This window comes from Camellia sinensis, chromosome 15 (genome assembly GCF_055761805.1).
Source record: "Camellia sinensis isolate YWXY chromosome 15, ASM5576180v1, whole genome shotgun sequence".
In the NCBI taxonomy this organism is placed as follows: Eukaryota; Viridiplantae; Streptophyta; class Magnoliopsida; order Ericales; family Theaceae; genus Camellia; species Camellia sinensis.
In genome coordinates this window covers 94,559,501-94,631,589 of record NC_138975.1, presented here as the reverse complement: position 1 = coordinate 94,631,589, position 72,089 = coordinate 94,559,501, and the positions used below count along the sequence as shown (strand labels likewise).

Below are 72,089 nucleotides of genomic sequence, written 5' to 3'. Positions count from 1 at the left end.
CCCGGTGTTTCGAAATGGTGTGAGCATTGGAACGTATTCCAAATGCTTTTAACCGAAGAGGGAGAAACATAGGGACGTATCCCAGTGTTTCGGAATGAGAAGAGAAAACATAGGGACGTATCCCGGTGTTTCAGAAAGGTAGGAGGAACATAGGGACGTATCCCGGTGTTTCGGAAGGAAGGAGAAACATAGGGACGTATCCCAGTGTTTCAAAAGGAAAGAGAAACATAAGGACGTATCCCGGTGTTTCGGAAAGGAAGAGATCGTGCAAAACGATGCAATTGAAAGGGTGCATAACAATGCGAGTGAAACGTGCATAACAATGCAGGTGGAACGATGCATAACAATGCAAGCGAATCAGTGCATGACAATGCAGGAGGAATGGGTTCATAACAATGCAAGTGAAGTGTGCGTGACAACGCAAGTAAAGAGGTGCATGACAATGCAAGTAACGTACGTGACAGCGCAGGTTAAAGAGGTGTGCAAGACAATGCAATACAGGTACACAAGACAGTGCGATGTAGATTAAATGCACAAAACAGTGCGATGCAATGCACTAACAAGTACAGGTAAGGTGCGATGCAATGCACTAATAAGTGCAAGTAAGATGCACAAGAAAGCGCGAACAATGAAATGCACTAACAAGTGCAGGTAAGGTGCGCAAGACAGTGCGAGTGAGGTGCACAAAAGAAGTGCGATAAAATGCATTTTCTATGCAAGTATGGGAGCATTTTCTATGCAACATGGAAAGCATATTCTATGCAATATTGAAGACATATTCTGTGCATGAGACAAGCATATTCTATGCAACATTGAAAGCAAAGCATATTCTATGCGGAATCGAAAGCAAACATATTCTATGCGGAATCGAAAGCAAGCATATTCTATGCATGAATCATAACGATGCGCGGCACGCATGTAACAAAAGTGTATATGAAAGTGCACATCCTATGCAATAGAAGGGCATCAAACATGTACTCCGGTGCCTCCGATTTACCTCTCAGAGGACTTTGCAACACACTCAGCTTGAAAAGGGCACACCCTGTTCATATTGGCAAGAGATGACATCTGCATGTGAAGACCACATGTGCTGCTTGGACTGCCATTCTGACTTGAAACAGGCTTACACTTGAGGTAGAGGCGCACTCATACTTCGGTAGCATTAACAAGGCCTGAGGAAGTGCATCCGAAATACAATCATGGAATTTGAAACAAACTCAGATGCTCCGATTTTCCCTCTTTTCTTTTGCTTTGCAGTCTAGAGCCTATATAGCTTCAGATAGGTCCTGGTTTTACTGTTCTCGCATGACCTGGGTTGAACCCTGCGGTTTTTATGAAAGAACAAATCTTGTTTTGCACAAATGTGGAGAATGGCACAGCACTCTGAGCACAAAACGATTCATTTTTGAAATTGAGAATGAGTTCTTGACCGGGTATTGAGCCTACAACTGACCACAGCTAAAACAACTCAAAAATGGAAAACAAAGGTAAAATAACCTAAACACAATGAGACACGCTTGGAATGACTCAAAACAAGATTTGAGACAAACAAAACAAAAGGCACGGCATACAGACGTGTTACAAAGACGAGAGACCTCTTAGATGCACGAGAAGCCAGTTTCTCCGAGTATTGTTTCCCACCCTTTCTCATTTGTGATTCTCACATCACTCGGCCCTCAAGCTTTGTTTTTTCTGAAAAAGCCCTTTTCCTCACTTTTTCTCTCAGCGCACACCTCTCTATTCTTCAATCTCTCATTTTTTATCCCTCCCCTGGGTGGTTGATGGATAAGCTGGAAATTATGGGCTCTAGGCCCTGGTATTCTGCCAAATTCTCATTCTTGTTCACAATAGTGAGTTTCTTCCATAGAGAGGCTGTGCTACAACTGGGTATGTAGCAAATCTGCAGCTGACATCGGTTGACGATACTCTGTTGGGGAGTTTGGACGTGATTACATCTGTCCAGATGAGGGAGTGGAATATCTTGATCCATTCCAGCTCGTGCTTCTACCTCGTTGCTTGGAGGATGAGAGAGCTTTCGGCATTTTGCTGTTAGCTTCAGTTGTGCCCTTTTCTGGCAGGTAGAGTGCCGTTTCTGGCAAGTATGTTGACAATGGGAAAAAGACAGAACAACTGGCTCAAACGTGCCATAAGTTCATCATTTTGACCATTTTTTATTTTTTGCTTCTGCTAAAACAATTTTGATCAGCATAAGAGTTTGATTAACATGCTTGTTCAACTTTTTGATTTTGAAAATCATGCAAGTCAGGCTGTGAGCACTGAAAGTTTTCCTTTTTTGGGTCCAAGAAATGGTCCAGTTTTGAAAAAGATGGAATAATTTTTGAGAAAATTAGTCAACTTCAGAAAAAAATCTCAAAAACTATTTTTGCAAACGGCCATTGCTCGACGAGCACGGAACCTACTCTTGAGATACACAACCTCAGATCCAAAAAAATGGAAAACTGCCCCTTTGTTTGAAGGATACCGCATGGCAACGGAAAGTTGCCCCTTGTTTGGATAACACCGCAACACATTGTATGGCAACGGAAAGTTGCCCTTTGTTTGAATGGCACCTCAGCGCACTGAATGGCAATGAAAAGTTGCCCCTTGTTTGAATGGCACCGCAGCGCATTGTAGTCAGTCCTCAGAGTGACGAACACAACCAAATTCTCGGATACAGAGAAGGCAAAGATGATCAAAACCATTACATGGACACAATCGATTTGGAAGTGTTTATGGCAGGACTTCAGAATGAAGTTGCCTACGTATCCCAAACATGGGAATCAAGCCTTACGTAGTTCGGGTTTTGGGCTCACTCGTGTATTAACCCTCACCTTCTATGCTCTAACTTTTGCCAAGGCTGCCCTTCCGGGTTTTTAACCTTGCGAGCTTTGTTCTTCTTCTTTTCAATTCTTTTTTATTCATTCATTTTTGTCTTTTCTTTTTCAAATCTTTTCATTCTCTTTTTTTTTTTTTTTGCATTTTTTCTCTTTTTTTGTTCTTTTTCTTTTTTTTTTCTTGCTCTAACTTTTGCCTGGGTCGCCCTTTCGGGTTTTCGGCCCAGCGAGCCTCTCAAAGGGTAAAAGTGTAACAAGTCCATGCCAAATGGTTTTAAGATTTTGAAGCCATCTGTATCCAAGAGAGTGGCTGTTGTATTGATTTGCAGAAGGATCTATCTTCAGCTCTTCGAGCACATCGAACATTTTTGCCCCTAGTTCGAGGGGTGCTTCTGTTTTAGCTTTGCAAGCTTCTTCTGATGAGGTCTGATCTTCTTGATCTGACTTTCTTGGCCTCTTGTTCAAGGGCTGCTTCAAATTTGGCCACGCAGGCCTCATGTTGTAGTTGACCGTTGAACATTCTAAACTAAGGTCCAAGGTTTGAAAGCAAGGGCTCAAGTCTTGAGGCTGAGAGCGATCCTAAGCTGCACAATCTCAAGAGCGATTCCACACAGGTCTTCGCAGGACTGCGCAAAACATTTTTTTTGAAATTTTTTTAAGAAAGTGACAAATCGCTCGCGCTGAAGATAGTGCGGAACCAATCTGGATCAAGCTAGGGTCCTTCTCAGTACTCACGTTAACAAACATGATTTCAATCATTAAGGGCTTAGCACGCCTCTCTTTCTCTCAAATGATCAAAGTTTTGCAAATCCCGAGGAATTCCTTCCTCTTCGTTTTCATCACCACAGTGTTAAAAAAGTTTTGAAAAACTTAGGTCAATGTAATGAATTCGAGGTGCTGAATTCGAGGTGCAGAAGAGTAAGTGAGATGCTCCGTCGTTTCATTCAAATGCTCTGGCATAACTAGCTCAAAGTAGCAATAAGCACGGAAACATGATAGCCGCAGCCGTTTCATTCAGATTTCCTGGTTACAACTGGCTCCACAACAGAGACAGACTCAAAAGAAAGCAAAAGGATAAACACAACACAAAACAAAATGGTGATATCCGAGGTAACACCCCCGAAATCACCCGACTCCGACACAACAAGACAGACTCGATACAACAAGACTGACTCGAAAAGGACTGACTCAATACAATATAACAAGACTGACCCAGTACCCAAGTCAGAAAATACAAAAACTAGTCTTTTCATACTGCTCAAAATAGTGCGTGCCATTCCTACGTCTGGAGTAAACTGAGTACCGCCTGCAGGTGGTTCATCCCTCGATCAGATCACATTATCCCCCACAAGTTCACTGATCAAGTGTCGATAGACTTTGCAGGACCTGGTGCGGGGATGACCCTGTTGTCAATCAAATTTTGTATCTCGTGGCGGAGACGGACGCAACTGTCGGTGTCATGACCGGTTTGTTGATGAAAAGCACAATACTTAGTCAGGTCATGCTTTGGAGGGAGAGGATCGGGTGGAGGCCATTGTTCTAATGGTTTCAGATGTCCTTTCCTAAGTAAGACCCCCAGGGCTTTAAACAAAGGCATATAAAGCGGGGTGAAAATCCTTTTGCCCCGGGGTAGATAGTCTGAGGTTCGGGGGTTTGGATTGGATGTACCAACAAAGGGGGTGGCTGTTTTGGTGGTGACTATTCCAACTTCAAAAGACCTTGCAGCTGCATCATTACTGGTGGTCGCATTCGAATTGCGGGAAAACGCCCTCCTAGGCTGCTCTCTGTCATTGTCAATCAGGCCCTATTTCAAAGCATCCTCGATCTGTACTCCCATCTCATGCAAATCTGAAAAGGTGGGGAAGGGGAGAACGATCATCTTCTGCATGAGCTTGGGTTGGAGGTTGCGCACAACCATCCGAATCTGATCTTTGTCAGTTGGCCTAATGGTCATCATTGAGGCCTTGGCCCTTGTAGACACCCCATTTTTTACTACCTTTAAGACTTGGACGTGACTGATGGTTCACTTGGTGGAGAAAGGTGTGCAGGGGAAAGGTGCAATTTCTTCGGCAAAGAGAGAGTCAAATCTCAAATTCATACCCCTGTTCTGGACCAAAACAATCTTGATCAAAAGATTTTAGTCTTAAAATCCTCTCTCTCAAAAACGTTTTTGAAATAAAATTCCTACGATGTTCTGACGCTCGCATTTTGTTAAAAGTTGCGCTTTTCGGTAAACCGAGCAAGGACAAAGTGGAAATGAATGAAGGAGAGACGAAATCTTTGAAAAATCTTTCAAAATACCTTACTTAGGGGTTTGAAGTTGAAGAAAAGAGGAGAAGAGGGAAGAAGTCCAGTTGGGGAAGAAAATGGGCATGAATCGTTAAGAGAGAATTGAATAGCTCTCGCCGAATCGGGCCTATTCATTCACATACTTGGAATCGAGCTATGAGGCCACCACCGTTGGAAAGCTTACTCCCAGGGCCTCATTTTTCACTCAAGAATCTCCTAAATCCAATTCCAGATAGGGGAGATATGGTTGATTGAAGTAGGGTATCATTCCGGCTGGGACCGAATATGTGCGGCTTCACGGAAACGGGCATAAATTTTTTCACCAGAAGAATTTTAATGCAAGGTTTGCGCCATTGGAAAGATAACTTCTGGGGCTTCAATTTGGACACTTGAATGGCCACCATTGGACTTCCCAATCACCCACCGGCCACATTTCTTCTTGGTAGCCCATTTTTTTTTCCTGAAAAGTAGCAGGCCGGCCAGAAATTCCAGAAAATGTAGCAGGCCGGCCAGAAAAGTCAGAAAAAGTAGCCGGCCGGCCACATTTTTCTAGTGGATGATTTTTTTTGCCCATTTAAACTAGCCGGCCATGATCCTTGTCCCAAGTACATTCTAGCCATGTATTTTGTTTTATACTTCGCCCATGTCCGAGGGTTTGGCCCTTTTGGAGGGAAACTTGATTCATTTCCCTCCATTTTTCCCCCCTTTTTTTCCCTTCTTTTGTCTATATAACAGCAGCTCCAGCTGCTGGTTTGAGGGTTACAAAAAATTTCCTTCAAGCCTCTTGCATTCAATCTCTCTCTCTCTATACTTCCAAGCTCCAAACTCTCAAGTCCTACACCCATTTCTTCACCAACCCATAGCCCCACCCTTCCATCCTCCATTCCAGCAGCTGGAGATTGTTCTTCAGAGCCTAGGAGTGCTACATCTTGGTCCAAAAGGGTGCCAAAGACTAGTCTTCAAGGGTGAGTCCCTATTTTCCTCTTTTGTGCTTTATTTTGTTCAATACATTAGCCACACTTGCTTGCTGTTTTGGGCTCCAATCCTAACTAGAACTAGGCTTATTTTGAGCTATTTTTCATGTTTGTTTAAGGGTCTCTCACTGTTTGGGGCCTCCTTGTTGCACTTGCTTCATTGCCTCTCTTGTATGCCATTTTCTTGTGTAGTATTTTTGGCCTATGCATAAATTGTTTTGAGGTATGTCATAAACTATAAAGTGTCTTATTTTGATCCCTTCTTCAATGTTGTTGAAGGGATTATCACTATTTGAGGCTTCCATCTTACACTTGCCTTTATATCCCTTTTTTGGCTCCATTTTTGCATGATTTATTAGCCTCTTGTGCTTCTGTTTTTGGACTCTGGTCCGAACTTAAAACAGCCTTATTTTGACCCCCTCTTCATGTTTCATTAAGGGTATTTTACTGTTTGAGGCATCCTTTTTGTACTTTGTGTTATAGCTCTCTTTTTGGCCTTATTTTGCATAGCATTTTGAGCATGCTTGTGCACTGTTTTGGGTCTGGTTATAAACTGTAAAATACCATATTTTGGGCCCCTCTTCGACATTGTAGAAGGGCCCTTCTCTGTTTGGGGTCAGAGGCTGTCACTTGCTTCATTAGCTTGCTTTCGGGGCCATTTTTGCATATTGGTTTAGCCCTATTTGTGTTCATTGTTTGGCTTTGCTTAAAACTGTAAACATGCTTGTTTTAGGACTTCCTTGAATCTGTCTTCATGCTTCATGATCAAATAATGCATGCTTTGTATAGCTATAGGTCATTGCGTATGCCTAGTTTTGCATTTCGGGTCTCATTTCATGCATCGGGTGCCATGTTTCCATGATTCGGGGCTGTTTTGCTTCATATTTCAGCGCTGAAATTTGCATGCTTGTATGCCATATTCCATGCCTTGCCATGTCTTGTTAGAGTGGCATTTGGTGCCTTAGGGGTCGGTCCTCGGTTTGCGTGCACGTGTGCACGCATCTCGAGTGTCTCATTTTCACCTAATGGCCTCCTATGTGAGTGTGGCTGAGGTCCACTTGTGTTGGTGTAAGTCCATTATGCATTGTGTATGCCATTTCATTTCATAGCATTGCATATGCTAGGTTGTATGTTAGCGCATTGTGTATGCCATGTTACCTCGTGCATCGTGTATGCCATTTCATAGCATTCTGCATGTTAGGTTGTATCTTAGTTGCATTCATGCATCTCATGCATATTGCATTGTGTTTGGGATAGGAGTTAGCCCAAGCACGGGAAACGAGGTACGTTTCGTACTCCGAGTGACGGAACGTGTCCCAATTCCCAGTCGCCAACACTCCGGATTATCCATGATGGAGTCTAGGTTTTGTTTTGTTTTCATGTGCATTCATTCTATATTGAGTTGCACAATTCGACTTCTCGGCCATCATGCATCGAGATGCGTGATTGATGGCACGAGGATCGAGGCATGCATACATTTGTGAAAATACATTGCCATGCCCTTTTCCTGCTCTCTGTTGCAGCAAATCAAGAATTAGCAGTCTTCCGGGGCTTGGCACGCTTTCCAAGAAATCATTGCAAAACAGAGGCTAATTGGGGCATCGCAGTGGATTTCCGTGCAAAGGCAACCTGAGCATGCATCATTCATCATCCGGAGAAGAGTCAAGGCAGTCCCTGGCTTGCATGCCAGTTTTTATTGTTTTCTTAGTTAATTTGGTAATTAACTAGGGTTTTGTACATATTTGGACTGTAATATTCATTTGAGACTGTATATTATTTTATTCGGACCCTCTGCGCGAGGGCACAACTGTAATAAGTGTGCGTGTGTGTGATGTATGTCTTCCAACCCCACGTCTTTCTCCCTTTTATTTACCCACTTATGATGGTTAGATTAGGGCATGTTTCAATTAGCATACAGTATGATAGCATGTTTGCATTCATTCATCTGTTTTGCATGCACCGGGCTCGGCGCATCATACTAACTGCATTGTATTTTCAATTCCAAGTTGAATACATGTTAGCTGTAGCATTTCATGTGCCATGTTTAGAAATAGCCGAGCCTGCTATAGTTGCATTTTTGTATGTGTTGCATTAGGCATTTCTGTATAGTTAGGATCATGCATGGATTTCTAATTAGTTTCTGTTTTGGCTTCGAGTACTCGGTAAGTTTTATGCTTTAGCATCCTTGCATGTGTGTGAGTGATTGCCATGATAGCATGCTTACCATGAGGCTAATTGCTTATGTGATATAACTGCCTGAATGCCTGTGGGTGAAGGTTAGGCTATTTGGATTGGGACAATTCATCAAATGTGTGTTTTAAGCCCACTAGATAGTGGCAAAATCATGTTTTTCTAAGCCCACCCGAGGGTGGCAAATCCACGTCTTAGCCTACTTGCGGGTAGCACCATCAAACCATTTTCAAATAAACAAACATGAAATGTTTTGTTCCAATTCAGGCGATCCAGCCTATACTTGTATACTGTGCGCATCACATAGTAAATCTAGGCTAATAACCGGAATAAGAACACACAATGTTTTCAAAACTTGATATCATGGTTAGTAGAGGCCGATCTTTGATCGGGCGAGCGGGGGTGCTCACGAAGTGACCTTCCCCAATCGTACCCAAGTTCCCGAGCCGAGGCAACTTTGGTGATGACGGACACGTGGCCTTAGGCAACGAGTCAAGGTTTCCTAAATTTCCCAAAATAAAATATTTAGGTGGCGACTCTGTATCTGGCAAAGCAGTCCATGTTTGACACTTCTTTCAAAATCTGTTTTCTCAAAACGATTTGCCGAATGTGGACTCTTTGGTTCAAATTACGAACCGTGACAATTTGAGAGTCCTGAGCTATAGTGAGCCCAATATCAAACGGAACGGGGGACTCGTTTCCTCCCGGGGGCGTTCGGGGACATCTACAGCCCTCCAGCGGGTTACGAAGTTAGAAAAACTCTCCTTAGGATCCTGCCTTGTCATCTCAAGATCACGGGTTGTAATCTCGATTTGCGTATTATAGGAGTACTATGCAACGAAGGCCTCGGCCATCTCCTCCCAGTTCCTTTTGACGGAGTCTTCCAGTTTTGCGTACCAGATGGCCGCTATACCCGACAGGGTCCGGCTGAACAAAGAAAGCTTCTGTAACCTGGTGAGGCCCATCGGCCTTAGTATATCTGAGAACAACCGTAGATGCACCATGGGATCTCCAGATCCGTCAAAACGATCAATTTGTGGCATCTTAAACCGATCTGGCAGCGTCACGGCTGAGTCGGTGTATCCGTCCTCAATGTCTGGAATGGACTTTACTCCCTGAGATTTCTTAACATCTTTTCCAGCTTGCTCACCTTCAGCGCTGTAAGGTCTAACTCGAACTCAAAGGGTGAAACTGGCAGGTTGATTGGTGCTTTAGATAGCTGGGGTAGGATCGGGGGCGGAGGTGGCCCTGTCGGAATATCCGTACCTTCCTGGACATTTGGTGTTTCCCCGGGTGTCGGAACCCCTGGTAGTGGAGGAGCTTGATGCAAAGCAGATGCTCCGTTTTGCTGTTGCAACCTGGTGATTAACTCTGCCTGCTGGACCATGATCGCAGCCTACTGTTTGGCAAATTCCACTTGGTGGACAGCGTCCTGCTGCATGAGTTTCATACTTTCTTGGAGTTGACGCATCATTTCCTCCATCCCTGCCATGTTCTGCTGTTCTGGCTGACTGACTGGTATTTCTATCTCTGTGGTAAAAACTGAGACCTCAGCCTGACTGTTCACTGGTAGGGTGGATAAGGACCACTGATCTGGTAACTGCTGCACTGGTGATCTATGCTTGACTGGCCCTTTTACCTTGTCTCTGGCGAAGGAACACTGATTTGCCCTTGAACTGAATCTCCGACCTAACAAAGTCTATCAACACGGATCCAATATACCTGGGGGATATTGGAGCCCTCTGAAGCTATAGTTCCACGACTACCTTGCAAAAGAGAAAACAGACAGTATCTCAGCTTGATTTCACCAGAACAGGTATACACATAGCTGAACGACTGTGCTCTCTACTGAATTCTGCCCAAAACTCTGCCTGTAAATCGATACCCTCAGGTAAAACTGATTCCCCAAATACTGATGCCCACAGGCTTGATGCCCGGACTCGCAAACTGATACATGCATTCCTGTAGAGATGCACTCCAAAAGCATATAGCAAGCAAGTGAGATCCAAAACACCCCTATGTTGGGGTAGGGATTCCCTGTCCTAGTTTCGTTAAGAACTAGGGTTTCACTACGCACACAGCGGTTTCAAACAACCTAAAATCGGGTAAGCAACCTGTCCTAGCTTTGGAATGGTCACTATGGATTCCGAATATGCACTAGGTCGAATGGTCAAAAAGGGTGGCCTAGTAAAAATCGGGGTTTGCGTTCCCATCGTAGCAGAGCCCGTAATTGGTCAGCCTTATGGCACGCTTTTCAAAGCGAGCCTCCGGCAAACCGTTCAGGAATAGCAGATGGCAAACACGGTGTCCTAGGCGCACCAATGCACATGTAATGCAAAGAAACACATGAGTATAGTCAAAACAAGATATCATGAGTTCGAGTCAAGTTCTCTAAATCCCCAGCAGAGTCACCAGAAACTGTAGATGTCCCCGAAATTTAAAATTTAAACATGTCATCGGTTTCAACTTGTAAATTTAAAATTTCAACAAGTGTTAAACTTGTCATCGGTTTAACTTCAACTTGTAAACTTAAATTTCAACAAGCGTATGACCTTAGTTTAACTTCAACTTGTAAACTCAAGTTTCAACAAATGTTAAACATGACCTCGGTTTAACTTCAACTTGTAAACTTAAATTTCAACAAGCGTATGACCTTAGTTTAACTTCAACTTGTAAACTTAATTTTCAACAAATGTTAAACATGACATCGGTTTAACTTCAACTTGTAAATTTAAAATTTTAACAAGCGTTGAACATGACCTCAGTTTAACTTCAACCTGTAAACTTAAAATTTCAACAAGCGTTAAACATAACATCGGTTTAACTTCAACTTGTAAACTTAAGTTTTGACAGGCGTTAAACTAATTTTAGCTTGTAAATTCTACCTTTCCAGGAACCATTTTCCAACTCTCTGCCCCCTAATATGAACTTAAGTTCCACTTGAGTTCTCATTATGCATGTATTCCAGAAACATCATCAAGTATCTTATCAGTCACCAGTGTAAAAAAAATCAAGCTAAAACTTTATTTATTACTTCGGCTAATAACAAAGAACAAGAAAGTCTAATGATAGAAAATTTTCATATTGCAACTATTCCAAGGCCTTGGCAACTCTTTGCCTTCATTATCTTCAAGCCGATATGCCTCATTGCCCAATACCGAGATGATTCTATAGGGTCCTTCCCAATTTGGGCCAAACTTGCCTTCTTTGGGATCCTTCTTGTTGCCGATGACCTTTCTCAGAACGAGGTCACCAACTTGGAACTCTCGTGGGTTCACCTTTTTATTATAAGCCCTGGCAAGCTGCTGCTGGTATGTCCCCAGCTGAATTGTTGCTTTCTCCATTCTCTCTTCTAGAAGATCCAAATCTTGGGCTAAAAATACATCATTAGTTCCATTCTCCACTGCCTGGGTTCTGATCCCTGGGATGCCGACCTCCAGCGGAATGACTGCTTCTGTGCCATAAGCCATGGCAAACGGGGATTCCCCCGTTGATCTTCTTGGTGTAGTCCGATATGCCCAGAGTACACTGGACAATTCAACTACCTACTTTCCCTTTGCTGCTTGCAGCCTCTTCTTTATCCCATCCAAGATAACTTTGTTGGACGCTTCTGCTTGTCCATTGCTTTGAGGAAAACTTGGGGTCGAAAAGTAATTCTTGATTTTGAACTTTGCACAGAAGCTTTTGATTAGCTTACTGTCAAATTGTGTTCCATTGTTTACAACTATTGCTTTTGGAATCCCAAACCTGGTAATGATGTTCTTCCAGATGAAGTTCTTCATATCAATGTCTCGAATCTTGGCAAGGGATTCAGCTTCTATCCACTTGGTGAAATAATATGTTGTCACTAGTAAGTACTTCCTTTGTCCAGTTGCTTGAGGTAGTTTTCCGACAAGATCCATGCCCCATTGGGCAAATGGCCAAGGACTGGATACTGGGTTCAAGTCGGCTGCTGGTTGATGTATCAAAGGTGCAAACCTTTGGCATTTTTCACACTTCTTCACATAAGCTTCGTCATCTTTCTGCATATAGGGCCACCAGTACCCCTGAGTAATGGCCCTGTGGGCAAGTGACTTGCCCCTAGCGTGGCTTCCACATATTCCTTCATGTATCTCGTACAGAAAATCTTCAACCTGTGCAGGATGCACACACCTCAGAAGGGTTCCAGTAAATGATCTTCTGTAAAGGTGTCCTTCTGGGGTCAAACTGAATCTTGCCGACTTCAGTCTGATCTTGTGTGCTTCTTTTCGGTCATCGGGCAGCTTCCTGTCTTTCAGGAATGCCATTATTGCATCTATCCAACTTGGTCTTATCTCCACACACATTGCTTCGCGCTCTGTGTTTAGTGGTTCTATGCTTGGACCGGGCAAGTAGTCAACCATTATTGTCCTTGCCTTTCCAGGTTGTATTGCACTAGCCAAGTTGGCCAGGGTATCAGCGTGACTGCTATCATCTCGGCTAACCTGCTGTAGTCGGCAATTCTGAAACAAGGCCACCAATTTACCGACCTCCTTTACATAGGCCGACATCCTTTCGTCTCGGGCTGCGAACTCGCTTCTTGTCTGGTTGACTATAAGCTGAGAGTCACAGAAGACTATCACCTCATCTGCTTCTACTACTACTGCCAGTTTCAGTCTTGCAATTAGTGCTTCATACTTTACTTCATTGTTTGAGACCTTGAACCCCAAACGAATGGATTGTTCTAGTATCTGTCCATCTGGAGATACTAGCACTACTCCTGCCCCCGCTTCTTGTCGATTTGAACTCTCATCAACAAACAGTCAAAAGGAGTCGCCGATGTAAATGCTGCAAGGCCTGTGTGATAACCTTATTCCGTTTTGTGCTAATTGGTCCTTAATATGAATATGATTATGTGTTTAATGTGATTTTGTGTGCCATTATGTGAAAATATGTGGCTTTGAATTTCTATCTGTTCACCGTAGGAATATCTGTTTGATTGTCTTCTTTGGAAATTAAATTGTAGGCCTTATCGGCCACAGAAACCGAATTTCATTACGCCATAGTGATTGGCATAATTTTTAGAGCCTATGGTGAAGTTTAATTGAAAAATAGATTCAGACCAGATTAAATTGATTAAATTGTTGAATTAGTGCACAATTATTTATTATTATTAAATTGAATTAGTGGGATTTGTTGTATAAGGGCACTACACCCTCAATTCTCCTCCTTTGTTGCATTTTGGCTGATCTTGAGCTCTAAAATAGAGAGAGGGCCGACTAGAGAGAGAGAGAGAGAGAAACAATTGAAGATTTGCTCAAGAAGCTTGAATAAATTGAAGGCTAGCTCAAGAATTAACTTTAATTTGGAGGATTAAAGCTCCTAGGTGAGTAAATTTATGAGTTTGAACTTGTAATTTGTGAATTAAAGATTAATTGGTGATCAAGAACAAGAGTTGTGCTTTGATTGATGAATTTGAAGTTAAAATGCACATGCATGTATAGGATCACCATGATTTTGCATAATCAAGCATGTACTAAGTTGAATATGGAAAAATGAGTGTTAAATCATACATGCAAGTATGTTTTTGTTGAGTTTCATGAGAGTGAACACCATTTGCATCATCTAGGTTGTGAATAAGGGTAATACATCACATGCATGTACAAACTATAAGAATAGGAGCTTTGAATGCATGAATTTGCATGTTGAAAATGAGTTTGGTGTCAATTGGGACATGCATGTGTTTAATTTATGAAATTGAGCTCAAGAACAAATTCTGGAAAACCCAGAATTCTTGATGTCCGCTCGAGCGGGAAACCGTCGCTCGAGCGTGAAATACGAGCTCCCAGCATATTTTGCAGACATGGCTTCCGCTCGAGCGGGGAAGTTCACGCTCGAGCAGGGAGCTATGTAAACAGATCTTCAGCTCGAGCGACCGAGTTCGCGCTCGAGCGTGAAATTGATGTAACCAGTACTTTTGCAGACCTCATGGGTTCGCTCGAACGGGGAAGTCTACGCTCGAGCGGGGACCCTGTTTTCTGAAATTTTGAAAAGACACTCTGTGTTTCGTTTTCTGTTCTCTTTCACTTCTAAGTACTCTTCAACATACATTGAGCATTGTAATTGAGTTAAAGAAATAAGAATGAAGCCTCAAGAGGAAAATGTGAATTTAGAACGGATTGAATTGTTTGTGACCCTTTTGTGTTCATGGAATGTGCAGGGTCGAGCTCCAGGGCAAACCAACCAACCGATCACTGTGAGTAATGTCTTAACAAGATATTTGAGATATGTTATTGTCCAATTGTTTACTTATATGTAAGTTTTGTAAGTTCATTAATTTGAATGGTGGACAACGATTGCTATAAATGATTGGGCCGAAGGCCGATTGACATGAGTGATTGGGCCGAAGGCCGATTGATATAAATGATTGGGTCAAAGGCTGATTGACATGAGTGATTGGGCTGAAGGTCGATTGATATAAATGATTAGGCTGAAGGCCGATTGACATGAATGATTGGGCCGAAGGCCGATTGATATAAATGATTGGGTCGAGGCCGATTGATATAAATGATTGGGCCGAAGGCCGATTGACATCAATCATTGGGCAGAAGGCTGATTGACATAAATGATTGGGCCGAAGGCCGATTGATACAAGCGATTGGGCTAAAGGTCGTCTGCTGTAACTGTTTCAAAGATTGCTTATGTATCTTCCTTATTCGATATTATTCACTGGGCTTTCGCTCACGCTTATTCATGTACATGTTGGTGAGCCAAGGGACGTCCAGAACTAGCCTCGGTGAAATTGTGAGAAACAGTCAAAGTTTTGAGGAGTCAGCCCAAACGTCTCACGTACGAGACTGTCTTCGCCTTTGTCCTTTGTTCATAGTTTTGTTATGTTGGCGAAAGCACTAGACTACTTTTGTATATAAGTCTTGGGTTCGACTGACTTAAACTTGTATGATCCTGTATGTACAGCGTTCTGTGTTAGTACATATTTTGATGTGAGTTATTAACTGTCACGACCCAAACCCGCCCCTATGGGTTTAGCACCGTAACCGGCCAGTAATCTGAGATTACCGAAGGCCTGCTTAATAGTAATACAGTAGTACAGAGTACAGGGGCTGGCGGAAGCCAATACAATAAATAAACGATGTCCAATGAGCTGTGACAGTCTGTATGCCAAAAAGACTTCTCATTCAAATATATACAGTCAGACAAAACAGTATATACATATATACAGTCGAACAGAACAGATACAGAGACAGACGGGGAAATTAAAAACACCCCTAAGCCGAAACTTGACAGGCTCGGAACCTCGCATTGAGGCACATAGGTTGGCTCGACAAAACTGGAGTTTACCCCGACACTTCTAGCTATGGTCTGGTGCCTGTACACCTACATATATATATGAGCAGTGAGCTAAAGCCCAGTGAATAACACAATGCGTAAAGGGGTTAAGAATGAATGTCCTTACAGTAATGAAAACAGTCCATTAAATCAGTATTTCAGTCGTTCAGTCAGTACAGTCATATGTGGTACATCCATTAGCATAACAGTACAGTAAACAGTAGGTCTTAAAAGATCGAACAGTAAATGATGGCCATCAGTCAGTAACAATAGAGGTTCCAACGAGGGAACCGACAGAGATCTCTGTAACAGTAACAGTAAACAGTAGTTGCTAAGGATGCCACAATACAGTTCAGAATATAGGACATACATTCATTCAATTAACAGTAACAGTTCAGAAAGCAGTACAGTTCAATTGTTCAGAAGATAATCATTTTGAACATATCTTTACACAGTTGTTACTCACAGAGTTCTGGGCTACAGTAAGCTAGAGCGTCTCCTCAGAAAGCCAATCCTACACAGTTAACAGATTGAACACACACTAAGCTACACAGTTGGGAAAGATAATAACTTAATCCCTAATTTGCCTCGGTGTGTTCTACGTCTATATCCTCATTAAGATGCTTTAAACTAGGCCTAAGAATGCCTAGAATGAGATGAGGATGCAAAGATACACTTTTAAAAGCATTTTCAGATTTTTCAGAAAACAGGGGTCACGCTCGAGCGTAGGTTTCTCCGCTCGAGCGGACATGCAGACAAAGGTTTCCGCTCGAGTGTAGACTTACTCGCTCGAGTGTTCTGCAAAACAGTCAAAAGTGCTGGATAGGTGAAAATCGGGCTCGATTGGGCGCTCGACACCTGCTCGAGCATGAGACACAATATCCCGCTCGAGCGTCAATTATTTCGCTCGAGCGGAATTCAAAACAGAACAACAATGCTGGGAGCACGATTTCCACGCTCGAGCGCCAGTCACCCCGCTCGAACGTGAGTCCAAATTCTGGAAATTCCAGATTTGAACCTTAAGCTCAAAATCAAGTTTCAAACCATAAATTTCGATCCTCTTGGGCCAATTTTCCAGAAAACACATCAAAACTCATATTTTAACATGATTCAAAGCTCAATTTGTAAAATCAAAGCCCAAGGGTGTTTCAAATAAATCCAATTTCAAACCAATTTCCATGAATATGAAGAACATGCAACATGCATGAATTCAATCCAATTCAAAGCTTCAATTTCATGCTCTAGTGAGCCAAATCTTTCAAAAACATGATGAGTTCATGGTCTTTTGTAAAAATATGAGCATGCATGTACAATTTTATGAAAGACAACTTCAAAACTTCAAAATAAAGGCATGCATGCATGAACTAGGCTCCAATTCAACATACATGGGCCAATTCAAGGCTCAAATCACTAGAGGCTCAAGAACTAAGCATGAACAAGTTCAAATGCATTAATAGGAGGTTAAATTCTCATACCTAAGTCTTGAATTCTAGGCAAGGAAGCTCAATTATGCAAATTTATACTTCAATCCCTTCAATTTCCAAGCAAATCTACAAGTGAACTCAATTCTCACTCTCACTCTCTCTATGGTCGGCAAGAACAAGGTGAAGGGGCTGAAGAAATGTTTTGATGCAATGTGTATACAAGCCTCCAAATGTGCAAAGTAGTGGCCAGTAAGTGGTCTAATTGTAAATAAGTTCAATTTATATAATTTGGTATCATTTAATCTAATTTAATCATACCTAATCAGTTTCCAGATAAATATGCTATAAAATCACATTAATTCCAAGGATCACAAATCATCAATCAATTTTGGATTCGGCCGCCGATAAGGCCTTCAATTTGCAATTTAAACATAAAAACACGAACAGATAATCAATTAACCAAACAGATAGAATTACAATTAAACAGATATACTCAGTCAATTCGGTTTCAATTTCAGTCAGTCAGTTCAGTAGTTTATTCAGGTCAATCATCATTCAAAATCAGTTTCAGTTTAACGGTAATCAGTGGTTATTCGGTAAACAGTGACGAGGGTTATTACATTAACATATAAATGTTTGGAATGTTATGGTGTGCATATAAGCACAGCTCTATGGACAAAGTTTTTAATTTGCTTCCGTTTGGCCCCTTTACTCTGATGAGTTTTGTTTTATTTGGTTTGAGGCCATAGGTAATCTCGCGGTTACTGGCCGGTTATGGCCTGAACCCATAGGGGCGGGTTCGGGTCATGACAGCCTGAGTTTTTCTTCATTCCTTTGTTCTGTTGCCTTCGACTGGGTTCCTCTTTTCTCGCTTGAACATCGTTCACCTCAGCTTAATGGAGTACGATGTACGATGGCTCCTAGTGTGAACTCGGCCACGAAGTCGGCCAAAACTTGGCCTTTGATTGCCGTTCTGGGTCTGAATTCTAGGTTATACTGGCCTAAGGCCACTGCCCATCTGGCTATTCTGCCGGTCAGATCTCCCTGCTGCAACAGGGACTTCAAAGGATGTTCAGTTAGCACCAAAATTTTGTGGGCTTGAAATTAATGGTTCAGCTTCTTTGAAGCCATTACTAAAGCCAACGCTAACTTCTCTAAGGGTAAATACCTGGTTTCTACATCAGCCAGGGTTTTGCTTACATAGTAAACAGCCCTTTGTTCCTCTTTTCTTCTCGTATCACCACTGCACTTACCGCATGTTCCGAAACTGCCAAGTACAGGAATAGCTTTTCTCCAGGTTCTGGATTTGAGAGAACTGGAGCTGTGGTCAAATACCTCTTCAAGTCGGTTAAGGCGGCTTCGCATTCTTCGGTCCATAAAAAGTCCGTGGATTTTTTCATTAAGCTGAAGAAAGGTTTGCACTTGTCTGAGCTTCTGCTTATGAACGTATTCAGGGCTGCAGCCCTTCTAGTCAGCATCTGCACCTGTTTTGCCGACGTCAGGCTCTTTAGTTCTAGGATGGTCTTGATCTGATCTGGGCTGGCCTCAATGCCCTTTCTGGTCACCAGGTATCTCAAGAACTTACCAGATCCGACTCCAAATGCACATTTTGATGCATTGAGTCGGAGCCGATATGTTTTTAGGATGTCAAAGACTGCCCTTAAGTCTTCTAGATGGTCCTTAGGTTCCCTGGTCTCCACGACCATGTCATCGATGTCATCGATGTATACCTCCACTGTTAGGCCAATTAGGTGTCTGAACATCTTGGTTACCAATCTCTGGTAAGTTGCTCCTGCATTTTTCAATCCAAAAGACATCACTCTGTAGCAATACTGCCCCTTTGGGGTGATAAACGCAGTCTTCTCCTCGTCTGAGGGGTACATGGCTATCTGATGGTACCCCTTGTAGGCATCTAGGAAGCTCATCCTTCCATGCCCTAAAGTGGCATCCACCAGTTAGTCAATCTTGGGTACAGGAAAACTGTTTTTGGGACAGGCCTTGTTTAGGCTGGTAAAGTCCATGCAGACCCTCAATTTACCATTCTTTTTCTTTGCCACCATTGTATTCGATAGCCATGTCGGGTAATTTACCTCTCGAATGGCTCTGGCCTCCAGAAGTCTGTTTACTTCCTCTTCCACTGCCTCAACATGCATCAGCGTCGGTCTTCTTGCCCGTTGGATTACAGGTTTGGCCGACCTGTCTATGTTCAGTTTATGGCAAGTGACCTCGGGGTCAATACTAGACATTTCATAAGGTGTCCAGGCAAACACCTCAATGTTTGCTCTCAAGAAAGCCTCCAGTTCTTTTTCTTTTTCTTCTTCTTCGGCTAAGCCCGAGCCGAGAAGGAAGAAGCGTTCCTCATCCCCTTACTGGACAAGGATTTTCTTCAGAGCTTCTTCACTCTTTTCGAATGGCTCTTTGCCGACGTCCCCTAGGACCTCCACGTCCTCGTCTTCGATCTTTACTGTCTCTGGTTCTCATATGCTGCAGGTGGATTTCATTGATGCCATGGAGCAGTTCGTTGCCTGCAGCTGATCCCCTCTGACCTTCTCTATCCCATGCTCTGTTGGGAACCGCAATAGCTAATGCAGTGTTGAGGGAACAGCCCCCATTGCATGCAGCCATGGCCTCCCCAGGATAGCATTGTAAGGGGAGGGTGTGTCGATTATGGTGAACTCTGTCTATATCTTTTTGGTACCAGCCTGCACCTCCAAGCTTGCTGCTCCCATTGGCCACGTCGGTATTCCATTAAACGCAATCATTGGGCTGCTGGACTGCTCTATATCGTCTGGGTGAAGGCCAAGCTCCTTGTAACACCTGACATACATGATGTCATAGGAGTTGCCTTGGTCAATTAAGATGCGCTTCACTTGACATTTCCCAATCTGGAGGAATACTACCAAGGCATCATTGTGTGGATGTTGCACCATCTCAAGGTTGGCTTCAGTAAAGGACACTATTGGTCCCGGGAACTCCTCGGCCCGAGGTCTTTTCTCCCGAACCTGGTACACATGTTGCAAGTGCTTTACCTTCTGGGTCTCCCCCCTTATTTCGTTTTCGTTGGTCTTCGAGTGAATTACATTAATTACCCGAGGTCCGCCTTCTTGCGGTTACTGTGCTGGGGGAGGTGGAGCTGCTAGTGCCTGAGGCAGTCTTGCCTACTCTTCCCTTGTCCTGGCTTCGTCTACAAGGTCCCTTAAATGGCCTTGCCTTACCAGGTCTTCTAGGTGTGCTTTCAAGGCTCTGCAACCCTGAGTCAGATGTCCATCTTCATTGTGGTAAGCACAATGCTTACCAAGGCTTCTTCCCATAAACTCTCCTAGTACCCTTGTTGGTGCTCTGAAATAGGGCTGGGTTCGGATTTTATCTAGGACTTTGTGAATTGGAATTTAGAATACAGTTGTGACTGCCTGTGCAGCCCTCAGTCCTATTTCTTGCTTGTTGGATTCGTTGTTACCTCGGCCTCGCTTCGGCGAGCTATTTCCTTTCTCTTGCTTTGTCTCCTTAGTCCCTGGCGTGTCTTCCTCGGCTCTGGCATATTTCTCAATTCTGGCCATGAGCTCTTCCATGCTTTTTGGCAATGTCTTTGCCAATGACTTTCGTAGTGGACAATCATTTTTTAGGCCGTTCTTGAAAGACACGACCGCTACCTCTTAGTTGCACTAGGGTATTCGGTTGAATACCTCATAATACCTTTTGGCATAGGCTCTCAGGCTTTCGTCTTTGCCAATTTTCAGAGCCATCAGGGCGTCTACCTTTAATGGCTGTAGTTTGTTTGTCACGAACCTGGCCACGAATATCTCAGCCAGGCCTTCCCAGGTCTTCACAGTTTCTTTCGGCAGTTTGTGAAACCAATCCAATGCGATTTTCCCGAAGGATGAAGGAAACACCTTGCAAAGCAACGGCTCGTTCCCAGTGTACAATGCCATCGAGTTTAGGTATAAACCGACGTGAAAGTTGGGGTCCGACTTACCATCGTATATCTGGAACCTCGGCATACTGAATCCTTTCGGGGCCTCAAATTTGTCCAACTCCACCGAGAATGGTGTTCTCGGCTAAATAGGGGAAGTTACCTCTACATTTTGTTGCTTCCTCTTGAGGTAATCTCTCAAGTCCTCTTTGGTCCACCCAGGAGCTCGGCTACCTCCTGATTTTAGTCTTTTCGGTGCACTACTGCTTGTGTCATTGTGAGTCCTCTTGGACCTTTCTCCATTGGTTGCGTCAAAGCACAACTCCTACCCTTGAACATGTCGATGCTGTTTGGGGTCGGCTTCCTTGGTGCGATGCGTCCTCCGTGATTCTTCCCTTCTTGACTCTCCTCGCCCGACCTGCCTTGAAGGCCGGTGAGAGTGTTTTTCGGTCCTGGTGTGCTGGGGGACTGTAGGGACTATTTTCTGCCCCTCTTTTTGGGCATCTTTCTTTGCCGCTGGAATCGGCGTATCTTGCAGTGGGTACGGTGGCTGCATGACGTTATTCTGCATTATGAAATTAACCACTGTTTGTTGGTCCGCCAATTTGTTCGCCATGGCCTTTACCTCATCGTCCCTCCGCAAGCATCTTTTTTTCCATACCTGGAGGTCGTCTTCGTTGTAGTACCCGCTTCGATCCGTTTTTTTTAGTACGTCGCCTTCTTGGTCGACGTCATTTCCTTCGTGAATTTCATCGTGATTCTCTCTGTTGCAGTTGTCTCCTTCGACGTCAAGGTCTACAGGTTTCCCACTCCCAGTAGGGGTGTCGTTCCCAACCTTTTTTTTCTGTCCGTTGCTGGCTATCTATTCTCCTTTCTTTCCCACAGACGGCACCAAATTATGTGTGTCAATTTCCAACTACACTGCCAAATTAGTACTTAGTTGGAGAGCACTGGCATAATAGATTAAGCCCGAACGACCTGCAACAAAAAGAAAAGATTCCGGCTGTGGTTCGTCCACCCGGGGGCACTCCGATGATCAAGTCAGTTATCTCTCAAAGATAGCAAAAATGCTTAACTCACTATTCAGAATATAAATTGCGTACCTTAGACCCATGTGGGTGCCTCCATTTTATAGCCAATACAATCCTAGTCCCAATAGAAGCCTAGCTCTAGTGGACTTAGGATTACTGCTAATCTTGGACTCCAAGTAGGATTGGGATAAACTCTCTAAGAGTCTTATCTTTACCCAAACTGAAGTCTTCTCTCACTTTAGGACTCTTGTCCCTTATCCGCTTATCCCGGATTTTGATATTCTCGCAGATAACCTCGGTCTAGCCGAGATCATCTCGGCATCACGGCCAGGACACATGACACCTTGGGCAGCACTTCGGTGACACCTCAGCTACGTGTTGTCATTAAAAAATTATGTCCCTACACACACACATATATATATATACACAACTATATATAGAAGAAAGGGAGAGAGATTAGAGGGGCAAATCTATATATAACATACATGTATATATGTGCGTGTGTGCGAGTGCGTGTGTGTACAGTTTCTCCAGATCTTCCAGATCAAGTTCATGATCTGGCATTGGAGTAGGAAGTGACGGGTGACGACAAAGGGGCAACGCCGACAACGAGCAATATATGTTGCATGAGAGGCGATAGAGTAGGGGCTAACTACGACAACGGGGGAGGAGAAGAGAGAGATGCAGTTGGCAATGTCATGAAACTAATCGGAATTGAGATAGAGACGAGCGGGGTGGGAGAGAAAAAACGGAAAGAGAGTGGCGGTGATGGGTCTGTCGATGGCAAAAAAAGAGAGTAGATGAGAGCTGCTGATCGACGATCGTGGAGGCGACGACGGAGTGCAGACGATGGCTAGGACGGTGGTGAACCGACTGTGAGACCTGGGGCGAGAGAGAGAGAAACAGAAGAGAGATTAGAGTGAGAGAGATGTGAGATAAAACGCATGAGAGGGTAGTTTTGTCTTATACGAGCTTGTCTTTATTTAAGATATGAACTTTCGGACAAAAAAAATTTAAAATTGAATTTATCGCTCAAGCATTCAATTAATATTAGACAACAAAATATATATATATATATATATATTTTTAATATTTAATAGAAAAAAATTAACTTATAAAGTATTAATTTTGTAAGTAATTCATATTAAATAGAATTCTTTTATATATTATATTTTAGCACTAATTAAATATAAGAGTATATTTTAACATATAAGAGTATATTATTGTGATATTTTTAAAAGTAAAAGATAAGAATGACGCATCACATAAGAGAAAGAAAGAATGAGAAAAATGTGTCACAAGAAAAGAGAAAAACATGTTGTTTGGGATGACCTAAATAAGTGTACTTTTTGTCTTTTTACGAAAAGATGTACAAAAAAGTAGAGAGGTGATGTGATGAAAAAAAGATAAAAAAATAAAAAGATGGATTATTTCTCATATGTCAAACTTGGCCTTAAACGTATGAGTACTTTTAATATATGATGATGATATGATGATGATATGATGAGATGACACGCAAAGTGTATTTTATCTTAATAGTAGTGATTCAGGAGTTATTTAGGGTATACTAAATAAGTGTATTTTTTATTTTTTTGAACTAAAAAATTGAGTAAAAAAATATGAATATTTGAGTTAATTTTTTGAATTTTTTATAAAAAAATGTGTATTAAAAAATTGTATAAAAGAAGCGTGTAGGAGAAGATAGTGTAATATGCCGTACGGATTGACAGTCAGTCGGCTCGGTGAATACATGAGAAAAGATTGTCTCCTTTTCGGATTTTGATTTGAAGGTGTTGTTCGGCCCGTGGGGGCCCACAACGGGTCTCTTTTTCTAATCGGAACCGTTCAATGTGTAGAACTCATCGAGTACTATATGCTTGTAAAAAATCACATTGATTGGATATCGATAGTTATCTAATCGTGTTAGTTTTTTTTGTCAACTGTTAATTATAACACCATTCAATTTTTACACAAAACTTATTTGATCATGTAGTTAGCGATATCCGATAAACGTGAGTTTTTACAGGTATATAGTACTAGACGAGTTCTACATCTTGAACGATTCAAATTATCAAAACGGGACCCATAGTAAGCCCCCACAGACCCAACTTTACCATCAAACTTAGTGAATGTACATATACAATTTTTTTTTCTTTCCTTTCACTTAAGCTAGCCTAACGTCAGTTTATTGATTTAACAAAAAGTTCATTTGTATTAATATTTGTATATTAATTTTTTTATGTGAATAGTGATAACTTTTTAACTTCTTAATTTTTTTTACACTTGCCAAACCAGCCCTCAGAACTCTAATGATATAGTTTTAATCAGAGCTCTACTGATGTGATAAAATAAAAAAATCAAAATATCATATCCCATAGCGAGACCTACCATTAAATTTTTTTGTTTAAGAATTCATTTTCTAGAGCTCTGAATCTTTATTCTTACCCTAATATTGGATGTGGTCAATATAGACCCACTGTTTCATTGTTTTCGATGATGGATTGGATTATTTCAAGTCTACTCTATTGGATTAAATGTTTAGTCTGACCTACTAGATTTATTTTTTTACATTGTTTTGATAATTCAAATCGTTCGTGTTTTAAGATTTGTTGAGTATATATTCTTATAAAAAAATAAGTTGATTAAATAACGAAAATCGTGTGTTCAAATAAATTTTGTATGAATAATTTATTTTCTCACTGCCTATTTTTTTCTATATAAAACTGATCCGAATATGTGATTTCTGTTATCTGATCAACTTAATTTTTTTTAAAAAATAATGTATTCGATGAATTCTAAAATATGAATAATTTAAATTATCGAAACGGAGTCCAAAAATTGGCCAAATGAATCTAACATTACCTCTCTAAACTTATTTGAGATTAAAGAAAAGCCAAGCCCTTTATTATGTGTTTGATTAGGAATTTAGAAAGAAAAAAGAAAAAAAGTAGGAGAAATATAAATTTAATTTTCCTTCTCAAATCTCTCAATAAAACATAATTTGTTTGACTATTCTAATTGGAACTAAAAAGGCACAAAAATAAAATAGGCTAAATAAATCAATAAGACAAAATGTTGTTTTGAGATGTAGGTTAAAAGCTAGTTTATTTATTTATTTATTTATTTTACTCTTTAAAAAATGTATAAAAAAATAAAAAGGTAATGTGATCTAAAATAAGTTAAAAATCAAAAAGTAACTTTTAATCACTTACTCAAAAGAGGCCAAAATATTATATTCAAATCATAATTATTTTATTTTTTCTCTTATAAAAATAAAAAAAATCAAAATTTTTTTACCCTTTTTTTTAATCCTAAACTAAAAAAATCTCAATTCCAAAATGCTAACTAAACTTTTTTTTTACCAAACAAAGCTATAGGTTATGTTTGGGATGAATTTTATAAGTTAAAATAGTTATAAAAACACAAAATAAGTTAAAAAGTAAATATGATAAATGTCTATTTTAAAAAGTAAGTTAAAAGTCACTTTTTAACTTTTAACTCACTTCCTCTCTTACAAAAAAATAAAAATAAAAGACAACTTTTAACTATCTTTTTAAAATACCTAAAAATATCATATCTAAACTATAATTATATTATTTTTTTTCTCATAAAAATTAAAAAATCAAAAAAATTATCTCAAACAAAAAATTTTATAAAATAATTAAAAGGTCAAAAAAAATAAAAAAATTGATCCTGCATTCCAAAACGAAAAATATATTGGGTGCGCGAAGAAAACCATTTTTCCAATGAGGCCCACCAGTGGATAGATATCACCCTATCCACCATTATAATACGATTGAAAGATATCACCCTATCCATTATAATACGATTTTCAATTTTCAATAGAAAAGTCTCTCCCAACCCATTAATCCTCCTCCTCCTGTACTCCCCAGAGCTAGAGAGAGAGAGAGAGAGAGAGAGAGAGAGAGAGAGATGGCGGTGGCTAATGTATGGGGCACTGGACATTCAATCTCAGTGCCCCAATTGAGGCCTTCCTCATCATCTTCTTCTTCTTCTTCTTCTTCTTTTGATTGCTTTTTGAAGAACTCAGGAAACTTGAGGATCGTGTTGGGTCGGGGTTTGACTGTTCCCAGAAAGCATTTTCTCAAGACCCGCAAAAGTTCAAAGCTTTCTTGCCGTTGCAGCAGCAGCAGCAGCACCAACACCACCGCCAATTCTTCCGATTGGGATTGGAATCGCTGGACCCGCCATTTTTCTGAAATTGAACAGGCCGAGAACTTCGCCTCTGTTCTCAAGGTTCCCCCAATCTCTCTCTCTCTCTCTCTCTCTCTACATATACATTCATATTCAACTACATAGTTATGTTTTCAGAAAGATGTTATTCGGTGCTTTTAATTAACTTTTTGTGAAGTGGGTTTTTTGATACGTTGCGACTAATTGCTGGATCTGTCACAAACTTATATATTTCTATGAATTTATTTATTTATTTTGTGTGGTCTTATTAATTCATATATGAGTTGTTATTATCAAGTGTACAACAATTTGGGGAAATACACTACCAATCAAATGAAAATTAAAGTATACAAAAGCAAAAGTAAGACAAAGAAAATAGACAACAACACCAACATTTTACATGGAAAACCAGTATATAGTGCAGAGAAAAAAACTATAGGACAAATATAATAAAACCTCTAGAATTATCTATTTTATCTATTCTAATATATAAAGTGAAGGCTGCTGGTGGTGCTGGTGGGGTTGACACATTTGTGCCTCATATTTTGGATTTTCCCAAAATACCTCTGTAGTTGATTTTTATGTAAAAAAGAAGATGACAAGACTTGAAACCAAGATCATGGGTTTGGCAAAGCATGCCCTTATCACATGAGCAACACATATTATATGTGTATTTTTCTTTATCATTATTCTTATACTATTACGTTTTTTTTAATTGCACACGTATTGCATGTGCGGGCCGCTAGTATACTACAAAGCCAACAGCATACTTGGCGTGGATGAAGCCAAATAATGTTGTAACTTCTGTGGAGCTGTTTTTCCCCTATCAGATCTAACCGCTTCAGTTAGTAACTGACAATGTTTCACACATGTAAGCGCGTGCAACTCTTCTGTTCTGTATTTTAGATGCACCAAAAGTACTCTGCACTCAACTGTGGTTACACTCAAACTCTCTCTAACTCAACAATGGGTAAATTCTCCAAATAATGGGTATACTCAAAGTCTCAAAAAGTTGGGCATACACAGACACACCCTCACACTATGTTTGGAAACTTAGGAGAGAACAAAAAAGAAATGATTATATAAGTTAGGAGTAGTAAAAAAAAAAGGGTAAATTACAAATACAGCCTTTACGGTTTGCGTAAAATACGGATTGCTCCATGTGGTTTGAAAAATTGCAAATACCAATTTGTCAGAATTTTTATTTAACAAAATTAACTAAAAAAAATGAAATTCCTAATTGCTCTTCTATACAATGATAAAATTACCGGAATTTTTAATTAAAATAAAATTTTGACATTATTAAAAACCCTTTATTGACTTGATAATTTATTAATGAAAAGGGTCATTTGTTATTAAATTAGAAACTTCAAGGGGTAAAATGTAATTTTCAAAACTATAGGGGGCAAATCGTATTTTAAGTAAATTTCAGGGAATATATTTATAATTTACCCAAAAAAAAGAAGAAGAGAGAAGTTTGTGATTTCTTTTCTTCTTGTTTGGATAAATAGGAGAGAAAAGAGAAGAAAAGATAATGATTTCTCTCCTATCTTGTTTGGTTAAACTACATAAAAGAAAAGAAAATAAATTGTTTGATTAACCTTTTATATAGGTGTTAGTTTTTTATTTCATCAATATCTAAACAGGTAGTTTTGGTATTTTAAAAGAATAGTAACTTGTTGGTTTTTTCTCTCTCACAGTATCTCCACTTTTGGAAGAGATTCAAAATGAGGCTTGTGAGAGAAATGAGTTTCTCTCAATTTTTTCTCATTTCATTCCATTTCTCTCCTCCTTACTTATCCAAACAAGTGATATGAACCAAGAGAAATGCATTTCTTTTCTTTCTTCCCAAATCACCCAATCCAAATGAGCTATCAAGTTTTACCCAAACTTAAATGTATACAACAAGAAGAAGCTCCTCACTTGAGTAACTATGATTTACTTATGCTCTACAAGCTCCCCCTAAAGGAATATTTATAATTGAGGTTTGGTGTTGTGCAACCGAAATGTCCTCTAGAAAATCTTCCAGTTGGTGCCACCAATTTGTAAATATTTGTGGGTAGTAAATCTGCAACATGTTCGAAACGCATTTATTTTCCTGCACGCCTCACTCAATTGTTGCACTAGTAAGTCTTCATGAATGAAGTGTGAGGTGGATCCTAAGACATAACATTTTCTTAAAGCGTTCTTAGTGTAGCTTCATGAATGTTACATGCCAAAATTGTTTCTATTTTTGACATTATTTTTGTTTAGAAATGTAATTTTGGAGATGTGGCTACAAAGGATTTGATTTTGGGTTAGGATTGTTGTGAAATGGTTTGAGTTATTGAGAAATTTGCACTTTCTGGAATGAGAGTGCTGGAACTTGAAAGAAAGTAATGAACTTTTCCCCATGTGATAGTTCTTTTGACAATTCAATAGCATGGCAGTCTGGTCTAGTAAAAGTAAGTAGTAGTATAATACAAACATTAAATTTGTAAAAAATTTATCTGAAAGTCTTAGGTCCTATCATTTTTTTATTTTTTTCTTAGGTCCTATCATTTTAAAAGGGTAATGCTATGCAAATATTTTTTTTGTACAAAAACTTCATACCAAATGATATAACATTTTGTACTTGTTTCGTTTCAAGTAAAAACACTCATGATTGTGACTTATAATTATAAGATTTCCCTACCACATCATTCTGGATGAGTTTTATGTAGGAAAATTATGTTTGTGAATCAATTTCATTTTAAAAATAAAGGGTACTGCTAATAGCTCCCACTATTATTCTTTGGACCCCCATTGAAATATTTTGATTTTTTTCTTTGATTACCCTCCTTATTCTTACCACTTTGAAACCCTAACCCTAGCCACCTCCGACAGCTACCAACACCATCATCTCTGGCAGCCGCTTCCCATCCTCTCTTGCCAGCCCAACTCCTCTTGCCCCGCCCCCGCCCCCGCCCCCGCCCATACCCAGTACCTCTTAGCCATCCTTTTCTACTCCTAGCCCCTCCCTTCCCCTCTCCTTCCACGGCACTACTCCTTCTTCTCTTCTCTCAAATCGCGATTTTTGTGTCTCTCTTAGTTGATCTCTATCTCTATCTCTATCTCCCTCTTAGTCAATCTTTGGTTCACATGGTAGGGTTGGGGGAAGGGGCTAGGGGGTGGCAGGGAAGTGGAGGGGTAAAATTGTAATAATATAATTATGAAAATGTGGGGTTTCAAAGAAGGAAGATGGGTGCTATTAGCAACAACCAAAATAAAGGCCATCAATGTGACTTACATTTTCATGGAAGTCATTCCCATATCATTCTAGTATGCAATTTTGTATAATTTTCTGTTTGTGGATTATTTTCCAAAAATAAAAAGCTTTGGAGCCCTTCTTCTTGCTTCTCAAACTTCCTCTATATCTTTCTACGATGATGAGTTAATATTGAAAGGATGATATATATAATTCACTGGTTTAGAGATGTTAACTATGCTCTGTGATATATAACAAGGCTCATTCTTAGACACATGCATATGTGGTTGTGTGTTGTCTATATCTATTTCTTTAAGGTAATGGACGGGGAAAATAATCTTTTCGACTTGTCATTAGTGGTAGTTAGAAAGGGAATGAAAGGAATATAAAGACAATACTCAGCTTTGGTTATCCCTGTTAATTGAGTGTGCTGGAAGAAGAAATGCTGATGAGATCATTTCTTTTATTTGGCCCTACGGTGGAAGTGGAAAAAGGAACAATATTTCTTACCGTAAAATCCTCTAAAACTAACTAAATCAGTCTTGGACACCGGTCACAATGCATGAGCTTGCACTGAGGGTAGTCACTTTGTGCAATTTATGTCAAATTTTATGTCTGTATCCAATCTACGCCTCCCGGACCCCATCCAATGGAACTAAGTACTTTTTTTTTTTGGTTGCTGTTGTTGTTGTTGCTAGAATAATTGCCATGAAGCTAACCCTAGACATAAAACATTGACCACTGTCATTTGGCCTATTATATCAAACTTCATCGGCTATTCTTATGTGTGAATTAAGACCAACTTGTTTACTGTGCATATGAATATCAATGTTTTTGTACTCTACTTTCTTTAGCATGATTTTTATGAGTGCAATGCTCCTTTCTTCCAATTAAATTCGTAGCCAAGGAACCCTAAGGGGTTGGCCTGGTGGCAAGGCCTTGGGTCTTGGAGGTGTGCTCCCTCCAAGGTTCAAGGATCGAAACCTTTTAGGTTTTAACAATTCCTTGCGGCCATCGGACTGAGAAAAAACTCTTAAATTAACTGTGTTGCTATGAACGCCGTGCCTTTTTGGGTATAAGGCGCGTTTCCACTCAATGTTGTACTTACTTGCATTCGAGAGTCGTCATTTAATTTTTAAGGGAAATTAAGAAACCTTTAACAATAAAAACTAAGTACAGGCACTAATCCGTCACAACCAAATATTCTTGGTTCGGGAATTTAGGTTCAAAAGGGGAAGGTCATTAATTAATGCCATCTGTTTTCGCCCAATCAAGTGATTGGCCTCTGCTAACCTTTTATTTTATGAGATTAAATAATTAATTATTCCACAAAATTCATTATTAACCCTATCCTTTGCTAAATCTCACAACTAGGTGATTGAATAAAATAAATATCACTTAACTTGGATTTAAAAGAATAAAGCCATATATTTTTTGTAAAATAATGATTTTGTAACAAAAAGTGATTTTTAACATAATATGGCTATAAACTCCATCTAAACCAAGCAACATTCGTAAAAACATCCAAAACATCCAATCGATCACAAAAGCATCTAACTTGCATTATTTAAAGAACAATGCAAAACCCACAAGCGATATGCCATGAAATGAGAATGACTTACCTAAATTCCACCACAAAGCGTCCGACATGCAAGATATGAATTAAATATGATACAATGATCCTAAACATGCTACTAAACACACACAATGCAAATCCAAGCCCGGTTTAAGGCTACTAAAGATGATTTAATGCAAGCGAAGCAACTACCACATAAAAATAAATATGCAGAATCTTACATAATGATTGAACCGGGCTATATGTATGCTAATATGATGAATAAACTAACCTAAACATGCAACAAGTATACAACTAATCAAAACATGCAAAACAAAGCGAAAACATGCAAGATTGCTAACCTAGATGATGAATACTAACAGTCTAACCATGATCAAACAATGAAAACATGCTTAAATCATATTTAAAAACAAGAGAAACAGTGCACTTGCTGGTTTGAATATCAAACCAAAGAGCAACCGAAAAGGCGAAAGAAGAAGAGATTTCCTTACTTGCAAGCTTCCCTCAGGCTTGGCTTTGATTATGGATGCTGTTCTTCAAATCCTAGATCTACTTTTAGTTGTAGAGTTGTATTTGGTAGAGAGAAGACACTCCAAACTTACTTAAAACACTCCAAAATTGTCTAAAAGTTTCGTCCCTCTAAGAGGGGGGTGAGGGTCTTATTTATAGGCCTAGTGAGGCTTGGGGAACACTCTAGGATTAGCTAGGGTTGCCTTATCGCTAACTCCTTGTGCCTCTCGTCCAATTTGCACTTAAGACCAAAATCTGCATGTTAGTGGGTTGTGCGGCTGCGAAGGCCATGTGCGACCGCACGAGCGGCCAAGCCTCCAGGTGCGGATGTACGTGCACTCGACGTGTGCTAGCCATGCATGCATGCACAAGTATGTGGTTCTAGGCACTTGGACCTTTCTATTACTTAAGTTGGTCCATTTGATTTCCAATTGACGTTTTTGCATGAAATTAGTCAATGGTTTTGAAAATGTTCATCAATTCAAATTCATCTGGACTTTTCCCTCCTCGGTGGGACCAAAAAGTTAGGTTTCAGATAAAAGTGGGTTTAGGGGTAAAACGGTTATTTTTGCAAAAAAGATGATTTTTGGCTAAAACGGGGTGATACAGCAACTCATAATAATTTCAAATCTCTCTAAGGATGAAATAATTTTTCATTTCATAATTGGAAAGTTTTCAAACGCCTTATTCTTAATGGTTAGTCAAAAATGGGGTGTTTACATGTGCACTTGCGGAAAACTCCTTGTTGAGAGCCTGTGCAACATTGGGGATTAGTTAGGTTTTGATCCGGACACTCCAGTGCCAATCCTAAAAAATAAAAAATTCATAGCTAAGGAAATCAGATTTTGCATGGATGTCGAAATTCTATAGAATCACCAAAACAAAAAGAGAGAATCACTTTATCCAACCAAACCATCTATCACTAATATAAAAATGTGAGGGGAAACCCTTATCTAGAGATAGAGAAATTCGTGAAATGGATGGGAGTTTTATTGCAAGAGAAAAGATAGCCAGAGCCTGGAAAGAGGAGTCTAAGAAACCCTTTCCCTTCACTCCAAATATGTTCAGTTTCGGACAGGAAGAAAACTATCATTGCTTTCCCTCCAAATTTTCTAGCATTGTCATTCTTCCGATTTTTGTGCCTTTCCCTTCAGCTTTTGCCATGAAGAAAAAACTGATCCTCACCATGTTACGGCTGTTGTCCTAGAATAGTTTGCTTAAGCACCTGTGATGTAAGCTGAATTTCACAAGTATTTATTTGAATGGGATTGAAAAATAGATTTGCTTTCTTTCTTTTTACTTTTCCCCATGTATGGTGAGAGATAAAGAGAAGAGATAGAGAGTAGGAAAAAGACATGAGAGGAAGGGTGCATTGTGTTATCCAATCCTCTCGAGAAGAAGAAGAAGAAAATTTTAATCAAATGTTGATCTCCAAAATTATACATAAAAGCGTAGAGGTGCATTCTCTTTACACTAATAGGGCCTATCTATAGGTTTCATATAACTCTAAGACGACACAAAAAAATGTCCAAAAGTCATTCTACCTCATATTTTAACAAATCAAGTCTCAATTTTTTTCCCCCAAAATAATTAAAAACTCTTGAAAACCTAAAAAATTAGCAACATCAATCCAAAATTCTCCTTATAAGACTATTGATTCAGTTATGTTCCTATTAATTATAAAAAATAAAAAAAGACTATTGATTAAATTATGTCAATTAAAAATCATCTTTTTATGAGTCCTCTATTAACTGGTTGCATTAACAACCTGACCATACTGCCACTTTTTTACCGTGATTTTGAGACCTTTGGGTTTGTTTGATTTTGGACATTAAAGTTTTCTTACCAAACTATTAGTTTTCTTGTGTTGCAACAATATAGTAAAGCGAGTAACTTGAAACACTTTTTAAGATCAATAATTGGGTCCTTAAGTAGGTCTTGGACCTTACCACAGGCCATTGCATAACTTAGAAGGATTTCTAGTTCCTCTGGATGAGTTCTGTTCTCCATAGTAACCTCTACATGGGAGCATTTGTACCTTTTCCAACTATCCATGTAATATTTTGTTTTTACCCTTTATAAAATGCTTGATTCGTTATGTGCTAATCATAGTTGTCAAGTCGGGATACGAAATGAGTATTGTTTTTCTAGTTTTTTGAATCGCGTATCGTATCATGTATAGTAAGATTGATGTAGGACAAGTAGGGACAACACTGGATTTTGAAAACAGAGGTTATTGGAAAATAGTGAGTGTTGAAGGACAAAATTTTCTTCATAGGGAAAGCGAGATAAGTTGCTTATTCCTATGCTCTGCAAAAAGACACCAAGTCGTCAGTGATCACTCCCATCCAGATTTGGTGGGGAGGATCCTTCGATGGTCAAGTCAGAATCGTGTTTAGGCATATTCTATTGAAACGAAAGACTAAGTTATATTGTTTTTTACTTGCCTGCCTTTTGTTATTCTTGGTCCTTCCTTTTATAGTGTGAATACCTTGTATTTGGGCAGTTGGATGATTGTCTTGATCCAATGGTACTTTATGCCCGCAGACCTTGGTCGGGCAAGTGGTCAAGTTATCTCGATTTGTCACCGTCGGATTTGTTTTATTTTGGATGGCTTGGATTAGTTCAGATACTTATTCCCATCTTCAACTGTCGGATTTTGCTCATCGGATGATCATATTGTTAGGATATAATGATCCTACATCCCTATCTTGGTCAATTCTGATCTCCATCATAGATTACAAATGGATCCAAGGGCTCTCCTTTGTACTGCAGATTTCCTTCCAGAAAGCGATCTTATTTAGACCTTTGGTCACGTGACTTTGTCTCTTCTTTGGATAGGCTTAACAAGGGTTTGGGCCTAGCCCTTACTTTGGAGCTGCTTTGGCCATACATCCATTTCGTTGGGCTCTGGGTCAATATTTTTACCCTCCACGGTGAGTAATTTAGGATTTCAATGGTTAAATTGAAAGCTAATAGGTAGAGGAAGGGCATAGGGTTGATTTGAGAGTTGATATTTTAAGAATTTTGATATTAGTTTCTCTATGAAATCATGTCAATGTCCAAAGTATCATCACTTCTCTGAATTAAGCCTTTCTTGAGCTTCTTATACTCTGCATCAAAGATACTTTTAACATATTTAAAAATAGGAAAGAAAAATAAATATAGTGATAGCAAGCATAAATTTCTTGTGAGAACAAGACACTAAAAAATGTATAATCCTTAAAATTGCAAAAGTTCCTTGAAAGATAAAATGCGTATAGAATGCATAATTCTAATACGTTATGCATATAAAACGAAGAGTTGAACTAAAATATGTATAAAATACTGCCTTAACCAACCATTTAGGTTTTAATATTTAATTTGCTACTTTAAATTCTCGAAGACCTTGTCTCTAATAGAAAACTTCAAACTTTAACTGGTGTAAGTGCGTCTAAATCAACAACATAAGATACTTAATATCAGACTGGACAAGTAGATATTTGTCAAAAAGGTAGAGAACAATTAAAGAAAAGTACCATTACCATCTAAAAAAAAAAAAATATTCTTTTTAATAAGTTAATGAAAATTTCTAATAATGTTAATTTATATAAAAATAAGTTACATTAAATTTTTTTCTTTAAATTGCTAAAGAAATTTAAGTATTCACGTATCATCTGTATCGAATCATGTATCCGTATCGTATATTACATTATGTATCATACTATACATTTAACTTAAGATACAAATGATGATCTGTATCGATTTCTCTCTTAAGACATCGAATCGTAAGTTACGCATCGTGCATCGCAAGATACTAACTGAGAGGGTGATTTATGCTCCGGTGTTGGGCCGAGGTATAGACCGAACAAGTTGAGGGCCCAGCAGAGCATTGGGCCGAGATGATCGACTGTTCACCCGGAGATGGGCTACCAGAACTTGGGCCAGGCAGAGTTTGGACTGTGTGCTGCCCCGGACCGTGCAGAAGCTGCTCGGCCAGGAAGTGACCGGTCAGACCAGGATGCTCGGTCCGAGGATTGTCGAGACCAGACAGACCGAGAGGCCGGCGCTCGGAAAGGCGCGGTCAGCCGAGGTAGTTGACTGACCGGCGAGAAGGCCGACCAAAGGAGGAGCCCGGGCTAAGCTTTGCCGAGATGCCGCCTAGCCCGGTCCTTCATTTGGTTATCCGGTTAGGCGCTTAAGGTATGAAGCATGGTATGACCGAGGTAGGGCAGCTCGGCTGCCGAGCTCCAGCTATGCTGACAGGCAGTTGAGAGCAGGTGATGAACGGCATGGTTTATGCTGACAGATGGGATAGCAGAGCCACGTGTCAGGAGATGACAGGGAGTGGATATGGGGCTCAGAAGGTATATAAGCATGTCTGCGCCCCCCATACGCAACAGACGAACACTCTGTAAGGAATTTCTTACACTCAAACACTCTCTCCCTTCTCTCTATTCCCTCTAAGGTGTGTGCTAATTTGACCGTCGGAGGGTGTTTCCGGCCACACACCGCCGGGTAGCTCACCGTTATTTGCTCGCAGGTGATCGGATATCGACGGAGCTCGGAAGAAAGGAATACGGGCACGCCGGAATATTTGCTCCCCGTACAATTGGCGCCGTCTGTGAGAATTTTTCAGACAAAACCTTGTCTTCCAGGTTCATCTGATCGCCGTCCATGGCGAACAACGACGAGTTCCCGTTGTCCGCCATCGATGGAGCCACCCCGGAGTATACCCGAAGGAGAGAGGGACCTCCTGCCGTCCATCCAATGGCTGACTTGGGGACGCCCACTGGAGGACAGTCAGGAGACGCGCGGGATAAGCGCGGAAGGAGTCATGGGCGTTCACGGAGTCCAGACGGTCACCGGCGGAGAGACTCACACGCCAGGCGACTGGAGAGCAAGTTAAAGGACCAAGACGCTGTTATCAGGCGGATGGCGGCGGAGATGGAGGATCTTAAGCGGCATGTCAAAGGGAAAGGTGTAGCTGGAGTGGGAGACCACAGTGAGCGCACTCCGTCCCGCCGGTCAGGCGATCAGAGTCAGCGACGTACTCAGTCCATTTCCATCACCAGGAGTTACCAGGTTGGTGATTTCGACGTGCATGCAGAAAAGTCTAGCGCGCAAGACAGTACCTACAAACCCTCACGTCCGGCGACGACGTCGAGGTACTCTTATTCTGCTCAGTCAGAGGACCTACGGGCAGTGTTAAGGGAGCGGGCTCGCCGGCGCGAAGCTCAGAGAATCCCAGCTTTCCAGCGGCTCTCCTACGGGGTTCATGCCAGCGAGGAGGTCGGAATGCCTCCACCCCGCCAGGCAATGCCAATATTCGAAGATACAGACCTGGCCAGACTGAGTGCCACTCCTTTTTCCCTGGAAATAGAAACAACGCCGCTTCCAGCAGGCTTCCATCAGCCTAAGTTCACACTTTACGACGGAAAAACCGATCCGTACATGCATGTGAGCCACTTCCGACAGGTTATGGCCGGACATCGGCGCAATGACGGACTTATGTGCCTAATCTTCCCGTCCAGTTTAGGTGAGCTGGGCTTAAAGTGGTTTGAGAGGTTGCCGGAGGGGAGCATACAACGGTGGCATCAGTTGGCCGAAGCGTTTGTTACGCGCTTCAAAACTAACACAAAAACGCCAAAGGAAGTCGATCACTTGCTGAGTGTCAAGATGGAACCGTGCGACACACTGAAGGCATACAATTCAAGGTATTGGGAGACCTTCAACGAGATCCTGGATTGCCCGGTCAACCTTGCCATCACGCAATATAAGCGTGGTCTCCCGGTCGGACATAGACTGCGGGACTCGCTTACCATGCACCAACCGACCTCCATGGGCCAGCTCATGCAGCGCATCAATGAGCACATCCGAGTAGAGGATGATGCGTCAGCTTCCACCGTGAAGGCCACTCCGGTCGGAACAGACAAGAAGACAGCAGGCAAAGTGCACGCAGTTGGGCAAGAGTCCAGCCGCTCAAATGACCGAGCAGAGGAATCAGATCGAGGTTCAAATCGTAAAAACCGGGGTAGAGGACGTCGGAATGACCGGGATGACTACCCCCGTGATGACGTTGAGGACGCAAACAGGAGAATGAAGGCAAGGACTGGCATAACCACGGTCTTCAAGATTCCAATCTATCGCATACTTAGCGAAATCCGAGACGAGGAGTATGTCCGGTTTCCTGCTAAGTTGGGCGATGGACAAAAGGGGTACAATCCGCGGTATCGTTGTACGTTTCACCGGGAGAGGGGCCACCGGACTGAGGATTGTTTGCCTTTGCGACAACATTTGGAAGAATTGGTTGCGGCCGGTCATCTGGACCTTTACATTGATGGCGGCGTGAAACCAAATCAGGCTCCGGTCGATCCCAGGGGACAGGATGACCGAGATGCACCACCACAAGGAGTTATTAATGTCATCCACGGCATCGTGGAACCGGAGCGCGTTTGCGAACTCCGGGGCATGATCAAGAAGGCAGAGCATATGAGGGAAGTTTTGTCAGTACAGCCTGCCATCAAAAGGGGGAAGACAGAGGAGAAGGATGTGATTAGTTTCACCTCGAGGGATTTAGAGCGTATCCAGACGCCTCACAACGATGCTCTTGTAGTTACATTACGCGTCAAAGAATTTGATGTTAGACGGATCTTGATCGATCAGGGAAGCTCGGTCGAAATCATGTATTATGATGCGTTCAAACAGCTCAAACTCCGTGAGACAGACTTGGCTCCGGCCACTTCGCCACTGGTTGGATTTAACTCGCAGCCGGAGTGGCCATTGGGAAAGATTATCCTGCCGGTCAAAGCGGGATCCGTGGTCAAGCAAGTGGAGTTTTGGGTGCTACAAGTGCCTTCAACGTACAACCTTATCCTTGGAAGAGGATGGCTTCACGCCATGCAAGCCGTAGCATCGACCTACCACCAGGTGATGAGATTCCCCTCGGCTATGGGGGCAATCGAGGAGATTTGGGGTGATCAGGTCATGTCCAAGCAGTGCTTCGTGGCGGTCAACGGGAGCCGGGCAGCCAAAGGATTCGTTCAAATGATCGAGGGACCGGAGGACCGGAGTGTCTTGGATGATGTTGGCACCAAAGCAGAGGACAAGGCTGTTGAAGAATTGGTTGAGGTGCGGATTGATGCCGAGCAGCCGGACAGATTCTTCTTGCTCGGTTCAAGTCTCTCGGCCATGGAGAGAACCGAGATGATTGAGTTTTTGATGGCGAACATCGAAGTCTTTGCATGGTCGCCCTACGACATGCCTGGTCTTGACCCAAGCTTTATCTGCCATCACCTCAATGTCTTCCCTGGAGCAAAGCCAGTCATCCAGCGAACAAGGAGATCGGCGCTGCATCACGCCGAGGTAGTAGCAGGGGAGGTAAAGAACTTGCTTGAGGCACGAGCAATACAGGAAGTGCACTATCCTCGGTGGATTTCCAACACGGTGGTGGTGCCCAAGAAAAACGGAAAGTGGCGAGTTTGTGTCGATTACAAGACAGTCAACCGAGCTTGTCCGAAAGACAGCTTCCCTTTGCCGCGCATTGACCAGCTAGTGGATTTGACGGCTGGACACAATCGGCTCAGTTTCTTGGATGCGTACCGCGGCTATCACCAGATTGCCATGCATGGGCCTGACCAAGAGATCACCTCTTTCACGACTCCAAGGGGACTCTTCTGCTATCGAGTTATGCCCTTTGGTTTGAAAAACGCCGGGGCAACCTTTCAGAGGATGGTGACCAAGATGTTCGCTCCTTTGCTCAGCCGGACAATGGAGGCTTACATTGATGATATGGTGGTAAAGAGCCGACATGAGGCACACCATTTGTCCGACTTAGCCGAGATGTTCGCCATTCTGAAGAAGCACAAGCTGCGCTTGAACGCCTCGAAGTGTGCCTTTGGCGTGGGATCCGGGAAATTTTTGGGATTCTTAGTCACGAACCGAGGCATCGAAGCAGACCCTACTCAGGTCAGAGTCGTGCAAGAATTGAAACAACCCAGCTCGGCTAAGGACGTGCAGCATCTGGCCGGGATGGCCGCCGCGCTTAATCGATTTATAAGCCGGTCATCAGATCGCTGCCGCCCTTTCTTTCAAGCATTGAAGTCAAAGTTCTCATGGGATGACGAATGTGACCGAGCTTTGGCCGAGCTCAAAGATTATTTGTCTTCTCCGCCGCTGTTGGTTACACCAGAGCCCGGTGAGGAACTCTACCTTTACCTTGCCGTCTCCCAGCACGCAGTAAGTGCGGTGTTAGTCCGGGCTGAAGGAATCAAGCACCTCCCAATTTTTTACGTAAGTAAGACCCTTCTGCTGGCTGAGACGAGGTACTTGCCGCTGGAAAAGCTTGCGTTGGCACTGATGATGGCTTCGAGGAAATTGGCACATTATTTTCACGCCCATACCATCGTCGTACTGACCGAGTTCCCCCTCAAGGCCTTGTTTGAGCGCGCAGACTTTTCAAGCCGAATATTAAAATGGGCGGTCGAGTTGGGACAATTCGATGTGAAGTTCCAGTCGCGCACCGCAATCAAAGCCCAAACCTTGGCCGATTTTGTTGCCGAGTTCTCACCTGGCACTCATCCGGTATGCCCGGTCGACATTGCCGGGGCAGATGATGAGACGCCCACAATGCCAACCGAGGAACTACCAGCTGCAGAAGGTCGCGCCGCGGAGTTAGCGCGCACCATCGAAATTCCCTCAGTTTGCACGGTAATACCTCCCGGTGCTGCGATGACGGAGTTGTGTATCACCAACCCATCCACTCTGTCCGGTACCGCATCACCAAGGGGGGAAGGAATGGTTCCACACAGCTCAGAACTTGATGATTCGCCTACGGACTTGGGCATTCTGAACCAACTTGCTGAGTCCGGTGCCGAATCCTCAAGGGGGGGAAGAATGGTTCCAGGCAGCTCAGACCTTGCGGCCGGCTTCACACCGCAACCTGGTGATTCGCCTACGGACTTGAGTATTTCAGACAAACTTGCTGAGTCCGGTGCCGAATCACCTAGGGGCACTGAATTTGAACCGGTCAACACCAAACTTGACACCGCACAGCCGAGCAGTTGTGATCCCATTGCCCTTCGCAACTCTCAAGACCCATCTGACTGCTGGAAGCTTTTTGTGGGGGACATGTGGAAGCTTTTTGTTGATGGAGCGTCCAACCGCCATGGTGCCGGCCTAGGTATTGTTCTTATATCCCCGGACGGCCTAACCATTGAGCATTCTATTACCCTTGGCTTCCCGGCGTCTAACAACGAGGCTGAGTACGAGGCGCTTCTCGCCGGGCTCAAGAGCGCGATTCAAATGAAGGCTGCCGAGCTCCTGGTATACAGTGATTCCCAGCTTGTGGTTAACCAAGTTTCAGGGATTTATGAAGCGAAGGACGATAGGATGGCGAAGTACCAAGCTCTGGTCAGGGACCATATCAAGCAGTTTGAGGCAATCAGAGTGCAACGGATTGGCCGGGAAGAAAACAGCCGGGCTGATGAACTCGCCGGCCTCGCTTCCATGGTCGATAGTACGTCTCCAAACCCCCTGTTGATTGACTTTCTTCCGCGGCCGAGCATTGAAAACGTCGGGCAGACGGATGTACTCTGCGCCGAGCTAGGTCCTTCATGGATGGACCCCTTGATCTTGTTCCTCAGAGACCGGACTCTTCCAACAGACAAGAAAGAAGCACACAAAATCCGGGTGAAGTCAGAGCGGTTTTGGCTCTCTCCATCTGGCGCGTTGTATAAGAAGTCCTTCACCGGTCCTTATCTCAAGTGCGTGCACCCGAATAGTGTGGAGGCCTTCTTGTTTGAAATTCATGAAGGCATTTGTGGCAGCCACATCGGGGGCAGGTCCTTGGCCTACCGAGCTATTTCGCAGGGATACTGGTGGCCGTGCATGCAGGCCGACGCGCAAAAATATGTCCGCAAGTGCGAAAAATGCCAGAAATTCGCCCATCAGATCCACCAGCCTGCCAGGGAACTTCTTCCCCTCACCAGTCCTTGGCCTTTCGCCATGTGGGGGCTAGATATAGTGGGACCACTGCCAACAGCACCGGGCAACCGGAAATTCTTCATCGCGGCCACTGATTACTTCACAAAGTGGGTTGAAGCTGAGCCCTTGGCAACCATCAAAGAGAAAGACGTGAAGCGATTTGTCTGGCAGAACGTTGTCACGCGGTTTGGCGTCCCCAAGATTTTGATCTCTGACAACGGCACCCAGTTTGACGGTCGCCTATTCAGAGGATTTTGTGAAGATCTGAAAATAGAATTCTACAACTCCACCCTGGCCTACCCGCAGTCCAATGGTCAAGCCGAAGCGTCGAACAAGACTATACTGGATGGGTTGAAGAAACGGCTGGAAAAGGCCAAGGGAAAGTGGGCTGAGGAATTACCTAGCGTCCTTTGGGCATACCGAACAACCCCGCGACGTTCGACTGGGGAAACTCCATTTGCTTTGGCTTACGGCATGGAGGCGGTCATACCCTTGGAAGTTGAAATGCCTACCCTCAGAACTGAGAGTTTTGCGCCCGAGCTAAATGCCGAGGCTATTGCCTTGGAGTTGGACCTAGCGGAAAAGCGTCGGGAGAAAGCCCTCATCCATGTGGCCGCCTACCAACAAGAGCTCTCCAAGAAGTATAACAAGACAGTGCACCCCAGACCATTCAAAGTTAGGGATTGGGTTTTGAGGAAGATTATGGGCAACACCCTGGTGCCAGGAGAAGGCAAACTAGGGGCAAATTGGGAAGGACCCTACAAGATCACTGGTCTGGCTGGCAAGGGGGCGTACCACTTGGAGGATCTAGAGGGAAGAGCCATACCCCGGCCATGGAATGCGGCCAACTTGAAACTGTATTATTTTTAAGCTTTTACTTTCCTCTTTTTGTAAAGAAATTTTTTGGCTTGCAAAGCAGAATGTAATTCTTTTTGTCAATTTATAGAAGTAATTTCGCCTAGCACTAGCACTTTGATTGTTCTTTCAATGTTTAAAACCGTGTTATGTATTCCGATTGGAAGAGTTGGTGTTTTGCCCAACTTAGGATTCCCAACCGAGATGATGTCCTCCGGTTGGAAGAGTTGGTGTTTTGTCCAACTTAGGATTCCCAACCGAGATGATATACTCCGGTTGGAAGAGTTGGTGTTTTGTCCAACTTAGGACTCCCAACCGAGATGGTGTACTCTGGTTGGAAGAGTTGGTGTCTTGCCCAACTTAGGATTCCCAACCGAGATGATGTACTCCGGTTGGAAGAGTTGGTGTCTTGCCCAACTTTGGATTCCCAACCGAGATGATGTACTCCGGTTGGAAGAGTTGGCGTTTTGTCCAACTTTGTATTCCCAACCGAGATGATGTGCTCCGGTTGGACGAGTTGGCGTTTTGTCCAACTTTGGATTCCCAACCGAGATGATGTACTCCGGTTGGAAGTGTTGATTTGTTCGACTTAGTTACAGCCGAAGTGGCTACTTCGGTTCATGAAGTTGTCTTGTTCTGCCGAAGTGCTTAGACCGTGTTATGCATTCTGGTTCGATGAGTTACACTGAGATGTTTTGCTGAAGACAGAACTAATTACAACCGCACAGACACTTGCAAAAATTCGAATTTTTCATTGATAAGAAATTCATTACAAACGGAGGGGACAGAGCCCGGTTACATTAAAAAAGTTGGAAGCAAAAATACATAAACAAGGAAAAAGAACACTAAACTAGGGGGGAGAGATTGGCGAACTCGTCTTCGCCGGCATCAAGGTTGACGGTAGGGCTGACTTCTTGGACACCGGGCTCAGCACTGCCGGGCTGTTCTGGCACCTCGGCCTCCTCTGCCTCCGAATTTGTGTCGTCCTCTCCATCTTCAAGTCCCTCCTCGGCCTCCGCTTGCAGAGCGCTGAATACGTCATTTGCGTAAGGCACAAGGCAGACCGGTAGAGAAGCTGGGGGAGGGTTGGCAAATACGTCGGTGTCGGAGCCTTGGCCGAGGTGTTCGCAGGCGGACTTCCAACCGGCCTTGAAGTAGATGTCTTGTGTTGCAAAGACTTGCTTCTGGTAATTCTTCTCGGCCTCGTTGAAACCCGCGTTGTTGGCAGCCCGGCAAGCCTTCCTCTTCTCCTTCTTCAGAGTGTCAACCTCGGCCTGGAGCTCGCTATGTTTTTTCTCGGCTGCATTCAGTTGACCGAGCAGCCTGTTATTATCATTGTTGGCTATCTCGAGAGAAGCTTTAGCCCGGCCGAGCTCGGCTTGAAGGCTTTCAACCTGGCTGGCAGTGTCATTGGCTTTCTGCCTAAGCCGGTGGATGCGCTCCAAGACCAAATGTTGTTTCTGAATGGCCTGCACAAAGAAGCAAAGTATATCAGAATGGGGACCGAGCAAGAAGGACCGAGCAAACACTAGTGAAATGTTAAAAAGAACGTCGACTTACCCTAGCCATGGACTTCACGGAAGATTTTACCAGCCGGGTGTCAGGGACGTGGTCGCTGCCGACCACGTCGCCCGGTAGGAGAAATGCTTTGGAGATATCGAAGGCGAGCAAATGTTCTTTGTCAGCCTTGATTGAAGCCGTCGCCGGGATGTCCTGTCCCCGGTGCTTCAGCTGAGGACGCCAAGCGGGCACGGGAGCAGGAGTTTCAGCTGGATGTTCGGTTGTCAGCTCGGCGACGAGCTCGGCGGAGGGATCTGCCCTTGGTCTCTTTCCAGCCCGGCGCGCTTCTCTGGCAGATTGCCCGGCAGCTGGAGCCGGGGACGCAAGGGCGACCACAGCGCTGCTGGATTGGCCGGCGGCTGGCGACCGGGTTATAACGCTCGGTATCTCGGCTGAGGTCGCGGTTAGAAGGTTTTTGATCCGAGATCTTTTGGCCATCTCTTGCTCGTCGGTTAACCGGATTAATGGGACGTCTGGTAGGGTTGGGTCTGGAGGTGGCGACTGGAGGTGGCGAAGGAGCTCTGAGGAAGTCAGTTACTCTACTCCGGCGCGGAGCAGAATATCTGTAAGTCGGTGTGTAGCCGAGCAATTCGTTGCAGTCTCGGTGACGGTACCTAAGCACGGCCCGAATTGCCTCGACGTTGGGGAATTGGTAGTTGGCTTGCAAGGCTTGGATAGCTGCAAAAGAAACAGGGAAACCGGTTAGTTAAAATAAAGAATAAAGTTCACCGAGCAAGTTTGAGTGGCTTACATGAAGAACCGAAGTCCTTGCTTATGAACCAGCCCGGCACCTCGGCTGTTTCGTAATTACCGGACACCCAGAAGAAATCATCGTCGTGCATATCTTTATCCGGGGTGCCGGTTACGATTTTTTCCTTGCCCGGTCTTATTTTCAAGTAGTAAGCTAGGCCGTCACCGGTGTGGCCCATTGTGTATTGCCTCAATATCTCGGCTAGGCCTAAGTTGGTGCCTAGCCGTTGGTTCAATTCGTGCACGCCGTTGATTATTCTATAAGTGTTGGTGGACACCTGTGTGGGTGCCCGCCCGGTGCGGCGGAGGAACTCGGTTATAAGAGGGTTGAGCGGGAAACGAAGACCCCCTTCCACGATGGATAGCACGGTGAAGGGGCACTCCTCCCTACCCCAAGGTGTGGTCTCCTCTTCTGCGAGCTGCAGGTGGACATCGGCCGGGATGCCGTAGTCCTCCCTGAACGTAGCCAGCGCAGCCGGAGTATCCACTAGGAAGCGGAACTTCCCCATTTTTGGCCGGCTTAGTATGTCCCGGCTGAGGGGTTTGGCTCTGGGTATTGGATGTTGCCCGGTCCTGAGAGCCTCAGGAATGACAGTGGTCCCCTTGGACTCTGCAGGAAAAGGATGGCAAGTGTTAAGTGTTAGCGCGGTCGCGCGAAAGGTGCTGAATTTTAGCTCGGTCATTAAGGGCGCCAAACCACCTCGGTTGTCTACTCTATCTAAGGAGCCCGGTCGCCCAAGCGGACCAGATGTTAGCCCGGTTGAACGGCCAAGTCCTTTTGTTAACTCGGTTTTCGCTGGGGTTGAAACAAACATGTTGTTTGCCCGGTTTGGTTGGTTTTTTGGATCAAAAGAAGGCCCAGAGCCCGGTTCACCCCAGTTCATCAGTGTTCTTTAGAAATATGAAGAACACCAAGAACAAAGAAAGGTTTTAATACAGATTCTACGACCTATGCCCTAATATCTATGTTTTTGTACCCTAATGTGGGTAATATGAAGGAACATAACAACAAAATGAGGATGGATTGACTTACCAGTGAAGAGTAGGACCTAATCCTTCGAGCACGAAGAATGGCAGCGAGTCTGGATGAGGATGCAAGAGCTCTGGGATCAAATGTCGAAATGGCAGTAGGAGGATTTGGAGTTCGAGCAGGGCATGTATGTATAAGCAAAGAAAACCGCCCAAATTCAAATTCTGGCAATAACGGCGGGTTGGCTGCCCGATGACCAATGGCAGACCGCCACGTGTCCCCATTTATGGCTTTGGCAGGACTGAAGCGACGGGTTGAAAAGACGAAGAGCCAACCGAGCTACTTTCAACGAGAATAGGTCAGCCGAGGAATATAACCGGTCAAATCTGCGGACAATTACGTCAACTAGCTCGGTCGAGGCTTGGCATCTTGACGACCGGAGAAACGTTATCTCGGTCGAGGTGAGTAATCTCAGTCACGCTTCCGCGGACGGAATTAAGGGGCAATTGAGAGGGTGATTTATGCTCCGGTGTTGGGCCGAGGTATAGACCGAACAAGTTGAGGGCCCAGCAGAGCATTGGGCCGAGATGATCGACTGTTCACCCGGAGATGGGCTACCAGAACTTGGGCCGGGCAGAGTTTGGACTGTGTGCTGCCCCGGACCGTGCAGAAGCTGCTCGGCCAGGAAGTGACCGGTCAGACCAGGATGCTCGGTCCGAGGATTGTCGAGACCAGACAGACCGAGAGGCCGGCGCTCGGAAAGGCGTGGTCAGCCGAGGTAGTTGACTGACCGGCGAGAAGGCCGACCAAAGGAGGAGCCCGGGCTAAGCTTTGCCGAGATGCCGCCTAGCCCGGTCCTTCATTTGGTTATCCGGTTAGGCGCTTAAGGTATGAAGCATGGTATGACCGAGGTAGGGCAGCTCGGCTGCCGAGCTCCAGCTATGCTGACAGGCAGTTGAGAGCAGGTGATGAACGGCATGGTTTATGCTGACAGATGGGATAGCAGAGCCACGTGTCAGGAGATGACAGGGAGTGGATATGGGGCTCAGAAGGTATATAAGCATGTCTGCGCCCCCCATACGCGACAGACGAACACTCTGTAAGGAATTTCTTACACTCAAACACTCTCTCCCTTCTCTCTATTCCCTCTAAGGTGTGTGCTAATTTGACCGTCGGAGAGTGTTTCCGGCCACACACCGCCGGGTAGCTCACCGTTATTTGCTCGCAGGTGATCGGATATCGACGGAGCTCGGAAGAAAGGAATACGGGCACGCCGGAATATTTGCTCCCCGTACACTAACAACAATATATCCATTCTCATCTAATGAATTAAACAACCTGAAAATTGATAATTACTTCAAAAAAGCTGGCCTGAGATGTTTTCCTTTAATTTTGTATAAAATGCGCAAGTAATGCACTATGGATTCATAGTTTCTTGGATGCCCATACCTGAGTTTGTCCTCCTTCGTTACATATAGTTTAACATGAAAAGATGAGAAAGTTTTCTCTAAGTTTATTGAATGTTTCTGATTGGTTTCTATGCTCTTACAGTTTCAACTAGAAGATGCAATTGAGAGGGAAGACTTCCAGGAAGCGGCAAAATTGAAAACAGCTATTGCAGAAACAACATCAAAAGACAGTGTTGCTGAAATAATGTTTCAATTGAAGGTTTGATAATTTGTTATCATCAATAAGTACGATTGCGCATGCAAAAACTTCGGCTCTTATTCTAGTCTCTCTGTTTCCTTTTTCAGCATGCAATAGATGAAGAGCGTTATCATGATGCTTCACAATTGAGCAGATGTACAGGAAGTGGGCTGGTAACTCTTTTAGCTTGTACAAGCTATTATCTTTCATAGTCTCCCCTCAGTTATTCAGAATTCAGATTCATGAAATTGTTTTCTTCATGCACGCTAGGATAAAAACTTGCAGTGGCCTCGATGGGATTTCTGTAACTGTAAATGCTGAGCTCTGTCTTTTTATTACTTATGTAGCCTAGCTTACCAGTATCTCTTGAGCAATTTTCTTTTTGTCAACAAGAGAGGAGGGAAAGGAATGGGAAAGTAGCAATGAAAGAAGAGAGCAGTAAAAAGATTAATTAACTTTTTCTATTTATGCTGAGGTGCTGTCAAAATTAAGGAGAAAATCGAGAGAGAGGAATTTTTTAGATATATATATTCTCTTTTTTTCTAAAGTTTCTTGCATGCTTACTTTCAATTTTAGTTTTCTCTACACATCTCTTTTTAAGTGGATATATGTCTGGATCAATTTTTTATCAACTTTCTTTCCGCTTGTAGTGTTCTCTCTCCTTGCAATCAAAGGAATAATGTAAATGAAGGTTTTCTGTAAATGGTGGCATGTATGATCTATTTGGCCCTTTCATATGCAGGTTGGTTGGTGGGTGGGCTGTTCAAAGGATTCTGATGATCCCTTTGGCAGGTTAATACGTATAACTTCTGGCGTTGGAAGATTTATTGGCAGGAGTTATAGTCCAAGGTATTATTACAAAAAGCAAACAAGAAGTAAAATTCATGGGTTTGATTAATATCTGACCTATTAGAAACATTAATGCTTATAGTTTATTACAGACAGTTGGTCGCTGCATCTGGTGGAACTCCTCTATTTGAAATTTTTGTGGTCAAAGATGCTGATGAAACATACACTATGCAGGTGATACCGAGTTTTTTTTTTCCTCAAAAAATAAAATCATGAATTATTTGGTGTATTCATCTAGATTTAAGTTTATAAGAATGAAGACCGATCTAGCTGGTCTGTCCAATAGTGATCTATTTGACCTACCCACCATTGATATTGACCTGGCATTGGCAAGTCAATGTAGCTTTTCTCAGAGGCTGTAGGTTCTGACTCGCTCTGTTGCTGCAAACAAAATACCTTGATTTGTATTTAGGGAATTAAGTCCATGTGCCCACATAGATCCATTAACTCCATGCTTTGGATCACATTGATAGTGTTATTTAGACATTTTATGTTTACAGGTTTGTGTAAGTGTATCAAGTGTTAGCCAGATGATTTGATATAGTAAAATTGCTGTGCAGATGATCTAAGCCTGTCTCTGCCAACCTATGGAATCAAGGTGCTGGCCGACCCCAACCCTGATGCTTTTAGGTTCACGTTCAGTCAAATCCTAAAGTTATACTTTGTTAACCTGGAAAAATAAAAAAATAAAAAAAAAAATAAAGAAGAAAAGAAAAAAAGAAGAAGAAGAAAAACCTATGGAAAAATTGTTTAGAAATAGGAACATTTTATCAATGATTCATAAAATTGTAGTTTGCATGATATGGCAAATAAAATAATGTTAGGTCCCCCTATTTCTTATTATAGGATATTTATTTAAGTGTAAAAGAAATGTTCTTTTTAAGTCTCACATTGTGCTATGGACTGTTATTTTCTTGAGGCTTTTATTTATATATTACTTACAAACTGCTTTACATGCATATATACATTAGTAAGTTAAATTTCACTTGGTCTGTCTGGCCTTGGAGGTGAGTTATCCTTATTGATTTTGAAGTTCACATGCCTATTTCCAGAACTACTAGTTATTTAGTGGTTTGTCTATGATTAATGATAATTTTGTTACATAGGGGGTGTTTGGGAAGAAAAAAAATAGCCTAGTTTAGGCTAAAAATCACAAAAAGACAAAATAGACTAAAATAGCTAATAAGACAAAATATCATATCAAACCCATAATCATTTCACTTTTTCTCTTACAAACATCACATCCAACCACAAAAAAATCCAATTATCTTCCCAAACACAAAAATTTTAGCCTACTAAAATAGCCAAAAACTAAAATAGCCTACTAAAATAGCCACTTCCCAAACGAGGCCATAGTATTGCAATTTTGTAGTTGAATCTTATGTGTCATGTTTTTTTGGATGCTTCTGGGCTTGAAAATCTTTTAAAAGTCCTGCATTCTATTTCTATTAATCTGATGGTTTAAAAAGGTATATTAGGGATGCACAAGGCCATCTTTATTCATCCCCGCCCAAGATTTTTGAATTACCTCTCTCTCTCTCTCTCTCTCACACACGCGCGCGCGCGGGGGCCGCGCATGTGCGGGCATACTAAGTGGTGCCATTTCGTTGAATTGATGCTGTCATCCACCACCACCCTTGCAGCATGCTCATCCACCAGACCCATTTCTGGATTGCAATCTGTCAACCACTAGTAGTTAGGATGAAGACTTGTTGAGTTGAGAATCTTTCAACCACTACCACTATTGACAGCATCAACCCTCTTTATATATACATATAATATTCTATCCTGTATGGCTGTCTTGCCCATTTGCATGATAGGAGGTTTGCAACAAACTATAAGTTGATAAAAACAATTTATACTGTAAGGCATAGGTTGTCCATGAATAGACTTGTGTATTAAATAGTGACAGTAATGAGATCAGTGATGTTGGCTGGAGTTTATTAGAAATGGACTCTAATGCCATTAAGATCTATTTTCAGTGAGGGCAATTTGTGGTTAAAATTCTAGGGCACAGAAGATTGGAAATGGACTATAAATACCATTCAAATTTTACCAAAGAGCAACACTCTGAGAAGAGTAAAAACTTTTACTTGGCCCTACTAGTAAGAAACCACATTAAACCTCAACTGCAATAATCCCTGCCTAACCAGCACCTGATATTGGGTTAAAAAATAAACAAATATAAATAAAGCAAAATAAACTTCTGGTGTATGATCTACCCTTAATTCTGTCAGTGATCTCTTTAAATGGATCTTGTTGTCCTCAGGTTTTTCAGGGTCTCTAGATTTTTTGAGGTAGTTTTACAGGCTGTTGATATTATGTCTTTATTGGCAGGTAGCATTCTTGCAACGAGCCAAAGGAAGTTCGACGAACTCCACAAGTTCATCATCCAATTCCAAATCCACAAAAGGGCCATCCATTTCCAAGATCGATGATGCATCTGTAGTAGACATTAATAGGAATGAAACTAAAGCAGAGAAAAGTGAGGACAAAAGCATAAATGTTGAGGGAGCAACTGAGGAAGGGATAACAAGTGTGATAAATTTTCTGAAAGAAAAAATTCCAGAATTGAAATTAAAAGTGATGAAAATTAATGGCACTGAAGAAGTTATAGAGGACACTGATGCTGTGAAGCAGTTGATGCAAGAAGATGATGAGAATACAACGCCCAGTGAAGGTTCTGATGATGAAGCTAGTAATTTGGATGATATTGAGCCTGACCAGGTTGCACTGGGAGATGGTAATGACGCGACAGAAAATGGAAAGAATTTAGATATGAAGGTTTTTATTGGAGGGATTTTACATAACAAAGAAGAAACTTCTACTAAAGATGAGTATGTGCGCATTCGAGCTGAAATTAAAGATATGGAGAGAGATTCTTTTGTGCTTCATATTCCTGCAAGAAGCCAAAATCATGATAGTGAGGAAAGTATAGCGTCTAAGGTTAAAGTGGCAGCTATAGCAGCTAAAGGTGTTTCTGAACTTATGCCTCCTGAAGTTGCCAAGACATTTTGGGGTTCTGATAAGGTATCTTCAAAGGTGAGATTGGCTTTGACTTAGGACTTGTTTGGCTGTGTGAATTGAATTATTCCACTTTGAATTAAATAATTTTAATTTGGGTAATTTGTAAATGATTCATTAAAATTTTTAAGCATCAAACATAACATAGTTTGAACTACTCAATATTATATTAGCTTTTTTTTGTTATAAAAGAAATGATAAGTATAAATATTCATAAATAGAGTAAATTTTGTTGATAGTTTAGTCGTTTCATTTTTACAACAAAAAAGTCTAATTATCTAATTTTTGCATGAATTAAACTTGGAAATGCAGTATGATTTTAGTATATATTATTGTTTCTGGAAAATGAAACTTGAAAAATGCTGTATGATCGAGTGGTGAAATATTCGCTTGTGTTTGTAAATTTATTTTACCAATGACCTCTTGAATTAGACATAGGTGTAAAAAGGAATGGCCTTGAAGCATAGAGGACCCTGGTTTTCATTTATTGTTTGTTAGAAAAAAGAAGTATTTGGTGGATGCCATTTCTTCTTCACTGGTTGTGTAGGAAAACATTCAAGAAATCTTTGGTTGAAGTCTAGGTTTCAAATTTTGGTTTCAACATAATTTGCATTTTGATTCCACATAAGAAGGGAATACTGGAATTTCATCTAGAAGGGAATATTAGAACTTTTTGTGTAGGAGAACATTCACATATGAAACCCATTGGAAGTGTGAAACGTGTGGATGATTTTATACATATTCCTCTTCTTTAGTGAAAACCCTGGTTGTTTTTTTGTGGCCATGTTAGGAATGCTTTTGCAAACACTAAATTGATTGACTGCTATGATTGTCATAGGTTTCTAGAGATGTGCGAGAAATTGTCAAACTTGCTGTTAGTCAGGCTCAGAAGCAGAACAGGTTATCTGACTACACAACTTTTAGTCGAATTACTACTTCTGGAGGTGATTTGGATCCTTTTGATGGTGAGATTGCCTCTCTCTTACACACATTCACATTCAATTCAAACAATAGTATTAACCTTATGGACAAAATATGCTTGTTGGAGTGTAGGTCTTTATGTTGGTGCATTTGGCCCTTATGGCACTGAAGTAGTTCAGTTGAGGCGTAAATATGGTAATTGGAATAGAAAGGATGATACTGATAAATCTTCGGATGTTGAGTTCTTTGAGTATGTTGAGGCAGTAAAGCTAACAGGAGATCTAAATGTTCCTGCTGGCCAGGTACATAAACTTGCTCTTTGCTTATAGTTCTGTTGGCTTGTATATTGTATGCTCTCACATGTTTAGTATGTATGCATGAAACGGAAATGGCCTACCTTTTGAATGGGTGATGCATCCTTGGATTGTGTCTTATTGCTCTTAGCGATACCGAGTCGACTTTTCCTTTCCCCTTTTAGATAGATTGACAAAAAATTATAGTAATATTGTATATTATATACAAGTAATGGAAATTATTTGTACACTAACCAATGTAACTTCTGGTTCTTCAGGTTACCTTTCGTGCAAAAATTGGAAAAGTGAATCGCAACCCCAACCGCGGGTTGTATCCAGATGAATTGGGAGTGGTAATTACATTTTCATTTTGACCTCTCTCTCTGTCTCTCTCTCTGTCTCTGTGTGTGTGTGTCTGTACATGTGTGCGGGGCAAGTTTATATGACACCTAGTTATTAACATACTTCAAGTTTTCCTGAACCCTGGTTTATCCTAGGCTGCCTAGTGTCGAGACTCTAGAGAACTAGATTCTCGAATATGTTTCTAGAAGATTCTTTGCCGATTCCCTCTACAACTCAAAAGTGAAAATTCTGCTCGGAGGAAATTTTATTATAATGATCAGAAATGAATATTTTCACCTATTTGTTGAAAGTCAACTAACATATGCCATTTCATTTGCTGAAAGCAGGAATATATGTTCCAGCTTTACTTCACCATTCATTTCATGTTATCTACTGAAAAACAGCACATCATAGACTACTTCAACACCACATACCACTGCTAGTATGCTATACACATGCAAAGTTTTAATAGGTTTTACTGAGGCGAGGCTAAGGCAAAACTCATTGAGGCTTAGATTTTTAGGCGATACTCCCAAAAGGCTTGCGCATTACAGTCTGAGACATGCACTTTAGGTGCACCTTATATGCCTTTTGCGCATAAATATATGAGACGTATGCATATGAAGAGCTTGTCTTGGGCTCTTGTCAAACTTAGTCTACTAGATGGTTTAAACATAAAAAAGAACCTCTTTTGTCACTATATATATTTCATAGGACAAATCAGGTAAAATGACGAACAAGGAAAAAAAAAAAAAAAGTTAAGGCTTAAGTGAGAAGCTTGATAACGAAAGCTAAGAATATTTCTCTGTTCATACAACTCATAAACTCGAGAGACATTACTTTGATTAGAAAATGACTCAGCAAAGAAGTCTTAAATGGCCTTAGAGGTGTCACAAAATTCAACGGTAGTAGCAACCTTAGGCTCCAAACTATGCCAAAGCCATCCTATAACATAAGAATCCTCACTCAACCAATCGTCATAACCTTTATCATCCTCAACAGGTGGAACGTCAGCAAGAAAACGCGACTTCTTCTTGCCACGCAAGAAAATCTTGACGGCATGAGCCTAAGCTAGATAATTTAGACCACTCAATTTCTTAGTGGTAATAGACTTGGGAAACTCATCATCCTTAGTTATAGAAGATTTCACATCATGTTTTGGCTCAGCCATGATAAGGAGAACAACTAACAGATGCAAAGGGAAAAAAACAAAACACAAGGGCAATCAACCAACATGAACAGAGTGGAGTAAGGAAATTACCAACCAACAGTAACCAACAAGCAGCCAAACAGCCCAAAGAGCTAAAATGTTCAGCCAAGGCCAAAACATGGGTGCTGAACAAGGAAAATCTTCCAGAAATCGCCAAAAATTGACCCAGCAGCAACATGAAGCAAAACAATCTCAAAAATAGCCTCCTAGGGCTATTTCAGTTCCCAAGGAAGAGGTTTTAACAAGCAAAAAACTACGGGTAAGAAGTTTTATCGCAAATCAGAAATATGACACCATTAAATCGAAAATCTTTCAAAAATAGAAAACTCACATCAGATAGTCTCAAAACAATCCACAAAAATCACCAATAAGATCAGAAGAGGAAGACGACCAAGAAGGGGTCACCTTGTCCATCGTACGGAAGATGACATTAGCACGTCATTGTCACTTCAAAGGAATCACGAGTGCCTGAAGAACACTTTGATAAGGTTGAATTGAAACTCTAATACCAAGTTGAAGTGTAAAAGTATGAAAAACTTTGATTAGGGCTAGAGAGAAAAAGAGAGAGAAGGAAGAAGAAGAAAGCTGTATATATTATTAAACATATGTTTCTTGGCTCCTTTCATAAACCTAAAACATCAGCAAATATAGAAAATACAATATGACTATAGTACCCTCACTCAACACAAAAAATAACATATATCACTATATATTCTAACAATATAATTTATGTACTAAATATAAAAATTTGAACTTCAAAATGCTTACACCTTGACGCCTTTAGGCTTACGGCTTGCCTCATGAGGAGTAAAATGCCTCATGTGATGCATTCGCCTTACATACATACGTGTTTGCTGACTAGAAATTTGCATGACATCACACCCTACATACTTGGGGTGTTAAAAAAAACCCAGTTAAATTGTAAACTGATTGAACTGGTCCAAGCCATATGGTTTGGTCCTGTTTTTAAGGGGACAGTTTGGTTCTAGTTTCAAAAACTTAAGAATCATTGATTACAGTTCAGTTTACAGATTAAGGCTCAAAATGATTGAATAAAACCGACCATGACTATTTGATGTTTTTAATAATTTTAATATGTATAAGGTGTTTGACAAGATACTTACTTTTCTTATTGATTTCTTACTTTTAATCTCAATTTCATTCCAACGTTGACAAGGCCTTCATTTATTTTATTCATGAAGTACTTTCTCTTTGTACAAAAATTGTGTAGTTTGTTTTACTATTTGTATGATTTACATATTATTTAAATTGCATTTTTATAGTAATTGCTATATAATATGAAGAGTTTGTTTTGTTTTTAGATAGATTATCAAAATTAATCTGGAGAATATTCAAAAAATTTAAAGTATGCTTATGTAATTTTTGGAATACTTGTATTGGTAGAATCAATTTTTATTGAACTACTCTAGTCTAGATTTAGTGGTGAATTTTTTAGTTTAGAACCATGGAACCGAACTACTGTTTGCAGTTTGGTTCTAATTCTATTAGAAGGTTCACAGTCCAGTTTGGTTCCTAAAGTTTTAGAACTGTAGAAAATGGTTTGGTCCTTGATTTGCCTTATAATTAAATCAATCTGGTCCATAAACACCCCTATGCACGGTAATATAACTAAACCAAGCCTTAAATCCCATCAAATGGGATTGGCTACGTGAATCAAGAGGTGATGAATTATACAACATATGTTCATGTGTTTGAATGTGATTTTCTAATAGTTAGTCAAAAGGGAGGTGGAATTCAGAAGCGATACTGGCAAGAGTTATGCTAGGGATCCCAAATATTCTACCAAATATTCTACCAAACCTCTTACATGGGTGTGGCACCCACACACGTGGATTTACGTGGGTCCCACCTCATGTGAGAGATTTGGTAGAATATTTGGTAGAATGTTTGGGATACATAGCATTTCTCTACTGGAAGTGAGTAACATAGTTCAAAAAAAATACCACAGGAAATAGGAGGTGATCAATTATTCGAAATTAATTGAAAATTTTAATACTTTGATAACATGACACACTTGAAAAAATCCATCTGTATAAGCATTAGATTATAAGAAAATAAATTTATAAGGGAAGTTCTGTATTTTGAAAAATTAGGTTTTGAGAGTGTAGAAAAATATATTTAAAAAAATGGGGGAGCACAATTCTTGTAATTTTTCCTGACATCTCCCAAATGTTTTGACGAGTTTTCTTCAATTTCCTCTAGACTTTGCAAAATGTTTCCTTTACCATTTTAAGAAATCTTTTCTTGGAAGCTTTATCCTAGCCTTTAAGGGTGCTCAGCAGATATTCTGATCTGCCTAAACTGATCGAACTGAACTTATTCGCTGCATTTTGGACAGATGCGTGATGATAAGTGGACAGTTGCGGATTGATTTTTTTCAATTTGCCTAGTTTTGGACGGGTGACAGATTTGAGGTTCTTTTAGCTGCAATCGAACCGCTAAACCACGAACACCCCTAGTAATTTTTAAGATTGTGTTTTTAATTTGTTTAAATATTATGTTTGTGTTTTCAATTGAAAAATAGTTTAGATATTCTGTTGTGTTTTCAATTTGTTTTCAATTTGGAAATCTTTTTATCAAATGGCAAGTGTTGATATTTGGTATTTTTGTATGGAAAATATAAGGCTTAATTTTGTCATTTAAAAAAAAAAATCAAATTAAATAATTTTTGAATAAAAAAAAAAGTAATAAAATAGTTTTGATAATGCATGATTTTTTTATATGTATTTATTATTGATATTTGATAATTTACTTGCTAATCTTTTGGTTATGTGGAGTTGGATTGTTATTCAAAAAAAATGTTGACAAGTTATATTATGTTTAAAATTTGTAAAAGTTTAAACCGCCAAACCGATTCGCATCAATCCGTCAATTTGCATCTGCCAATTCGGCGGACGAATGTGGATTGATATTTTCCAATCCGCCAATCCGGCAGACAAATGACGGATTGGAGGTTCTCCGGCCGCAACCGAACCACGAGCACCCCTGCTAGCCTTTACAATTTTTTGGGAATTGTGTGTTCCTTGCTAAACCAAGTTTTTCCAAGGCGGTAGTTGGACACCACACCTATTTTGTTATTAATTTTCTCGAGGAACATATTTTTAGTACCTTGAACCTCTGTCAAATACTGTCCTGACATTTAGAGAAAATGCCGAAGTCGTAGTTCTTGAATTCAAATGCATTGAATTAACAGTATCTTCTTGTTGGATTCTGAAATACAGATGTGGAAATTTCAAAAGTGCAACTAACTCAGAGAGAGCTTTTCTGTTCCAGGTTGCAAGCTATAAAGGTCAAGGGAGGATAGCAGAATTTGGGTTCCGAAATCCAAAATGGGTTGATGGTGAACTCCTCCAACTCAATGGCAAGGTAACAAATTATGAAAGCCTTGAAGCATTTAACCTTCCTTTTGATCTGACCCGAGTTTTTGAATTGATTTGTTTTTCCAATTGTGGTTTTGTGTAGGGCATGGGACCATATGTACGAGGAGCAGATCTTGGTTTCCTTTATGTTGTACCTGAGCAGAGTTTCCTAGTACTTTTCAACTGCTTGAAACTACCAGACTAACAAGTCTGTTCGATCTGACACCCCTTGCATATGGTATGAATTCAAGAAGAGAAAATATTTCTTGTTTTCTTTGAGTGGAGGCAGTTTCACCCTACGATAATACAATGTAACTAGCATGCACGTTTTTGTCTTTTTTCTTCTCCTTTTTAAGTGTTCTTTTGAAGATTTTGAAAAAAATAAAAGAAATAAAAAAGCGAAATGTTTTTGAAGGGTTATTTTGCTCAAGATTTTGTGGTTTTTCTCAGCTCCTTCACCGGTAATTCAATAGGATGATGGTCTATTAGCATTTCTAAGTAATACCTGTAAGAAATTCACAAATAGATGATACACACGAGCTACTCTCTGCAGCAGTCAGGTAGCAGGATATTCTTTGATCAGATGAATATGGGACGTGTGATGTTTAGAATTTTTTGCAGCTTCCTGTGAATTGTGTAATCGTCTTAGAATTGTGTGAGAAGCTCGGGTAACTACAATGGTGATGACCAAGTAATTTGTATGGAAATAATATTCATGGATGTGTACAATTTGGCTATACAAATTATAAATTCAAAAGAAGCTGACATAGTTCCCACAGTAAATGGCAAAAGGTCTGTCTTTTGTGTTTTGTTATTTGGGCATCAAAGGCGAGCAGGGATCCTCTCCTTGGCTTCCTATTTGGTGGGTTATTTGGTTCACTTTTAAGCTTAATTTTGATAATTCGAGCAGTACACATTTTAAGATTTGTCGAGTATATTATATCTATAAAAATTAAGTTAATCGGATATCGAAAATCACATGTTCGGATCATCGAGCTAAAAGTTTTATTAAAAAATAAAATTGTTTATTAATTTTTTTTTAATAAATGATTTTTAGTTCGATCTACTTGTTTTTTTACAAGTATAATACACTTGACAAATCTTAAAATGTGAATCGTTCAGATCATTGAAATTTAGTTCAAAAATGAGCTCAATGACCCACCAAATAGGAAGTCAAGGAGAGGATCCTTGCCAATTGATGTCGAGCAGAACATCTTTGTACTTTGGTGAAGTAGAAACCAAAATTTATGGAGGTTCCTTTTTGTGGCCATTCTAGGTTTAATAATTGGAATTTGGACACAACAATCTGAGCAGGGAGATTGCAACATGTAAATACTTTATGGCAAACAAAGACTTAGATTTATTCACTCATTCATATGCCCAATATTGAGTCTGTTTAAACTAATCCAAAAGATAATGATAAATTTGAGTGAATGGACAAATTTAGGGTTTTATGTGTCACAAAATATTAACGCGTTGCAATCTATTATTTGGTTCAGTTTAAACTCGAATTGGCGATAAACTTAGGTTTTTATTTATCACAATATGTTAATGTGTTGCAATCTTAGTACTTGAATTGTTCGGTGACAAATTGAGTTGCAATAAAAACGAGAAAGAGAGAAAGGTAATGGGATGCTTTTCTTCTTTCTTTTCTAGTTATTCTTTTGGAACAGAGAGCAGGACCACAGGGTGCTGGACAAAAAGATATGTGTCATGTTGGCAATGTGTCAACACCCACTGTTTGGAAAGTGCTTCAAATAGAAGAAATCTCACTTGGAGTTGGAGAACTTTGTTTGGTAGAAGGGAAAATAGAAAGTTGAGAGTATCTGTGCCTTTATTTTTTCAAGAGATGCTTATCTTCAAAGAAACCTAGAAGCACTTGTTGGTTTATCTCTAAGCCTCACTAAAGAGTCCTCCATACACAAGAAAATGACAAAAAAATGAATAAATCTAAAGCACTTATTACTAAATTTAATACACAATTAATGAATTTCATAACACTTTTTAACCTTTATAAACTTTTTGAAAACAGTTTTTATCAAAATTTCCAAAGTACTTTAGCATCTGTCAGTAAATAATAGGATGTTTAACTTTTTTTTTTTCTTCTAGTTTTCTCTTCTTTTTCCATCCGACTTCGAAGTTAGTGTTGGTGTTAGTAGTGGTGGTAGGATTATGGAAACATTTTCAACTCAAATGAATTTATTTTTCATTAATTATAGAAAATATTTTCTATTAACTTACATGTTATGTTCTATTAACTTACATTTTATGTTGTACCAAATGTTAAAAAAAATATAAATAAATATTTTGTGCTGTTTTAGCTATCTACATTTTTTAGAAGGGAATTGGATGGCAATTGGCCACAGGAAAAGAATCCCATTTTGGGGTGACATCAGTTCACAAGGTGTGGTTAAGATCGAGATCACATTAAATCCATATAATGGTGACAGGTGACAACAATAGCTAGTAATAAAATTGATTCACTTTCTCTCGTGTTGAAAATCTTATTATAACAAAATTGAGGAGTTTATATGGTTTATTTTGAGTTCTGTTCTAATAATTTGAATTGTTCATTTTGTAGGATTCTTAATTTGTATTATCCATGAAAAAATTAATTCGATCTAATAATCATAATTTTTTTATTTTATTGTATTTATCTTTGAAAAAATAGACGATAAATATATTTTTAAAGATAAATGTGATAAAATGAAAAAGTTATGCTTAATGAATTGATCAAAGTTTTTTCATGGATATTGAGATTCCTACAAAATGAACAGTTCAAATTATTTAGATGAAACCTGTAATAGTCCGTATGGAACTCTTAAATTTTCTCATATTAAGATCTCAACATATGAAAAGTTCAATCCTAATAAAATAATGGTGACAGTAGTGTTAATAGGACAAGATAGAGCGAGCTAAAATATGAATTAAAAAATAGGTTAGATTATCTATTGAGTAATTATTTGATTACTTAATACTTGCGCATTTATATTCCATTTTAAATAAGTACAAGTGGATCATGACTCATTTAATTTCTACATTGTTTAATTTTTATTCATTTATATTGTATTTTCTGAAAAATAGGCTATTTATATAGCTCCAACTTTGTGCCCTTTTCATTACTAATCAGTGTTTGTAATCTCCATTGAGAATTACAAAAAACAAAACAGTTACTTCCATACTTTTAAAATATATATAATTGTCTTTAGATTTTAATTTATATAATAATTAAATTCTTTTTTTATCAATAATTTATTAGCCTTATAAAAAAAAAAATCTTGTTATCTCTTTTCAACTAAAATGTATTTTTATTTTTATTTATTTCAATTTCTACTCCCCATCTATTAGTTCTAGTTATTTTAACATTGCTAAATATATATATATACTAGCGTATGCCCGTGCCTAAAGGCACGGTGTAAATAATATTAAGATTAAAATGCAGTTATAAAAATATATTTAACAGACTGTACTCTACAATTCTAAACAAATCAAACATAAAAAAAAAATTAAATATCAAATAATGCACATCAGCCAATGCTCTGCAATTTAAAAGAAATTAAAATTAAAATACACACCAGTTACTGTACTCTATAATTCCAAACAAATCAAATATAAAAATAAAATTAAATATCAAATAATGCACATCAGCCAATGCTCTACAATTTAAAAGAAATTAAAATTAAAATGCAAACCAGTTAGTGCTACTGTTGCCAATCAAATCTCTAAGAGAAATTAGAACTGTTGAATCAAATCTATAGATGGTATGTAGCTTCACAACAAAATTCATCCTATGACATCTGGTAACCACAAAATTTAGAAAATATAACGCACACACATCTATTCTATCATTGAACAAAATTGTTTTCATCTCCAAATGCAAGATGCCTACTTTTTGTAGAGTATTGTTGTGTGATTACCAATTTTTACACCAAATTTATATATCATTTTGACATGTAATCACAGAATTAGTGCATCAGTAGACACCTTTCATGCATTAAACTACACATATGCATGGCATATAAGATGCCTCCTCAGATGATGGAACCTAACTGTATAGAGATAACTTGAAAATAGAGCCTAATGGCAAGAGGAACAATACATTATTTAACTGTATAGTATAGAGAAAAATTGACATTTTTTTCACTATCATATTCCATATCAGTTTAGGTGTTTTCTTTTGTCTAACATTAACAATACATTATTTAAAAGAAATACAAATAAAACAAAAATGATTGCCTACAGAAAATATAAGGCACAATAAATATGGTAAATGGACCACCCCAAAACAACTGAGATTAATGAGTGATCAAAAATATCATAAATGTAGAACTGTTTCTAGAATTGGGTAATCATACTATTCAAGATAATATTGTGCAACTGATTTAGCTACTTCTATTCAAATCAATCACAGGGACAATGGGTTACGTTTGTCAGACCCACATTTGAATCCCTGATATAGAATATATATGGTTACAGAGAAATTTTCAAGTGTTAATCCAACTAAGATCTATCAAAAGCAGCAGTTGCAACAGCTGATCATTACATAGCCACACTACACACCACAAAAGAAATTCAACACTAAAAAGAGTTAGAAGTATGGACCCTACCTTAGGTTGAAGATTGGTTATTGTGGACCTCAGCACAGTGATCTTCTTCATCTGGCAAATACCAGTGGGGGAATTGAACAAAAAGAGCGAAAAAACATAAGGAACATCCAATCTAAAGATGAAATACTTACCAAAAAAAATCTAAAGATGAAACAGAAGTTAACAGGTAACTTTCACTGGACATACCCTGAACAAAAGCAGGGGTATATAATATTTATTTACCAAATGTTGATCAGCAGATTTCTACTATATAGCACAAAGAATCCCAAAGATGATGTCAAATTTTTATCGAAGGAAAATAAATTACATACATAGTCAATAAAAAACTGAAAAAAAGAATAGTACGGGATGTTGGTTGAAAAACAACTATAGGAGGCATTGCAGTTGCTTTGATAGCCTGCATACTCCTAGCAATACATTTTTTGTATAGTTTGGACCAAATCATTCTGTGTTCATCACAATATAAGCAAACACTACTCAACTGCAGAAAGAGGAAATAGTGGATTACTCAACTGTAAGGAAGATGGCTTGCCAAGAACAACAATACCAAAAATGCTTGATTGAAACTTTGCAGAATTCAGATTGCGATTGAAAGACGACACCTGAAACAGAATAAAACAATAATAATAACAACAATGAGAATAATTTCCATGTCGCACATTGCAATCCATGAGTAGTGAAAACTAAATGACATAATGTGGAAACAAAATTAGAACAAAAATAAATAAATAAATAAAAATAAAAAATACACATACAACAGAATTAAAAAAACAAAGAAAGTTCTAAGGTTGAGAATTTAACTGGAAAAAAAGAAAAAAAAAAAATTACCAACATCTCAATAAATAAACATTACCAACATCTTAATAAACATTACCAAAAAGGGATATGTTAGAATTAGGTCATGGTATTTGACAATAAATAAATAACTAAATAAATAAATAAATTTAAAAAATAAAAAATAAAGTGAGAAGTTAAGTTTTCAATAACCTAATTGATGTTTTCATGATTTTCAAAATAGGAAAAATCAGCTCATGAAATAAAATTAATTCTAACATATCTAAACAACCAAATAAGCATCAAAGAAAAACGAAAAAATTGAACAACACAATGAACATAGTCCATAACTACCTCTTTGGTAGCAGATGAATAACATCTCAACGCGGATACTGCAGGCTGTTGTATCCTCTGCAAGGATTGTTCTAAAATCTGAAATTAAATACTATCTATTAGATGCAAAAAAATCTTCCTTTTTCAAAATCAAAACATACGATTGAAAGACCTACCGGAACAGGAAATCCTCCAGCTCCAAGTTTTTGCCTTGCAATCCTCCACATCCTTACAAATGAACTAAACATATACATACATAGTCCACATACACAAAAAAACCATAAAATTAAGCAGATATTATCTCCAAATCAGAGGCAAAGCAAAATATTATACATAGTTCAAACCTGAATTGCAACAGACGGAAAATAGTCAATCAAAAAAAAAAAAAAATTTGTTTTAAATTTTTTATCATAGACCACTGTTAAAGAAAACCTATTCATACAGCACTCAATCAAAGATAGTCAGTTAAACACCAAAATCGATCAAAATCATTCAAACAGATCCAGTAGGTAATCCATAAAGTAAACCATGCAGCAACAATATATAACAAATGTAAGTACATCCAATTCAAGAGAGTAAAGTTCGTATGATCGGAATTAAATAAATAAATTAGAACAAAAGAAAGTTCTAAGGTTGAGAATTAGAACAAAAATAAATAAATAAATAAAAATGAAAAATACACATACAACAGAATTAAAAAAACAAAGAAAGTTCTAAGGTTGAGAATTTAACTGGAAAAAAAAAAAAAAAACATTACCAACATCTCAAAAACATTACCAAAAAGGGATATGTTAGAATCAGGTCATGGTATTTGACAATAAATAAATAACTATATAAATAAATAAATTTTAAAAATAAAAAATAAAGTGAGAAGTTAAGTTTTCAATAACCTAATTGATGTTTTCATGATTTTCAAAATAGGAAAAATCAGCTCATGAAATAAAATTAATTCTAACATATCTAAACAACCAAATAAGCATCAAAGAAAAATGAAAAAATTGAACAACAGCACGATGAACATAATCCACAACTACCTCTTTGGTAGCAGATGAATAACATCTCAACGCGGATACTGCAGGCTGCTGTATCCTCTGCAAGGATTGTTCTAAAATCTGAAATTAAATACTATCTATTAGATGCAAAAAAAAATCTTCCTTTTTCAAAATCAAAACATACGATTGAAAGACCTACCGGAACAGGAAATCCTCCAGCTCCAAGTTTTTGCCTTGCAATCCCCCACATCCTCACAAATGAACTAAATACATACATACATAGTCCACATACACAAAGAAACCATAAAATTAAGCAGATAATATCTCCAAATCAGAGGCAAAACAAAATATTATACATAGTTCAAACCCGAATTGCAACAGACGGAAAATAGTCAATCAAAAAAAATATAAAAAAATTTGTTTTAAATTTTTTATCATAGACCACCGTTAAAGCAATCCTATTCATACAGGACTCAATCAAAGATAGTCAGTTAAACACCAGAATCGATCAAAATCATTCAAACAGATCCAGTAGGTAATCCATAAAGTAAACCACGCAGCAATAATATATAACAAATGTACGTACATCCAATTCGAGAGAGTAAAGTTCTTACAATCGGAATTAAATAAATAAATTAGAACAAAAGAAAGTTCTATGGTTGAGAATTAGAACAAAAATAAATAAATAAATAAAAATAAAAAATACACATACAACATAATTAAAAAAATAAAGAAAGTTCTAAGGTTGAGAATTTAACTGGAAAAAAAAAAAAACATTACATTAAGAAACCATTATACTATTTACCTCAATCTATTATATAGATAATTTCTCTTTGGACATTTTCAAAAACGTTTCTCCCATATTATATAGATATTGTATTACAAAAAACTAATTATTAAAAACCCAAAGAGAATAATAATAATAATAATAAAGAAAAAAGAGATGATAGAAAAATAGAAGGCCCAGCCTTATTAATGATGTGGCTGGCAACCTATTATTGCATTTCTAATTAGATTTCTACTTGGTCAATCTATCATGGAAAAGAATCAGGCAGATGAGAAAAAGAAATCAATAAGAGAGAAGAAAAAAAAGTAAAATAATTACCCTGAATTTCTATTGAATTCCCAGTTACTAACATGCAATGGACCACAGTTACTGTTGCAGCTTGGGAGCCATACCACATGACATCGCACAAACTACTTTTTGTCCGGCTAGGACTTTTATCAAATATTTGGTGACCACCATCACAACCACCACTTCCAACGCACATATCACAACCATCAGCTTCCACCCCCACATCTGCCATCACCACCAGCCTACCACTACCACAAACTCACCCCCACTCATTAAGAAACCATTATACTATTTACCCCAATCTATCAAAAACAAAATCAAAAACATCAAATATATTTCTTATTCTTGGCTGCAGTGGAGCAAGAGACCCCGATTTATGCTTGGAATAGAGCATTCTATGAGGAAGATAACCACAACATGAACAGATTTGGTAGAAATTACAAATATATATAACCCGTAAACAAAACCCTAGAATAACCTGTTTGAATCAGAACAACCATGAGAGAGAAATTAGTCAAAAAGAAAAAGAGAGAGAGAAGGGGGAGAGGCAGAAATCGAGTGGAAAGGCTCAATCTTACCTTGCGAGAGCAGCGTCGGTAGCGTGGATAGTGAAGGGAGTCGAGTTCAAAGCGTTGTAAGGGAAGGAGGAGTAGCGTAGCGAAGGGGGAGGGTGGTTATCGAAAGGTTGGGTTTTTGCTGAATTCAGTCTTCCTGTTCAATGGCTGTGGTGATGAGCAGCAGTGAGAACGTGGGAAAGAGAGAGTGGCAGAGGCGTGTTGTTTGGGGACGTGGGAGAGAGGGAGAGATGAGCTCAAACGGGCGGGAACTAAATGCACCTAGACCATTGATCTAAATGTATATGGACTTAGGACCGTTGAAATCAATTGTATCTCTCATACATTTTGGATATATTCAAAAACCTTTCTCCTATATTATATAGATTGTATTACAAAAAACTAATTATTAAAAACCCAAAGAGAAAAATAATAATAATAATAAAGAAAAAGAGATGATAGAAAAATAGAAGGCCCAGCCTTATTAATGATGTGGCTGGCAACCTATTATTGCATTTCTAATTAGATTTCTACTTGGTCAATCTATCATGGAAAAGAATCAGGCAGATGAGAAAAAGAAATCAATAAGAGAGAAGAAAAAAAAGTAAAATAATTACCCTGAATTTCTATTGAATTCCCAATTACTAACATGCAATGGACCACAGTTACTGTTGCAGCTTGGGAGCCATACCACATGACATCGCACAAACTACTTTTTGTCCGGCTAGGACTTTTATCAAATACTTGGTGACCACCATCACAACCACCACTTCCAACGCACATATCACAACCATCAGCTTTCACCCCCACATCTGCCATCACCACCACCCTACCACTACCACAAACTTACCCCCACTCATTAAGAAACCATTATACTATTTACCCCAATCTATCAAAAACAAAATCAAAAACATCAAATATATTTCTTATTCTTGGCTGCAGTGGAGCAAGAGACCCCGATTTATGCTTGGAATAGAGCATTCTATGAGGAAGATAACCACAACATGAACAGATTTGGTAGAAATTACAAATATATATAACCCGTAAACAAAACCCTAGAATAACCTGTTTGAATCAGAACAACCATGAGAGAGAAATTAGTCAAAAAGAAAAAGAGAGAGAGAAGGGGGAGAGGCAGAAATCGAGTGGAAAGGCTCAATCTTACCTTGCGAGAGCAGCGTCGGTAGCGTGGATAGCGAAGGGAGTCGAGTTCGAAGCGTTGTAAGGGAAGGAGAAGTAGCGTAGCGAAGAGGGAGGGTGGTTATCGAAAGGTTGGGTTTTTGCTGAATTCAGTCTTTCTATTCAATGGCTGTGGTGATGAGCAGCAGTAAGAACGTGGGAGAGAGAGAGTTGCAGAGGCGTGTTGTTTGGGGACGTGGGAGAGAGGGAGAGATGAGCTCAAACGGGCGGGAACTAAATGCACCTAGACCATTGATCTAAATGTATATGGACTTAGGACCGTTGAAATCAATTGTATCTCTCGTACATTTTGGATATATTCAAAAGAATAATGCTTGAGACCTCCTTTTGGGGGTCACCCCCTCACCCCTTTGCCACGTGGCAGGGGGTGATTGGAGGAGCAGGAAAAAAAAAAGAAAAAGAAAAGGTAACCAATGAGAGAGAGAGGGGGTCAAAGGGGGTGGGGGAAAAGGGGGGATGAATCATTACTCTATTCAAAAACCTTTCTCCTATATTATATAGATATATATAATTGCAAAAAATGTTAGAGATTCTAAATGAATTACAATTTTTTTTACACAATACTCAGATGAGTGTGGGTCCCACACACATGTATGTATTGTGTAGAATATTCAGCAATCCATTTGGAACCCCCAATCCCTAACATTATTCTATAATTATGTAATTAATTATATTGTAGGTAAAAGACAATTTTAACCATTAAAATATGCATTATATGCCATTTTAAGTCCCTTTACCTTTAATTTTGTCATTTTGGTCATTAAAATTGTTAGTTTGAGTCAATTTGGTCCCAATTCTAACGTACATTTACATTGATAACGAAAAAAAAGAAGATAAAGACAGTTTGTTTCTAAAGTATGTATTTCTTATTATTTTAATATTTTACATTTCAATTTTATCAATTTGATCTTTACAGTTGTCAATTTGATCATATCTCTAATGTCCATTTACATTGATAACAGAAAATAAGAATAAAAGATAGTTTTAGTCTCTAAAATATGCATTTTTTTATTTTATTTTTTTTATCATTTGTCTTTTTAAATTTTGATTCTATCATTTTGATTCTCACAATTGTCAATTTGAGTCTATTTGATCATATCTCTAACTTTCTACATTGGATAATGAAAAAAAATATTTTATCTTTGTTTTTAGGGTAAATTACACTGACGCCCCCTCTATTTTTTGAAATATCATTATTATCTCCATTTAATTCTTTAAAAAATTACAAATAACATCCCTCTTGGTCTACTCTGTTAAATGCAATAGTTAAATGACTACTTACGGTTGGTTTTGGGAAGTGATTTTTTTAACTTTTTGACTAAAATATGATATGACAAAAACTAAAAAATAAAAAACAAAAAACTAAAGTGTTTGAGAATATTTTTTTTCATATTTTTACGAAAAAATGTGTAAAAAATAGAGAATGAGAATGAATCTTTAACTTTTTGTATGACTTCTTAAAATTTTGATTTTTTTTATAATTTTTTTTATAATTTTTTAACTATATTAGTCTCGTCCCAAACTCTTAGGATGTGTTTGTTTGAACGAACTGGATTAAGGGGGATTGTAATCTATCGGACTATTAAGCCTGGAATACATTGTCCTTGGACTATTTGGTTGTACTGGATTTGTATCCTATGTTTGTTTAGTCATGAGATTAGATGTCTAGATTTGACTATTTTTAGTGAATCCAATATTTGTTTGGGATATTATAGAAAAGGATAAATGCTGAAATGACTATTTTATCCTTTTTAATTATTTACTAAGTAATAGTAATATTAAACATAGCTTTAATATTTTAATTAATTTTAGTTAGATTAAATAAAAATTTATTTTATTTTATTTTTTGCACAATTAAATAAATTTATTTTTAAAAAATTAAATATCAATAAAAATATATGTTATTTTTTAATTAAAATTTTAAATAAATTTATTTTAAATAATAATAGTAATTAAATAATGAAATAAAATAAAACATGTATTAAAATTTAAATAATGAAATTAAATAAAATATAAACAAAATTTTAAAATAAAACATCAACAAAATATATATAAAAAATTATTTAAAAAAATTAAATAAATAAAACAAAAATAAAAATTAAATAAAATTATTTTATTTTTAAATTGGGACATTTAAATTTTATTAAATTTTACTAAATATAATACATAATTAAATACCAGAGGGCAAAAATGTAATTTTATTAGCTAATCCCATGATTTCTATCTCCCCCAATGAGGTATCATAGTCTGGAGCAACACTTTTGAAACAATGGACTATTAGTTCATTCGAGCTAATAGTTCAATCCCATGTCCAATCCTTCCAAAACAAACACCCCCTTAATCTCTTCTGTCCTATAATGGCCGTGATTTGGGATTTGAGTTACTACTCAGAAAAAAGAGAGAAATGATAAAGATTGTCTATGGTGATACAGTACAATAAAGTATATATTTAAGGTAAATAGACATGTGGTATAATATGATTGGAGTTAGGACCAAATAAATTCAAATTGACAATTTTAAAGACTAAAATAACAAAATTAAAACTTAATAAACTAAAATGATAAATAATGCATACTTTAGGAACTAAAATTATTTATATTGTTCCCGTTATCAATGAAGACGGATGTCAGAGTTAGGACAAAATTAACTTAAATTGATAAATTTGAGAATTAAAATGACAATTAATAAAGGACTAAAATGACAAGAAACACATATTTTAGAGACTAAGGCCTCATTTGGAAACATCGAATTTTAGTTCAAAAGCTAAAAAGTCAACAAACTGTACAAAATGTCAAAGATTTTTTTTTTCTATACTTGTTGCACATTTTTTTTTTTTATAAAGAGTTAAAAAGTCATTCTAAATGTATTAATTTTTTATTTTATTTTATATTTTAGCAAAAAAATTAAAAAATTACTAATGCTTATATTTTTGCTCAAACTTATTAAAGGCTAATGTAATTTACCGCTACAGTGCCGTACAAAAATTAAGAGGTAAATTATAAATACATTTCTTGAGATTTTTTTAAAAGAAAATTTAGTCAAAACCCTTCTATTAGAGCCTAATTTAGTGAAAATGACAACCTAATTTATTTTGTTTCATAAATCCCCTAAAGAGGAAATGCATAATTGAGTAAGAATGGAGTAAATTTTCTTTTTTCTTGGAAAACATTGCCTATGCATATATATATATATATATATATCGCAGAACTCTTTTAACGATAAACACTTATTTATTTATTTATTATATTTTATAGAGTTTAAAAATGTTGTGTATGTGAATTTTTGGTTAGTTCATCTAATATGTACTCTATTTTTTATAATTGTAAAATGTTACAGTGAACCAGAGTAATATGAGTAACATGTTATTGCTTACGTCAATTTCGATAGTATTTTTTTTTATATTTTATTTTTTAATATAGTTAATATGAACCTTGTTTAATAGATTTTGATAAGAAAATTTTAAAAATAGTTATTTTATTAAAAATTGATATTTAGAACAAAAGTTATATTATTTTAAAGTTTAAAATATTAATCCCCTTTTTTAAAATTTGTTTTCTTTTGTAATTTTAAAAATTACATCTTTTTACTTGAAGTTTCTAATTTCATAAAAAAATAGTCCATTTTATTAATACATCATCAAGTTAATTAATAATTTTTAATGAAGTCAAAATTTTATTTTAATTAATAAGTTAAATAATTTATTATTATATAAAAAATAGTTAAAAATTTTATTTTTTCAATTAATTATGTTAAATAAAAAATTATGCTAAGAAAATATTTATAAGTTTTCAAATTATAGAGGAAAATTTTTATTTTAAACAAATATAGTAAAGTTTATTTGAAATTTACTCAATTATTGTTTGTCAGAAACTTTTTTAATTGACTTTTTGAAGTTGAGACTTTTTTAGTTAAAATTAAAATTTTAGCAAAATTTTTTAAATTTTTGTAAAAAGCAATAAAATAATTATAATTTAAATATAATATAATATTTTATTTTATTAATTTATTATTATTATTTTTTTTATAATATTTTAGTCCCAATCCCAAACGAAGCCTCAAAATTGAAGAAAGGGTGACTAGAAAGTGGAAACTTTTGACACTGCGGAAAAGAAAGCGGAGGATGTTTTCTTGAAAGGATTTGGAAAGCTAAAGAAGTTTCTTTCGTTTTTTACAACAAATTTTTTTTTTTTAATTTTTGTAAAAAGCAATAAAATAATTATAATTTAACTATAATATTTTATTTTATTTTATTAATTTATTTTATTTTTTTATAATATTTTAGTCCCAATCCCAAACGAAGCCTCAAAATTGAAAGAAGGTTGACTAGAAAGTGGAAACTTTTGACACTGCGGAAAACAAAGCGGAGGATGTTTTCTTAAACAACAATGATAAAGACAACTAATTTTAGAACTCTAAAAAGATCACTAATGACATGACACTTAATAAAAAAAAAATACAACACTAAGATCAAAATATCAAATCATTCATGGTAGGACCTACTACCACATCATTAGTGGAAGCACTAATTAGTGCTCCCACTTATTTTTCTTTCTTAAAAGGATTTTGGAAAGCTAAAGAAGTTTCTTTCGTTTTTCAGTTGTATGTTGGGTTTGATCAGAAGATTTGAATTGTTTTGCATGTTATAAATAAGTGTATTTTTTAATTTTTTATTAAATATAAATTGAATTTGAAGTAATGTGATAAAAAGATAATGTGACTAAAATAAAATAATAATTTTTTAATTTTTTTTAGAGGACGTCAAACTTAATTTAAAAAATATATATATATATATATAAAATAAAAATATAAAATTAAATAAAATATAAATATATTTTGTTTATTTATTTACTTTTTTTTTTCAAATTCCGCATCAAGGCCAAGTTTGACAATTTTAATATAATCCATCTTTTTATTTTTTTTCATCACATCATTTCTCTATTTTTCTAAACATCTTCTCATAAAAGATAAAAAATACACTTATTTAGCTCATCCTAAACCACCCCAAATCTCAGTTTTCGCAAACAGGAATATACGCATCACAAAAAGAAAACGAGCGAGAGAGAGAGGGGCAAAATAAAATGGAACAGCTACAGCTTTGCATCATCAAGAATAAGAAGAAGAAGATCAATGTCGGACTCGGATTCACAGTTCGGATCGTTCCGCTCCGCTCTCCAATCCGAATCACCACCTCTCCACTCCGACGATAACACGCCGGCGGTGAAGGCGACGTCGCCCGTGGTGGTATCCAACCTATCGATGAGGGAGGAGATGGCGGCGACGGTGGCGGTGGTGGAGGGGGATTTTGGAGGCGGTGGTGGTGTGGAGGA

General features: G+C 39.1%; 3 protein-coding genes across 6 annotated transcripts in view; 2 read left to right on the top strand and 1 right to left on the bottom strand.

The window, feature by feature from the left end:
• The first annotated feature begins 25,652 nt into the window (after nt 1-25,652).
• Nucleotides 25,653-57,641, top strand: LOC114295058 (protein EXECUTER 2, chloroplastic). 2 transcript variants are annotated; one of them, XM_028239240.2, is made up of 11 exons: nt 25,653-26,214; nt 47,113-47,229; nt 47,316-47,381; nt 47,951-48,057; nt 48,150-48,231; nt 50,395-51,099; nt 51,920-52,046; nt 52,135-52,304; nt 52,574-52,648; nt 57,142-57,234; nt 57,331-57,641. In XM_028239240.2, the coding sequence occupies exons 1-11, from the start codon at nt 25,891-25,893 to the stop codon at nt 57,430-57,432; spliced, it is 1,968 nt and encodes a 655-aa protein (XP_028095041.2). In that variant the 5' UTR covers nt 25,653-25,890; the 3' UTR covers nt 57,433-57,641. The 2 variants fall into 2 exon arrangements, with proteins under 2 accessions (XP_028095041.2, XP_028095042.2); XM_028239241.2 differs by lacking the exons at nt 47,113-47,229; nt 47,316-47,381 and having other exon boundaries at nt 25,775-26,214.
• Nucleotides 57,642-61,559: 3,918 nt separating this feature from the next.
• Nucleotides 61,560-65,945, bottom strand: LOC145813490 (uncharacterized). Of its 3 annotated transcripts, XM_082908955.1 has the most exons (7): nt 65,587-65,945; nt 64,133-64,196; nt 63,976-64,053; nt 63,118-63,181; nt 62,963-63,040; nt 62,348-62,436; nt 61,560-61,885 (listed from the first exon to the last, which is right to left on the bottom strand). In XM_082908955.1, exons 2-7 carry the CDS (start codon nt 64,181-64,183, stop codon nt 61,712-61,714), a joined length of 534 nt encoding a protein of 177 aa, XP_082765081.1. In that variant the 5' UTR covers nt 64,184-64,196; nt 65,587-65,945; the 3' UTR covers nt 61,560-61,711. The 3 variants fall into 3 exon arrangements, with proteins under 3 accessions (XP_082765081.1, XP_082765080.1, XP_082765082.1); XM_082908954.1 differs by lacking the exon at nt 65,587-65,945 and having other exon boundaries at nt 64,133-65,519; XM_082908956.1 differs by lacking the exons at nt 61,560-61,885; nt 65,587-65,945 and adding an exon at nt 61,900-62,021 and having other exon boundaries at nt 64,133-65,519.
• Nucleotides 65,946-71,790: 5,845 nt separating this feature from the next.
• The window catches only part of LOC114295079 (CASP-like protein 4A3), a 20,196-nt gene continuing 19,897 nt past the window's right edge, over nt 71,791-72,089 (top strand). The window contains exon 1 of the mRNA XM_082908953.1: nt 71,791-72,089. This exon is cut by the window's right edge and continues 261 nt beyond it. Coding sequence (XP_082765079.1) covers nt 71,890-72,089 — 200 coding nt within the window. The 5' untranslated portion in view covers nt 71,791-71,889.

Bases quoted from the DNA above. Each gene is read 5' to 3' on its own strand.
- LOC145813490 (XM_082908954.1), bottom strand. From the start codon at position 64,210: ATGTATGTATTTAGTTCATTTGTGAGGATGTGGGGGATTGCAAGGCAA. The intron at 64,054-64,132 runs GTAGGTCTTTCA...ATTTAATTTCAG, and splicing joins CTGGAGGATTTCCTGTTCCG to ATTTTAGAACAATCCTTGCA. The intron at 61,886-62,347 runs GTTGAGTAATCC...GGTATTTGCCAG, and splicing joins GGCAAGCCATCTTCCTTACA to ATGAAGAAGATCACTGTGCT.
- LOC114295058 (XM_028239240.2), top strand. From the start codon at position 25,891: ATGGCGGTGGCTAATGTATGGGGCACTGGACATTCAATCTCAGTGCCC. The intron at 48,058-48,149 runs GTATTATTACAA...AGTTTATTACAG, and splicing joins GGCAGGAGTTATAGTCCAAG to ACAGTTGGTCGCTGCATCTG. The intron at 52,047-52,134 runs GTGAGATTGCCT...GTTGGAGTGTAG, and splicing joins TGATTTGGATCCTTTTGATG to GTCTTTATGTTGGTGCATTT.